Here is a 72,089-nt window from a genome sequence, read left to right on the forward strand (position 1 = left end):
TCATTGATGTTTTTCTGGATGTTTTCCAAGTCCATATTACACCCCATGATCTCCCCAATCAGGATCTGTGCACTTTCAGAATTGAAATGATCTGGATCCACAACATCACAGTCACCTAAAAAGAAAGAAACAAAAACACACCATGTATTATAAATCTGCTGGCATCCATCTCTTAACTGAGCCTGTGGTCGCAGACACTCACCTGTTGTGGTGACAATTTCCACCACGTCTCCTTCCTCCTCCTCCTCCTGTTGTGTTTGTGGGATTTTCCCTTCTTCCAGAGGTGGGGGGTCTGTGGTCTCCTCGGATGAGGGGTGTCCTCTGAGCCTTTTCTCCCCTATGTAAAAAAAAATAGGTATAGTTAGCACACAGATATTTGATGGCAGAACTAGGAATATGAAACATTGTTTTGAAGTGGGGTACAATTGTCTGTTTTGGCAGAGCTCCAAGATGAAGACATATTTTGTCCTTGGTCAAGCTTGAATACTTACCTGTTTTGTACAAGCTTCACAGATGGAGTCACCCCTATAGTATCCACTGGAGCACCTGTGTGGGACCCCCTAATAAAAAGGGTGTTCTGGTGTCCCACACTAGTGCTCCAGCCTCTAGATGTGTAAACAGCTGCTGAGTGTCCTCTCCTTACACAGAATCTAGTTTGCATTTAATTCCAGTTACAAACCCATATAGACAACCAAATAATTTTATGACAAGTAGGCCATAAAAAAACTATTCAAATGCATATGGCCTAAACAATGGTGTTTTCTAGGTCGAACGAACAATGTTTCATACAAACGAATAATGTGCCCATGAACACGAAAGTTGCCATTTTAAACTGTACAACATTAAAGAAAAGCACATGAAGCAGCACGAACGTAATAAACATAAAGAATAGGAACACAGGACAACTACTTACTTTTTTGCAGCACTCTCCTGATCCTTCTGTACTGCTCATGCTCCCTTAATTTGAGGTCCGACCACTGCTTCCTGAACTGATCCTTGGAGCGTCGTACCCCGAATTTCCACTTTGGCCATGATCTTGGCCTTTCAGACATTGGGGTTGGGGTAAGGTCCATACTTCCCGTCATAGTCGGCCCCCATTGATGTCGACCATCTCCAACATCTCCCCAAAGGACATATTTGATGCCTTAAATCGTCTCTTCTGGGATCGGGATGTTTCAGGCTCTGGGCTTTCCTCCTCCTCCTCCTCGTTGCTGTAATTAGCACGCACCTGCTGTGTCTCTGCCATGTGCTCTTCCCCCCAGTGTGCCGAACGAGAAGGGGCGGGGAATAGACTAGAAAGAACGTCAGGGGTGGGCGGAGTTTCACGCATGCGCAGTGTATATAAAGCGTAACACGCGTGCGTAGTACGTACGATCTGTGAGCGGAGGAAGGAGTATCGGAGGCGCCGATCGTGATAACGAAAGTAAGATCTAAACTTGGGCCTATACTGCTTCTAGATTGAGGCCTATTTTGTAACAAGATTAGGAGAGTTTCGCCTGACATTAGGGTTTGTCTTGTGTTGTGTCTTGCAGAGAAAATGGATGGCTTCAATGACCACAACTTCCTCCCCCTGTTTATAAACAAATACAGGGAGCTGCCCTGTCTGTGGCAGGTGAAACACCCACATTATAATCATAAATAAAAGAGGTAGACAGCGCTGGAGAAACTCCTGGAGTTGGTGAAGCCGGTGGTCCCCACAGCAACCATCCCTTATTTAAAAGCCCAAATTGGTGGCCTGAGGAGCAGACCAGACTGGAGTCAGGGTATCCCTCTCTACTCTTCCTTCCACTCTTCCTTCCACCCCAGCTGAGGCTTCCGATGTCCAACCTGGGACTTCCAGCCAGGAAGAAGTGGAGGAGCCCAGCTGGAGTCAGGTATAGCATTCTTCTACAGATTTCTGGGCAAGCAATAAATTATGTTTACTAGATGTTATTATTGATCACTAATTGCTGATTTAAGAAAGTGTTTTACATATCAATAGACAGTAGTGGGCAAAAATAATTGGAACAAGAATGAAAAATGCTGGCCTCAGAATGATAATCTGTTATTTGTTAACATTCAAATTGCAACAGTCATGAGGTGAAAATTGTGTGTGATTGATGAATAAAAAACTCAAACTATGTCCCTTTTTCATACACAGGAAGACCTCAGCCAGGAGGAGGAGGCTGTGGAATGTGGCACACAGGAGGAGGCTGCGGAATGTGGCAGCCAGGAGGAGGCAGGGGTTAGTGGCAGCCAGGAGGAGGCAGGGCTAAGTGGCAGCCAGGAGAAGCCTGGGCCAAGTAGGAGCCTGACAGAATCGCAGGTTCCTCCCCACCACCTTCCAAACAAAAGACCCAGGAAGGGGAGTCACGTGCAGGATTCAGCGCTCAGGCTCATTCAGGAGGCTTCTGCGTCCCTCAGAGCCACCCCCACTCCTGAAGAGGCCTTTGCCTGCATGGCTGCCACCAAACTGAAGGGCATGTAAGAGGGCCAACGCCTCATGTGTGAGGACCTTCTTTATAAAGTCTTAACTAAGGGGGTGAGGGGCGAAATCACACCCAATACCCACCTGAGTGAGTTGGACCATCCTCCTCCTCCTCCTCCTGCCACAACTACACCACCAGAGCCACAGTGTGGAAGGAAGCGTGGAAGGAAGACCAGAGAGTGATGGCCTGGGTTCAATCTGGTCGGGCAAAAGATGCAGTCTCTTGTATGACCACAGCCTGGGGACATAGATGTCATCTGCTGCTTTCTGGATCTCTGGGACTTCTGGACCAGACTGCACTCTCTTAGATAAGGACTCCTCAGGCCACCAATTTTGCTGTAAAATAATTGATTGGCTTCACCAATTTCAGCTGTTTCTCCAGCGTTGCCCCCCTCTTTGTTTGGTTATGAGCCCTTAATAAAGGTTTTTTTGTTTCAATTATACTTGCCTATGTGTGTTTTCCATCAAAAAGGACAGTTTGTTTGTGAGGAGGCAGGTACATTTCAAAAATACAATGTGAAATTAACAAGAGACACCAACACCAAGCAATCTCCTTGAGATTAAAGATTAAATAATACAAGATAATAATGGTGTTGTGGTAAATTGACACACAAAACACACAAAAATATTCAGGATATAAAATAAATAAAAATAAAAAATTAACAAGAAGATCAGCCTTGCAAAAAATACAAACCAAAAAAAAAAAAAAAAACACATCAGGCTTGAAAAAAATACAAACCCCCCAAAAAAATTATATAGATTTTTTTTGTCAGATGTGACAAATCAAAATATATTGAGGGAATCACGATAAATAATAAAGAAATAAGTTTGTGAGAAGTCTGTGTGAATATGAGCAGCAAAACTACTTCATTCTTCTAGCATTATAAAGAAGAACGCGCTGTATTAAACAATTTTAAACATTGCAGCCTGACGAAAGTGCTCTATCCATTCCAAACGGTAATTTTACCAGACCGAGCTGTTCCGTCTCGGAATTTCTTCTGAGCATGCGTGGCACTTTGTGCGTCGGAATTGTCCACACACAGTCGGAATTTACGCAATCGGATTTTGTTGTCGGAAATTTTATAGCCTGCTCTCAAACTTTGTGTGTCAGAAAATCCGATGAAAAAAGTCAGATGGAGCCCACACACACGGTCGGAATTTCCGCCAACACGCTCCGATCGCACATTTTCCGTCGTAAAATCCGACCATGTGTATGGGGCATTAGTGTACTGTGTCCTCTGCACAGTGTGCACCTAAAGCTACCTGAAGACAATTGCTGGTGTTCTCATACTAATAATACTACAGGCAGGCAGTTGATTCTGCTAGCTGCAGTATCAGTATATATATACATCCCAGCTTTGTGCAGCTACATCTCACTGCAGGCCATTAGTATGTCTGGAAGGCCCACAAGGAGAGGCAGACAGTCACAAGCCAATAAAAGAGGGCAAGCAGGCTCTGTGTCTAGAGGCAACAGTGCTGGTTGTGGAGACGGTGCATCCTCATCAGCACGTGGCCATGGGACACGCTTGTCCTTTTTTTCGGCAGCTGGCCGTGTTGAGTCGCAGCATGCAGAAGTCTTGGTAGAGTGGATGACCAAGCCGTCCTCATCCTCCTCATCCTCTCTCACCCAGGCTCAGGGTACTTTGTCTGGCAAAGCAGCTGCCAATGTGGCCTCTTCCCTTGGCTCAATAGCATCAGTCACTCCTTCCCTAGCCCCACCATGTCCTCCTGAGTAGTCCCCCGAACTCTTTGACCACAGTGTTGGGTACATGCTCCAGGAGGATGCCCAGCGTTTTGAAGGCTCCAATGATGGTACCCAGCTAGAAGAAGGCAGTAACATGAGCCCAGAGAGAGGGGTGCCCAAGAAGGACAGCAATCTGGCAGTCATGTTCCCCCAGATGCAGCATACTGCCAGCTTTGCTCCAGTGATGAGGAGGGAGGGGATGATGAGGTCACTGACTCCACATGGGTGCCTGATAAGAGAGATGAGGAGGAGGAGGCACATCTCCAATGATGCAGGATGCCCTCCAGGGGCCAGCTTAAGGGCAGCACACCGACTGCATCACACCGCATGTGCAGGGCACTGCTGTCTCTGCGCGTTATTCCAAAAGTTCTTTGGTGTGGGCCTTTTTTGAGACGAGTGCATCAGATCCCACTGCTGCTATTTTCAACATATGTCTCAAGCGTATCTTGCGTGGCCAAAACATCAGTTCGTTGGCAAGCGTACCTAAAAAAACCCACACCAAAGAACAAAGCAGACCTCTCCTTGCTCCTCATCAGCTGGGATCTCCAACCCCACTATAACTTCAGTCCTCTCTGAAACCTGCACTGAGAGGAATGAAGGTGTAGAATTAGGTGTGTCAAAGGCAAGTACTTGCGTGCAATCTGCTATCGTTACACCAACGTCAGATTGTACCAGGCAAATTTCCCTGCCCCAGCCAGCTGCTGCACCGCCGAAAGAAGTTTGCTCCCAGCCATCCACATGCCCAGAGGTTGAATGCTAGGTTGGCTAAATTGCTAGCACTTCAACTGCTGCCTTTTCAGTTGGTAGACTCTGCCCCCTTCCGTGAGTTTGTGGAATGTGCGGTTCCTCCGTGGCAGGTTCCCAAACGCCACTTTTTCTCATGGAAGGTGATTCCGGCTCTCTACTGGCATGTGGAAGGCAATGTCTTGGCCTCGCTGGACAGGGTGGTCAGCAGTAAGGTGCATATTACTGCTGACTCATGGTCCAGCAGGCATGGACAGGGACATTACCTATCTTTCACCGCCCACTGGGTGACTCTTCTGGCAGCTGGGAAGGATGCAGGACAAGGTGCAGTAGTGTTGGAGGTTGTTCCGCCACCACGCCTCCAAAATTCTACTTGTGGTGATTCTGCCACACGTCTCTCCTCCACCCCCTCCTCTTCTTCTTCCTCCATGGCCTCTTCCTGTGCTGATTTGTCCTCGGAAGCAGAGGTGCTCCGTAGGCGTTCAAGGGGCTACGCAAGCATGCAGGCAAAAAGATGCCATGCGGTGCTTGAGCTGGTGTGCTTGAGGGACAGGAGCCACACTGGGGCAGAGATTCCGTCAGCTCTGCAGGGGTAGGTTCAGAGGTGGTTGAGGCCACGCCAGCTTAAGCCAGGTATGGTGGTTTATGACAATGGCACAATGGCACCAACCTCCTCTCTGCCCTCCGACAGGGACAACTGACCCATTTGCCGTGTTTGGCTTACGTCCTTAACTTGGTGGTGCAGTGGTTCTTGGGCAGGTACCCGGGCTTACAGCATGTCCTGAGGCAGGCCAGGAAAGTCTGTGTGCATTTCCGCAGGTCATATAATGCAAGTGCTAGGCTGGCTGACCTCCAAAAGGAATTTAACCTGCCCAAGAACCGCCTAATCTGTAACATGCCCACCAGGTGGAACTCAACGTTGGCCATGCTGCAGCAGCTGCACATGCAGCAGAGGGCCATCAATGAGTACCCATGCGACTATGGCACCAGGACAGGGTCAGGAGACCTTGTTTTTTTTCCCCACACCAGTGGTCTATGATCAGGGATGCATGCACTGTCCTGTCACCATTTAAGGAGGCCACGAGGATGGTGAGCAGTGACAGTGCATGCATCAGTGACACTGTCCCTCTTGTCCACCTGTTGGAGCACACGCTGCGTAGAATAATGGACAGGGCACTTGAGGCAGAACAGAGAGGGAGGAAGAGGAGGACCTCCTTACCTCTCAAGGCCCCCTTTAAGGCCCCCTTTATCCAGACAGTGTTCCTGCATGCCCGCTGATCACACTGGAAGAGGAGAAGGAGGAGGAGGATTGTGTCAGCATGGAGGTGAAGCCTGGCACTCAGCATCAGCAGCAGTCTTCAAGGGATCATTTACAGTCCGAAGAAACCCATGGACTTGTACATGGCTGGGAGGAGGTGGCTGCGGATCATGTCGTCCTTAGTGACCCAGAGGACTCTGGACCAAATGCCTCAGCAAACCTACGCTGCATGGCCTCCCTGATCCTGCAAAGCCTGCAGAAGGATCCTTGTATTCGTGGTATCAAGGGGAGGGATGATTACTGGCTGGCAACCCTCCTTGATCCACGTTACAAGGGTTACAAGGACCTTATCTTGCCGTCACATTGGAAGCAGAGGATGAAACATCTTCGGGAGGCCTTGCAGAAAGGTTTGTGCAACGCGTTTCCAGAGCCTGGGAGGTTACAATTTCCTGGTCCTCCTGGACAACGTGTTGCTGAGGCTTCGGTCAGTCACAGAAGGAGCGGTGGAGAAGATGGCCGTCTGACCGATGCGTTCAGACAATTTTTTAGTCTGCAGCCCCAAGGTCTGATCGGTTTCAGCAACCATCGCCAGCGTCTTATTCACATGGTGCAGGATTACCTGGGGGCAAGATCAGACTTGGACACCTTTCCCACCAAAAATCCTCTGGGTTACTGGGTCTTGAGGATGGATCACTGGCCAGAGCTTGCACAGTATGCAATTGAGCTACTGGCCTGTCCTGCATCCAGCATTCTTTTTGAACGCACATTCAGTGCTGCTGAAGGCTTTGTAACCGGTCACCGAATCGGTCGATTGGCTGACCTTCATAAAAATGAATCAGTCTTGGATCACCAGCTACCAAGCACCTGATGCTGATGTAACCGATTGATTTTTTTAATGTGAGATCCCTTCAAGACTGCCTATGCTGATGCTGAGTGACTATCCTGTTATGCTGAGTCACAATCCTCTTCCTCCTCAATTTTCATGCTGATAGCTTGTAAGAACATTTTTGGTTCTAGGCACCGTCACCAGTGGCCAAGGCCCAATTTTTCTGCCCCTGTCTAACAGGCGCGTGTAATTACAATTTTTGATGCAATACTTTGCAGCAGGGCTCATTCCTGCACTCCAACTATAGCATCTGTGAGGGGTTGCAGTGTTGTGGCAATTTTTCTGCCAATGTTTAACAGGGGCATGTAATTACAATTTTTAATGCAATACTTTGCAGCAGGGCTTATTCCTGCGCTCCAACTAGAGTATCTGTGAGGGGTTGCAGTGTTGTGGCACCAGCACCAGTGCCCAAGGCACAATTTTTCTGCCCCTGTTTAACAGGGGCGTGTAATTACAATTTTTGATGCAATACTTTGCAGCAGGGCTCATTCCTGTGCTCCAGCTAGAGTATCTGTGAGGGGTTGCAGTGTTGTGGCACCAGCACCAGTGCCCAAGGCCCAATTTTTCTGCCCCTGTTTGACAGGGGCATGTAATTACAATTTTTGATGCAATACTTTGCAGCAGGGCTCATTCCTGTGCTCCAACTAGAGTATCTGTGAGGGGTTGCAGTGTTGTGGCACCAGCACCAGTGCCCAAGGCCCAATTTTTCAGCCCCTGTTTAACAGGGGCATATAATTACAATTTTTGATCGAATACTTTGCAGCAGGGCTCATTCCTGTGCTCCAGCTAGAGTATCTGTGAGGGGTTGCAGTGTTGTGGCAACAGCACCAGTGCCCAAGGCCCAATTTTTCTGCCCCTGTTTAACAGGGGCATGTAATTACAATTTTTAATGCAATACTTTGCAGCAGGGCTCATTCCTGCGCTCCAACTATAGCATCTATGAGGGGTTGCAGTGTTGTGGCAATTTTTCTGCCCATGTTTAACAGGGGCATGTAATTACTATTTTTGATGCAATACTTTGCAGCAGGGCTCATTCCTGCGCTCCAACTAGAGTATCTGTGAGGGGTTGCAGTGTTGTGGCACCAACACCAGTGCCCAAAGCCCAATTTTTCAGCCCCTGTTTAACAGGGGCGTATAATTACATTTTTTAATGCAATACTTTGCAGCAGGGCACATTCCTGCACTCCAACTATAGCATATGTGAGGGGTTGCAGTGTTGTGGAAATTTTTCTGCCCCTGTTTAACAGGAGCGTGTAATTACTATTTCTGATGCAATACTTTGCAGCAGGGCTCATTCCTGCACACCAACTAGAGTATCTGTATGGGGTTGCAGTGTTGTGCACCAGCACCAGTGCCCAAGGCCCAATTTTTCTGCCCCTGTTTAACAGGGGCGTGTAATTACAATTTTGATGCAATACTTTGCAGCAGGGCTCATTCCTGCGCTCCAACTAGAGTATCTGTGAGGGGTTGTAGTGTTGTGGCACCAGCACCAGTGCCCAAGGCCCAATTTTTCAGCCCCTGTTTAACAGGGGCGTATAATTATAATTTTTGATGCAATACTTTGCAGCAGGGCTCATTCCTGCGCTCCAACTATAGCATCTGTGAGGGGTTGCAGTGTTGTGGCACCAGTGCCTAAAGCCCAATTTTTCTGCCCCTGTTCAACAGGGACATGTAATTACAATTCTTGATCTAATATTTCACAGCAGGGCCCACCAAGAGTAACTGTGAGGGCTTACAGTGTTGTGGCAACACCAACACCTAAGGCCCCAATTTCTGCAGCGTATATAGGGCAGGCCCCTACTTTCAAACATCCAACTTACAAACAACTCCTACTTGCAAACGGAAGGAGACAACAGGAAGTGAGATTAAATCTACCCCTAGGAAGGAAAATTCTCTCCTGTAAGAGATAATATGGGAAAAACATGTCTCCTCTTCACTGATGCTTTATCACCAATCTTTGTTTCACTACAGATTCTACTTAACAACAAACCTACAGTCCCTGTCTTGTTTGCACCACCTGTATACTTCTGTTCGGAGTATATAGGGCCTGGGGGCCCCACGCCTTTCCTTTTTTTAATTTGAGTGAGGGGTTCCCCTTAATATTCATACAAGACCCAAAGGGCCTGGTAAAGGACTGGGGGGTGGGGGGTACCCATGCCATTTGTCTCACTGACTTTCATCCATATTGCCGGGACCAGACATTACATTAAAGCCGCAAGCAGTTTTAAATGACTTTTATTCCCGCCGACCGTACGCAGATATGCGTACTCGGCTTTCCGGGGTTATACCGGGATGATGCCCGCAGCTGCAGGCATCATCCCGGTACCGTTGTTTCCAGCAGGCGATCGGCTACCCGTGTATAACAACCGATGCGGCTAAAAGCTCAGTTGTTATACCGGAGGAGCGGGAGGGGACATCCCCCCCCTCCCGCTGCCTCCCGTCGCTGTTACCGGGCCTCCCGTGCGATCGGGAGGCCCGGTGTCCAATCGGGAATCATCGGCGGCTGGGGGCGGGCTGGAACGAAGCTGTGAGCGGCTTCGTTCCAGCCTCCTTGTTGTAAACACGGAAGCGACGTCATGACGTCACTTCCCGTTTACTCGGCTGCCAATGGCGCCGAATTTAAAAAAGTACACAGTATTCAGAATCGCCGTTTTCGGCGATCTGAATACTTTGAAGTGTAAAGGAGGGATGGGGGGTCTTTTAGACCCCCCATCCCTCCATAAAGAGTACCTGTCACCACCTATTACTGTCACAAGGGATGTTTACATTCCTTGTGACAGCAATAAAAGTAAAAAAAAATTTTTTTAAACACAATTTTAAAGTAAAAAAATAAATAAAATAAATAAATAAATAAATAAATTTTTTTAAAGTGCCCCTGTCCCCGCGAGCTCGCGCAGCGAAGAAAACGCATACGGAAGTCGCGCCCGCATAACGGTGTTCAAACCACACATGTGAGGTATCGCCGCGATCGTCCGAGCGAGAGCAATAATTCTAGCACTAGATCTCCTCTGTAGCTCAAACCTGGTAACCGTAAAAAAATTTTAAAGCATCGCCTATGGAAATTCATAGGTACCGTAGTTTGTCGCCATTCCACAAATGCGTGCAATTATAAAGGGTGGCATGTTTGGTATCTATTTACTCGGCGTAACATCATCTTTTTACATTATACAAAAAAATTGGGGTAACTTTACTGTTTGGATTTTTTAAAATTCATGAAAGTGTCCCTTTTCCAAAAATTTGCGTTTAAAACACCGCTGCACAAATACCGTGTGATAAAAAATATTGCAACAATCGCCATTTTATTCTCTAGATTCTCTGCTAAAAAAATATATATAATGTTTGGGAACTCTAAGTAATTTTCTAGCAAAAAATACGGATTTTAACTTGTAAACACCAAATTTCAAAAATAGGCTTAGTCATGAAAGGGTTAACCACCTCAATAAAGTGCACTTACACCCCCTTCCTGCCCAGACCAATTTTCAGCTTTCAGCGCTCTCACACTTTGAATGACAATTACTCAGTCGTGCAACACTGTACCCATATGAAATTTGCATCCTTTTTTCACACAAATAGAGCTTTCTTTTGGTGGTATTTAATCACTAGTGGGTTTTTTATTTTTTGTGCTATAAATAAAAAAGACCGTAAATTTTGTGAAAAAAATGCCTTTTTCTTTGTTTCTGTCATAAAATTTTGCAAATTAGTAATTTTTCTTCATAAATTTTGGTCAAAATTTATACTGCTACATATCTTTGGTAAAAATAACCCAAATTAGTGTAAATTGTTTGATCTTTGTGAAAGTTATAGAGTCTACAAACTATGGTGCCAATCACTGAAAATTGATCACATCTGATCACACAGATGTACTGATGGTCTATCTCATTTCTTGGTACACTAACAAGTCAGAAAAGTACAAATACCCCCTAAATGACCCCTTTTTAGAAAGTAGACATTCCAAGGTATTAAGTAAGTAGCATGGTGAATTTTTTTAAGTTGTAATTTTTTCCCACAATTCTTTGCAAAATGAAGATTTTTTTTTTTTTTTTTTACAAAATTGTCATATTAACAGGTTATTTCTCTCTCAGAGCATATGCATACAACAAATTACACCCCAAAATACATTCTGCTACTCTTCCTGAGTATGGCGATACCACATGTGTGAGACTTTTACAAAGCCTGGCCACATACAAAGGCCGAACATTGAAGTAGCATCTTCATGCGTTCTACGAGCCTAAATGACACATCTCATTTCTCAACCACCATTTACACTTTTGAAGGCCCTGGAGCACCAGGACAATGGAATTGCCCCCAAAATGACCCCATTTTGGAAAGCAAACACCCCAACATATAATCTATGAGGCATAATGAGTCTTTTGAACGGTTCATTTTTTTCCAGAAGTTTTCGGAAAATGTGGAAAAAAATGAAAACGCATTTTTTTTTACACAAATTTGTCCATTTATCAGATATTTCCAACACATAGCATGTACGTAGCAAAGATGACACCCCAAAATACATTCTGCTACTCCTCCTGAGTATGGCGATACCACATGTGTGAGGCTCCTACACAGCCTGGCCACATAAAAAAGGCCGAACATTGAAGTAGCATCTCCATGCGTTCTACGAGCATAAATGACACGTCTCAGTTCTCAACCACCTATTACACTTTTGAAGGCCCTGGAGCACCAGGACAATGGAATTGCCCCCAAAATGACCCCATTTTGGAAAGCAAACACCCCACCGTATAATCTATGAGGCATAATGAGTCTTTTGAACGGTTCATTTTTTTCCAGAAGTTTTTGGAAAATGTGGAAAAAAATGAAAACGCATTTTTTTTACACAAAGTTGTTCATTTATCAGATATTTCCAACACATAGCATGTACGTAGCAAAGATGACACCCACAAATACATTCTGCTACTCCTCCTGAGTATGGCGATACCACATGTGTGAGACTTTTAGCAGCCTGGCCACATACAAAGGCCCAACATTGAAGTAGCATCTCCATGCGTTCTACGAGCATAAATGACACATCTCAGTTCTCAACCACCTATTACACTTTTGAAGGCCCTGGAGCACCAGGACAATGGAATTGCCCCCAAAATGACCCCATTTTGGAAAGCAAACACCCCAACGTATAATCTATGAGGCATAATGAGTCTTTTGAACGGTTAATTTTTTTCCAGAAGTTTTTGGAAAATGTGGAAAAAAATGAAAACGCATTTTTTTTTACACAAAGTTGTCCATTTATCAGATATTTCCAACACATAGCATGTACGTAGCAAAGATGACACCCCAAAGTACATTCTGCTACTCCTCCTGAGTATAGCGATACCACATGTGTGAGACTTTTACACAGCGTGGCCACATACAAAGGCCCAACATTGAAGTAGCACCATCAGGCGATCTACGAGCATAAATTACACATCTCATTGCTCAACCACCTATTGCATTTTTGAAGGCCCTGGAGCACCAGGACAATGGAATTGCCTCCAAAATGACCCCATTTTGGAAAGCAAACACCCCAACGTATAATCTATGAGGCATAATGAGTCTTTTGAACGGTTCATTTTTTTCCAGAAGCTTTTGGAAAATGTGGAAAAAAATGAAAACGCATTTTTTTTTACACAAAGTTGTCTATTTATCAGATATTTCCAACACATAGCATGTACGTAGCAAAGATGACACCCCAAAATACATTCTGCTACTCCTCCTGAGTATGGCGATACCACATGTGTTAGACTTTAACACAGCCTGGCCACATACAGAGGCCCAACATCAAAGTAGCACCATCAGGCGTTCTAGGAGCATAAATGACATATATAATTTCCTGGCAACCTATCATTTTTGAAAACCCTTCATATTTCTAACACATAGCATGCACATACCAAGAATTACAATCCAAAATAAATTCTATTGCAGAAAGGGTAAAAAAAAAGCATTACCTGTGCTTTTAGTAGTATCCACAGAGGAGAGCACTGGTCCAGGCAGCAGGCAGGGAGGTGCTTAGCGACAGCAATATTAACTATCCAGGCAGCAGGCAGGAATATTGTCTATAGTTGGCACAGCACAGTCCATAGAAATTGTCCAGGCAGAGACAGCCAGCACAGCCATAATATTGGTCCTGGTACACTGTTAACTGCAGACACTCATTATTGTACCGCGACAGGCATGGGCATGGTGGCAGTAAGTCAGAAGCAGGCTGAGGGCCACAATCAGGTAAGACCTGTACACAGGGGCACAGGGGTAGAGGCTTCGACCCACCCAAATCTCTATGAAGCCTCCGGACTCCAGACCCTAATTCCGAAACCCGGAGAAAACAAAAATAATTGTTTTCTCCAACCGGAAAAACAATTCTGGAGCCCCTCACATATGTGAGACCCCTGTGTACTACAGTAGCAGGGCAACAGATCAGTCCAAGTGGTAGGCAAAAGCATAGTCCATAAAACAGGCCAGGGTCGGTTCACATGTAAGCAGTCCAAGCGGTAGGCAGTAGAGTAGTTGATAAAACAGGCCAGGGTCAGTTCACGTGGAGGCAGTCCAAACGGTAGGCAGAGGCATAGTCACAAAATAGGCCAGGGTCAGTTCACATGAAAGCAGTCCAAACGGTAGGCAGAGGCATAGTCAAAAAACAGGCCAGGGTCAGTTCACATGGAAGGCAGTGGCATGGTTATTTGGGAAAGAATGGAAAATGGTCAGCACAGATGATGAAAATGGGGAAATGGTTAAAAATATGGGCTAATATTTTATGGATGTGTGATAAATTTGGAAGCATTCACCAATGCAAAGGCCAGGTTGGGAGGGACACTGGGGACAATGATAGCTGGTATCTCTTCTAAATCCTCTTTTTTTTTTCCTCGACATTTTTTTTGCCGTCTTCGGCCTGCTTCAGATGGTGGAATGCTGAAGAGGAAGTGGCGCTCATGGAGTCGGCAAACAGCCTCAGAGCGAAGGTCTTCTTGGGGGGGTCTTTGGTGATAGATGAGGGACGTGATAACTTCTTCTATGAATTTTAGGAAGGGGGCGGGGCTTTCAATGGATTTGGTGTAGACTACGTAGGAATTGTAAATGGCCAAATGGATGAGATAAATTGCTACCTTCTTATACCAGAATCGGGACCTCCTTATTGACAAATAGGGCTGAATCATTTGATCGTTAAAATCTACCCCCCCCATGTAGAGATTATAATCTTGGACACATGTTGGCTTTTCAATGGGACCTTGTCTTCTTTGTACCACAATTGCAGTGTCTTCATGGATGGTGGACATCATGTGTACGTCCCTCTTATCCTTCCACCTCAAAGCCAGCACTTCGTTGCATCTCAGTGATGCTCTTTCCCCCCTTCGCAGCTTTTTGTTCACTAAAGATTGTGGGAAGCCCTTTCTATTTTTTCTGGAGGTTCCACAGGCCAGGGTTTTTGCGATGTATAAGTGTTTGAAAAGGGGTAGGCTGGTGTAAAAGTTGTCAACGTAAATGTGATTCCTTTGTTTAGAAGTGGGTATGCCAGGTCCCATACAATCTTTCCAGTTGTGCCCATGTAGGCCGGGCACTCAGGGGGCTGGAGCTGGGAATCTTTTCCTTCATATATGCGGAATGCATACAAATATCCCGTGGCTCTCTCACATAGCTTGTATAACTTTACTCCGTATCTGGCCCTTTTGCTAGGAATATACTGCTTTATTCCTAGCCGGCCTGAAAAGGGTACCAGGGACTCATCGACGCAAATTTTCTGATCGGGGACATAGAGTTCTGCAAATTGTTGAGAAAAGAAATTTATCAGTGGGCGAATCTTGTATAACTTGTCGTAATTTGGATGATTGTGGGGAGGGCACTGGGTGTTGTCGCTGAAGTGAAGAAAGCGCATTATCATCTTGTATCGGGACCTGGATATTAGGGCAGAATAAATGGGCATATTGTGGATGGGGTGGGTGGACCAATAGGCATGTCCTTCATTTTTTTTGTAATCCCCATGTTTAGGGTGAGGCCCATAAGCATTTTGAACTCCTCCAAATTCAGATCTCTCCACTCAAAAGGACGGGCATAGGATGATTGGGGGTTGTTGGCAATATATTGCTGGGCATACAAATTTGTCTGGTCCACAGTAAATTGCAGCATAGTGTCGGGCAAAAACATATGAAAGAAATCAATCTCTGAGAAATTTTGGGTGTTGGTCTGCACACCTGGCAGTGCTGTGAATGGGGGAATAATTGGCGATGCCGAGTTGGAAGGCAGCCATATTGGGTTGGCAAGACCATCTGGCATGTATGTAGAGGCCCTGGCTCTTGGGGGGTGTGACACTCCATAGTTGGATTAGAATTTCCTGTGCTGGTACTCAGGCGTGATGTGGCAGGACTGGTACTGGGTCTGGGCATTTGTTCCTGGGGGCTATCGCCGGCGGCAGCGCTGGTACTGGGCAATTGTTCCCGGGGCCTAACGCTGGTGGCAGCGCTGGTACTGGGCCTGGGAATTTGTCCCTGGGGCCTATTGGTGGTGGCAGCGCTGGTACTGGGCATTTGTTCCCGGGGCCTAACGCTGGCGGCAGCGCTGGTACTGGGCCTGGGAATTTGTTCCTGGGGCCTATTGGTGGTGGCAGCGCTGGTACTGGGCCTGGGAATATAATCCTGGTTTCCAGAGTGCCGTGCCCTTTTGGGAGGGACCCATTCTTCCTCCGAATCATTTGTCGATTCACTATTTGGTTCAAATGCCGAACTTGAATCAGAATCCAAATTGGAATCTGATGAGAACTCCCCGTTGCTCTCATCGGTCATGGAGAGGATCTGGAACGCCTCCTCACTGCTGAATACTCTTTTGGACATGACGCGGTGTGACAGGTGGCAGGTGACGGTCACTGATGGGTGATGACGGTGTGACAGGCGATGGTCACTGATGGGTGACAGGCCACGGACAGTTACTGGTGATGGGTGACGGTCACTAAAAGGTGACAGGTGATCGGTGATGGCTGACGGTCACTGATGGGTGACAGGTGATGGGTAACGGGTGATGGCTGGTGGTCACTGATGGGTGACGGGTGACGGGTGGCGGTCACTGATGGGTGACGGGTGGCGGTCACTGATGGGTGACGGGTGATGGCTGGCGGTCACTGATGGGTGACGGGTGATGGCTGACGGGTGACAGGTGCACCGCTGATGGTCACTGATTTGTGACGGGTGACAGGTGCACCGCTGATGGTCACTGATTTGTGACAGGTGACAGGAGCACCACTGGCGGTCACTGATGGGTGACGGGTGATGGCTGGCGGTCACTGATGGGTGACGGCTGGCGGTCACTGATGGGTGACGGGTGACGGCTGGCGGTCACTGATGGGTGACGGCTGGCGGTCACTGATGGGTGACGGGTGACGGCTGGTGGTCACAGATGGGTGACGGGTGATGGCTGGCGGTCACTGATGGGTGACGGGTGATGGCTGACGGGTGACAGGTGCACCGCTGATGGTCACTGATTTGTGACGGGTGACAGGTGCACCGCTGATGGTCACTGATTTGTGACGGGTGACAGGTGCACCGCTGACGGTCACTGATGGCAGTCCCTTATGTGACAGGTGCACTTTATTGGGTGACACTGGTGACTGTTGGGTGACAGATGACAATTGGGGGGGGATGGTACAGGTGTGGTGTTGGTGCAGACACTACAGAACACAGATCGGTAACTCACTACTTCTGGCTCTTCTCTCCTCACACTGGAAACGGTGTGTGAGGAGAGAAGAGCTGGTAACAGCTAGTTACCGCTCTGTGTTTACATTTATGATTGGCTGTGAATGGATCACAGCCAATCACGTGGGTAAACAGCCAGCCAATGGCTGTTTACCGGCGTCGGTGACGAGTAGTGTTCCTGGTGTTCCTCGCGATCGCGCGCATGCGACGTGCACAATGGGGTGGACCTATCTGTGATCGGCCGTGACTTCATCACGGCCGATCACGTGGTAAACAGCTATGTCCAATGGCTGTTCACCCCCCTCGGTGGCGAGCGGTGTCTCCGTGACACGCCGCCACCGAAGGAACAGGGATGCGCGCGCACGATCGCGCGCATTCCCTGTTTAAATGGGAGGACGTCATATGACGCCCTCCCGCAACGAGAGCAGCGCCGCCTGGCCGTCAATTGATGGCCGGCGGTCGGCAAGCGGTTAAAAATGTCATTTTGTGCAGGGACTTTTCTAAGCACGGGAAACACGTGCCACTTTACAGGCATACTATAGACACCCCCAGGTAGGATATTTAAAGGAATATTTCACTTTTTTTTCACTTTAAGCATCATTAAAATCACTGCTCCCGAAAAAACGTCAGTTTTTAAAACTTTTTTTGGCATTGATAGCATTGATACGTGTCCCCTGGTGCAGGACTCAGGTCCCCAAACCCTTTTTAGGACAATAACTTGCATATTAGCCTTTAAAATTAGCACTTTTGATTTCGAACGTTCAAGTCCCATAGACTTTAATGGGGTTCTAAGGTTCATGCAAACTTTTGGTCCATTCGCAGGTTCTGGTGCGAACCGAACTGGGGGGTGTTCGGCTCATCCCTAGTCTCCAGAGTGGTGGCTTGGGATTGCCACCTGCGGAAGAGAATGTCGGAAGACTCCCATTTGTTTTTATAGCTGATGAAGCATTTGGTCTGTGTGATCACATGATGAGGCCATTCCTCCAGAGGACCCTCACCCCAGAGAAAAGGATTTTTAATTACCAGCTGGCCAGAGCCAGAAGAGTCATAGAGAATACCTTCGGGATAATGGCCAGCCGGTTCCGCTTATTTCTAACAGCAATTAACATGGCGGAGTACAAACTTAACCACATTGTTTTATCCTGCTGCATACTACACAACTTTTTAAAGCGAAATGCACCTGGTTATGTTACCACAGTTGAGCCTGAGGCATAACTTCATGAGAATCCAATGAAAAATATGTGGAATATTTTACGGGTAGGGGGGTCATTGCTATGCCAGCTTATTTTTAAATATTTTCAAAATAATATGATAAAATCTTGATTTGGATTTACTGCTTGTGTTTCTTTTATCTGTCTCCTAGGTTCTCCTAGTGCACTTGTAGTGCCAAGTGGTTTTAACATTATTTAAATAACATCCATTATCACTGTAAACACCAACTTAAAGCGGGATTCCGGCCTTAAAAAAAAATTTAAAAGTCAGCAGCTACAAACACTGTAGCTGCTGACTTTAAATAAGTACTTACCTGTCCTGGGTGCCCGTGATGTCGGCCGCCCGAGGCCCACCCGTCCCTCAGCTCTCGGGTCCCGGCACTGCCATCCTAGGTAAGGGAAACAGGCAGTGGAGCCTTGCGGCTTCACTACCAGTTTCCTACTGCACACGCGCGAGCGGCGTGGCGCTCCGCTCTGTGAATGGCCCCGTGGTGTTCTGGGAACACACACAGTTCCCCAAAGACAACAGGGCCACTCACTGAAGAGAAGAACATGCCGCGGAATAGGAAGAGGCAGATTAGGAAGACTGCCTAGCAACAAGGGTTTAGGTAAGTTTAAAAAAAAAATTTTTTTCAAATGTTTTTTTTTTTCTTTTTTTTAAGATTTTTGGTAATTTTTTTTTTCAGGGTGGCCCTCCACTTTAATACAAAAAGTGTTATTGAGCATTGAAAGAAGAAGCCACACATTGTTGAGTAGAAAGCATTTTACTCCGTGCACATTTACATGTGCGTTCCAAAACATTTTGTGTTAAAAAAAAACAAATTTTTTTTTTTTTAAGTTTTACCTTGAAATTTTTGAAAAAGTACAGAAACAGGCATGTTTCCAAACATAACATACACAACACTGGAACTTACAAAGTTCATCATTGCAAAAATGAAGGCAATATCAGACATTATAGTGTGAAAAATGTCTTGATCTTGCCTTCATCAGATGGGGTGAAGTCACCCCTGTAAAAGCCAAATTTAGAAAATGCACATTGTAAGTCAAAATGGGGATTTCCTTTCTGATCCCATACCTAATGTCAACATGTGCTATCTCCCATCATGGGGGATCAATGGATGTGTTTTGGGGGCGCAACCACTTCATCTCACCTACTAGAGTTGGGAGGTAGGGGTTATACCCACAAAACGCATACATTGAAATCCCCTGATGGCAGATAGCACATGTTGACACATGGTTCAGACCTTAATTGGTGCGCCGGATAAATCCTTATTTGAGCGTGTGAACCAGCGCACACACAGCAGTACCTACACACGAGAATGTTTCCAGCAAAATTCTATCGCGCTGGTTCTCGGCGAGGTACATCTCGCGCTCGCTGCAATAGGAAAAACACATCTTCCTATTAAAGCAGCACGAGAAAAACCAGCATGGGTTCCCCCTTTAAGGGGAACCCCCTACGCCAAAAAAACGGCGTGGGGGTCCCCCCCCGAAATCCATACCAGACCCCGGGACTGTGATGTCATAAGGGGCGGGGTCACCCGTTGACATCACACGGTGACCACGCCCCATGCCTATATAAGTCGGCGCACACCTTGCAGATGGCATTACAACGGGAGAGAGCGCCATGTCAACATCGGAAGAAGAGAAGAGGGAACAAGACGACGGAAAAGACCGGGCCACCGCTAGCAAAAGAGCTGGAAGAAGATAGCGGGGAGTCCAGCAGAAGATACCGGAGAGCGGAAAAGAACCGGACAGCGACAGAAGAACCAGACAGCAGGAGAAGAGAGCGGCGAAGACTAGGCCACCGCTAGCAAAAGAGCGGCAAAAGAGCAGAAGATAGCGAAGGAGCCCGGCAGAAGAACCGGAGAGCGGGAGAAGAACCGGACACCGGAAGAAGAGGCCGGAGAGCGGGAGAAGAACTGGACACCGGGAGAAGAAGCCGGATAGCGCGGAGAAGAACCGGAGACCGAGAGAAGATCCGGAGAGCGCGGAGAAGAGGCCGGAGAGCGCAGAACAGACCCCTGAAGTCGGAAGAAGACCCCCGAAGCTGCCTAATAAATTACTTTAAAAACCTGTCTAGTGTGTTTTTTCTTGCCACTTTTTTCCCCCAGGTGAATGGGTAGGGGTACCATGTACCCCATACTCATTCACATAGGGTGGGGGGCCGGGATCTGGGGGCCCCCTTAATAAAGGGGGCTCCCGGATTCTGATAAGCCCCCCCGCAGAGCCCAACAACCAACAGCCAGTGTTGTCGGGAAGAGGCCCTTGTCCTCATCAACATGGGGATAAGATGCTTTGGGGTTGAGGGGGCCGTAGCGCGCCCCCCTTCCCCAAAGCACCTATCCCCCATGTTGAGGGCATGCGGTCTGGTACGGTTTAGGAGGTGGGGGCGCTCGCTCGTCCCCACCCCCTTTCCTGACCGGCCGGGCTGTGTGCTCGGATAAGGGTCTGGTATGGATTTTGGGGGGACCCCCACGCTGGTTTTTCGGCGTAGGGGGTTCCCCTTAAAATCCATACCAAACCAAGGGCCTGGTATGCTCTTGGAGGGGAACCACAGAGAAGAGTAACCTAGCGCCAGTGGTAGGTCACCCAGAGAATGTAACAAACATATAAAATAGATGTATAGCCTGTACCATCCATTCAAAAATTATTAATGCATATACAGGGATGAAACAGGAAACTAGAAACTACAATAAACATAATAGTAATATCCCGTGCTGCTAGACAAACTGTAATTGGTGAAAACAGATCATACCAGGAAGCAACATATAAAATGTCCAGCGCTCAGGCTATTGTTGGAAAACAAAATACAACAAGTATAAAAGGTATAAAAGTTTATGGTTTTTAATGAACCAATAATGAGCCAGTGGTTAGCAATAGTCCAAAGTAACAATATTTACTGCAAAAGAACCAGGTTCAGAGGCTCTGTTTAAAAACAAAAAAGCACACGATAAAAACTATTTTTTTCCATTAAGCCCCTCCCCTTTCCCCTCCCCTTAATCCCCACTCACCTATTTAAACCCTGCGAGTTGCCTATTTTCCTTGACTATGACAAAGCGCTCATGCGCGAAACGCGTCGTCAAGGCAACCTCTCTCCCCCCCCCTACATGGCAGAGGCCCCAGCTTGAGTTCTTCACTGCGATTTTTCATCCATTCACATTTTTTTTTTTTTTTTGTTTGTGAAGCCGCTTTTTTCACCAGCAAGCATTTCCTGCAAATCCACCATCTTCACTACCCCATCTTTTTTTTACCCATTGCAATATCCATTTTTTCATATGACTGTTGGCCATCTCCCCAGGCAGGTCAGGCTGATGTGAGCTCCATCAGCCTGCCGCCACCAATTCCCCCGTCAGAGGGCCTCTCAGTGTCAGTTCCGACCTCAGCGCAGTGTCACCAGGTCTCACTGATGAGACTTCACCTCTGTGGAGACACGTCCCAGCCTAGCAGCGGTTCCGTTTTACTTCTCAGATGCTACAGCGGCTCCCCTGTGCGGACGTCATCCTCCATCGACACACAGCTCCGGCCAGGCTGTTCTCCGCACGGCGGAGCTACACATCTCCACACGGCGGCCACTTCACTTCTATTTCAGCCCAGTGTTTCCTCATGGCGCCAAGGTCTTCACCATATGAGGCAGCTCTGAGCCCTCTTACCTGCCTGTGAGTACTTTGACATATCTCCACCACCTTGCCTCCATTCACCTGCTTTGAGCCCATATGTTTGCTTTCACACTTTACACAGCAGTCTCCGTATACTTTCATTAGATGGATCTCCGGTGGTAACCTCCTGCTGTTTGATGCCTCTGTCACCTTTTTGATGTCTATTTGATCACTTACAACATCACCAAGAGTCTGTAATTTTTGAATAGTTTTTATCGTGTGCTTTTTTGTTTTTAAACAGAGCCTCTGAACCTGGTTCTTTTGCAGTAAATATTGTTACTTTGGACTATTGCTAACCACTGGCTCATTATTGGTTCATTAAAAACCATAAACTTTTATACCTTTTATACTTGTTGTATTTTGTTTTCCAACAATAGCCTGAGCGCTGGACATTTTATATGTTGATTCTTGGAGGGGAACCCATGGTGGTTTTTTATTTAAAATTTGGCGTGGCGTTCTCCCTCAAGATTCATACCAAACAGTACCTGGTATTGGCGGTGATCCAAGTCAGATCCCCGTGCTTGTCGCTCATTGGGAAAGGAAAAAACATCCGCAGCTGACACAGTGCACTGCGATTACCTGTGGTTATGTGCGGATAGCTGCGCTAAATCGCTCCTGGACGCAGTCAATTCGTAGCTAAAAGCACAATTCTATCCATCCGTGTAAAAGGGGCCTAAGGCCCTTTACACATTGGGGCGCCGGACGCCAGAAAAATGCCCTAAAGAAGTGGCTCCATTCACTCCAGTGTGAAAGCCCGAGGGCTTTCACACTGGAGCGGTGCGCTAGCAGGACGATAAGGCCCCTTTCACACTGGGGCGGTAGGGGCATCTGCGGTAAAGCAGCGCTATTTTTAGCGCCGCTTTACCATCGTTTTAGCAGCGTTATTCGGCCACTAGTGGGGCGGTTTTAACCCCCGCTAGCGGCCAAAAAGGAGTTAAATCCACCCGCAAAATGCCCCTCGAGTGGCATTTTGCCGGCGGTATCACAGCGCTGCCCCATTGATTTCAATGGGGAGCAGCAGTGGAGGAGCGGTGAGTTCACCGCTCTTTCACCACTCCAAATAAGCTGCTGGCAGGACTTTTTGTGACGCCCTGCCAGCGCATCACTTCAGTGTGACAGCCCTCACTGGAGTGAATGGAGCCACTTTTTTAGGGCGTTTTTCAGGCGCTATTTTTAGCGCTGTAGCACCAGAAAAATGCCCCAGTGTGAAAGGGGCCTAAAAAAAGTCTGCTAGCAGCATCTTTGGAGCGGTGTATAAACCGCTCCTGCCCATTGAAATCAATGGGACAGCGTGGCTATACCACTGGCAAAACGCCGCTGTTGCGGCATTTTGTGGGCGGATTTAACCCCTTTTCGGTCACTAGCGGGGGTTAAACCCACTAGCGGCCGAATACCGCTGCTAAAATGAGGGTAAAGCGGCGCTAAAAATAGCGATGTTTTACCGCCGCCGCCCACACCTAGGCCCCCCTTTCACACGGACGGACCGTTCAGGACCTGAACGGACACTCCATGGACCTCTATGGAGGGTCGGATGTCAGTGGTGACGTGTCCGCTGATATTCGACCCACTCCAATCCGAAAAAGTGTAACGGAGGAAAAACCTATTTTTCCATCCGTCTGCGGATCGGATCGGGTGACGACGGACTCTACGGTCCGTCATCATCCGTTCCCCCATACAGGAGAGCAGCACTCTGACAGGTCTGTCCCTGCACAGTGTGCAGAGACAGACCTGTCATCTGCCTGCTCAGCGGGGATCGACGGAGCGATCCCCCTGAGCAAAGCGGGCTCCGTACATGGACACGTCTGTGTGAAAGAGCCCTAAGGCTAATGCCATTTGTACAAAAATCCACGGGAAAGTTTGTACAAAGTCCCATTGTGTGTATGAGGCTTAAACACCAGAAATGTAAGTTTTCATATTTTTAAAGGTCACCATACACTGGGCAATCAGTTAGATCTTCCATAAATTAGATTCAGTGCAAGAGCCTGTTTGATTTTCTACAATTAGAAGTAATTCTTACAGTGCATCTTCTTATTACCACTTTAGCCTAATGCTCTCTTTCCACTATTTCAACCCCAAAGTTGCATGATTTACAATGTGCTTTTTTCGGCTTGTTTTCCACTATTGCGACTTGTCATGCCACTTGGGACTGAAAAGTTGCATCACAAGTTCTACCCCATGATTTACAATGAGTACCGTTCATATGTGTGCGACTTCAAGTCGCAGCAACTTCAAAGTAGTCCCTGCACTACTTTGGTCCCACTTTGATGCGACTTGAGGTCCATAGACCTCAAAAATACACAGGCATTGCTTCAAGTTTCAGCAAAAAGTTGCGGGAAACTCGTGGCAAAAAACACGCGACTTTGGGCTTGCAATAGTGGAAACCGAGCCTTAATGCCGTGTCATGCGACTAGTTCAAAACATCTGAGAAAAAGTCGCACTGAAGTTGGAACCAAGTAGTGCAAGAACTTTTTTTGGAGTTGCACCAATTAGAATAGGGGAACATTGAAATACACGTGTTTTGACATGTCCTGCGACTTCACATGTGTCAAGTTGCACAACAACTCGCAGTAGTGGAAAGAGAGCCTAAGGCCACTTGGGACTAAAAAGTTGCATCACAAGTTGTACCCCATGATTTACAATGAGTACCGTTCATATGTGTGCGACTTGCTTACGCCCATGCGGTATACACAGCGGGCACACATCTCTATTACAGAAATCCATATTTTGCATGGAAATTAACCACTTGCTTACTGGGCACTTAAACCCCCCTGCTGTCCAGACCAATTTTCAGTGCTGATGCACTTTGAATGACAATTGCGCGGTCATACTTAGCCAAATGTTTTTTTTTTTTATCTACCCACAAATAGAGCATTCTTTTGGTGGTATTTGATCACCTCTGTGTTTTTTTTCCTTTGTTCAAAAAAAAGAAAAGACAGATTTTTATAAATAATTTTGTATATTTTTGGATATTTTGATATTAAATTTTGCAAACGGTAATTTTTCTCCTTCATTGATGTATGCTGATGAGGCGGCACTGATGGGCACTGATTGGTTACACTGATAGGCAGCACTGCCTGGGACCACTGGTGGGCATTGATAGGTGGCACTGGCAGGTGGTACTGGTGGGCACAGATGAGGCAGAATTGCCTCTTCGGGACCAATGTCCCTTGCACCTAAGCCAGTGATCAGCTTTTATTTGTATCCTCATGCTGTCAGCGTGAGGAGAAAAAATAAACAATTACCAAGCTTTAGTTTACATCATGTGATCAGCTGTCATTGGCTGACAGCTAATTGCATGGTAAGGGGCTGGGATCGGCCGCTTACTCGGATCTGTGATCACCCGAGTCTCAGTGACTCAGTGCGCGCTGCGCGCCCTGCAGGGAGCACACAGGGAGCCCGTCCTATGACAGCCTCCCAGAAATTCAGGTCCACGCTGTGGCCGTCGTTTGGTTATAGCACAGACACCAAGTGGTTAATAGAAAACCAGATGCAGATTTCTAGCCCTGGCCAAAAATAATATTTAGAGTCAAAGGCAACTGATGACTTTCTATTAAAGGTCTAAATGGGCCATTAACATGCTTCACAATTGAACTTAGGAATGTGTCTTTGCAAAGTTCAACTAAGTAAAATCCTTTCTTATTTTTGCTTGGAGATAGACTGCAGAGGGATTAGAAGTTTTGTCAGATGTCTACACGTCTGATAGGGTGAAGACAACTCCCAAAGTTTGCCAATTTCTCATTCAAAATTATTCACTTCCTGTCACATAGCCAAACAGGAAGTGAGGGTAAAACCCCACCAATGTATGTCCTTGGGGACACACAGGTCAATCTAAATAGTTTCCCCATTCGGAAAATTGCACCCTAGCATTTTGCCATGTACATCCCAAATTATTATTGGGGTTTATTTACTAAAAGGTAAATCCACTTTGCACTACAAGTGCACTTAGAAGTGCAGTTGCTGGAGATCCGAGGGGGACATGCAAGGAAAAGAAAAAAAACTGCATCTTTGCCTCTACATGATTGGATGATAAAATCAACAGTGCTTCCCCCTCTGATTTGCATCAACTACACTTGTATTGCAGAAAGGATTTGCCATTAATAAACCCCAAAATACCTAATAATTTGGGATGTACACAACAAAGTGCTAGAGTGCAATTTGCATAATGGGGACACTAGTTAGATTGACCTGTGTGTCCCCAAGGAAAAATATTGTTAGGGTTGTACTCTCACTTCCTGTTTGGCTATGTGACAGGAAGCGAAGCCGATTTTAAGAAAAGGGACACAAAGCCCAACCTAAAAAAATAAAAAAAAATCTTGATTTCCCTCAAATGTCCACAATTAAAATAGGATTGTCTTGAGATTAATTTTAGTTCAGTGCTCTAAATCAGTGCTTCTCAACCCTGTCCTCAAGTACCCCCCAACAGACCATGTTTGCAGGTTTTCCTTCATCTTGCACAGGTGCTTTAAATCAAAGTCAATGGCTTTGTATTTTGGACAGCTATTTTAGATAAGATAAATTTCCTAAACATGTCCTGTCGGGGGGGTACTTGAGGACTGAGGCTGAAAAGCACTGCTCAAAAAGAAAATTGAATACTTACCACTCTAAAATGTTACTTTCCTGGTCACTATCCATGGCAGCATACGCACAATCCATGCATGTGCTACCATGAAGGCACCAGGAAAGTTAAAAACTTAAAACTAAAAATAAATAAAAAAGGGATTTGTCTAATGCTGCGTACACACAACCGGATTTTACGGCATACTTGGTTCGGCGGACCGGAGTCCATTGGACAATTCGATCGTGTGTGCGCTCCAGCGGACTTTTTTTCCCCAAAAGTTCAACGGACCTAGAAATGAAACATGTTTCAAATCTTTTCTTTCGGTCGAAAAGTCCACTCGTCTGTATGCAAGTCTGACGGACAAAAACCGACGCTAGGGCAGCTATTGGCTATGAACTTCCTTGTTTTAGTCCGGTCGTACGTCATCACGTATGAATCATCACGTCGGACTTTGGTTGATCGTGTGTAGGCAAGTCCGTTCATTTGGAAAGTCCGTCGTAAAGTCCGCAGGCCAAAGTCTGCCGTAAAGTCCGCTCGTGTGTACACAGCATAAGACATGCCAATCAGCCTGGTTAAGGTGCAGCTGGGAAAATCGGTTGCATGAAAAGAACACACATAAAACATAAACAATTTTAAACAATTTTATTGGTCCAAAAAAAACAGGACTTGGAAAAGAAGCAAGGAAAGCAAAATACACATATGTATGTTAATTTGAGACACTAACAGAATATGTTTGAGGTTTGACCCTTTTGCAGTGTAAATTAACAGGAGTTAAAAGGAGTGCACCCACAAATGGACATCTATTAAGGATTAAGACAACATTAGGTACAACATCTTGAGGAAGAATGTTAAAAATAATGCAGCACAGACAGGTAAATCAAAGTGAACAAACAACAAACATTGCCAACATAAAAAAGATTTCCTGGACCTCCCCATGTCAGCCTACTATGGGTCGGCTCCGTCCCATCTGACCCCTCCAGGACCACCTTTTTTCTAGCCCATAAAGGGCGGCTGTCAGACCAGCCCAGTGTTCTTTTTTTGTCCTCGCTCCGGATGCCTTTTTGAAAAAAAAAAATTTGTTTTTAAATTATAAAGTGAGTGAAGAATGGGTCAAGTGAAATCCTGGTTGGGTTAAGCCTCTCCCGATACAGAAGACTCCCCCAGATGGGCTGTAAAGCTCCCAAGGTGGTGGGTTCCTGTGGTGCAGGGACATTTACTAAAACAGTTTAAATAACTGTGCTATCGCTGGCAGACAGAAACAGGCAGGTGTGGGGCTGTGTGCAGCTGTTTACCTGGCTTTACCTGGTGGCTAGCGGTCTCCTGGGCTCTGTAGATCGCCCCTCGTGTGTCTGAGCGGCGCTAAGCGGGGCGGGTGACGTCACGACCGCTCTCCTGCTCGTCCAGTTGCCTAGCAACAGCCGGGACGCTCCTCTCTAACACATGCCGCTGCCAGCCTTAAGGGGCGGTGTTTTCCAGGCTCTGGCTTCCCTGCATTCCTCCCAGCGCTCCAGCTCATCAGGCTACTCTGCACTAAGGTAGGCTGTTTTCTCTAGTAATGCTGCAGATTTGCTGTGTTGTTACCGCTGTACACTCTGCATTGATCCACACACTTCCCTTTCCAGGTCTATCTGCCTGTTTTCTGCCTATTTGCACTGAAGAACCCATTGAAAGGTTTTTACCCATGCTTTTCTTTTTTTTATATATTTATTATATATATATATATATATATATATATATATATATATATATATATATATATATATATAATTTTTTTTTTTTTTTCCCTCGTATGTGTTTTTTTATGCATATGTAGTCAGATTTTATTTTATAATTTTTTTGAAAATTTAAAAAAAAAAGAAAATTTTATTTTTTTTATTTTTTTCTTTTTAAAAGAGAGCACCTCTTCTGTCTTTACAGAGAGAAAGGCCCAGTGCAAGCTAAATGGCCACAAAGAGGCTCCAAGGCTGCTGCACTGCCTCAGAAAAGTAATGCCCCATACACACGGTCGGATTTTCCGATGGAAAATGTCCGATCGGAGCGTGTTGTCGGAAATTCCGACCGTGTGTGGGCTCCATCGGACATTTTCTAGTTTGAGAGCAGGAGATGAAATTTTCCGACAACAAAATCCAATCGCGTCAATTCCGACCGTGTGTGGCCTGTTCCGACGCACAAAGTGCCACGCATGCTCAGAAGAAATTTCGACACGGAAAAGCTCGGTCTGGTAAAATTAGCGTTCGCAATGGATACAGCACTTTCATCATGGTGCAATGTTAAAAATGGTTTAATACAGCGCACTCTCTTCTTCTTTATAATGTGGCAAGAATTAAGTAGTTTTGCTGCTCATATTCACACACACTTCTCACAAACTTATTTTTTTGTTTTTTTCTTGGGATTCCCCTAATATATTGTTATTTGTCACATCTGACAGAATGTTTTTTTTTTTGTTTTTTGTTTTTTGGCTTTAAAGCCATTTTTGGTTTAGATTTTATGTTTGTATTTTTTCCAAGGCTGATCTTTGTTTAATGTTATTTTTATTTTTACTCCAGACTATTTTTGTGTGTGTTTTGTGTGTCAAGTTACCACAACACCATTGATATCTTTTATTATTTAATCTCAAGGAGATTGTTTGTTGTTGGTGTCCCTTGTTAATTTCACATTGTATTTTTGATATGTACCTGAATCCTCACAAACAAACTGTCCTTTTTCAAGTAAAACACACATAGGCAAGTATAATTCAAAACAAAAATCCTTTATTAAGGGCTCAGAACCAAACAAAGAGGGAGGCAACGCTGGATAAACAGGAGAAATTAGCGAAGCCTGGGACCCCCAGGGCAGACGTCAATTCTTGAACATCAAAATTGGTGGCCTGAGGAGTCCATATGTAAGGGAGGGCAGACTGGTCCAGAAGTCCCAGAGATCCAGAAAGCAGCAGATGACATCTGTGTCCCCAGGCTGTGGTACCACAAGAAGCTTCATTCCGGGCTGTGGCTGTGCTGTTGGAGATGTGGCAGGAGGAGGAGTAGGACCTGGAGGAAGAGGAGGACTGGGAGGACCTGGAGGAGAAGGAGGAGGAGGACCTGCAGGAGGAGGAGGAGGACCATCTGTGAGTTCGCAAAGGTGTGTCTGAGATGTAATTTGGCCCCTCATACCTTTATTAAGAGCCTCCAATATGAGCGACTCACACATAAGTTGTTGTCCCTCCTCCATCCTCTGCATTTTTGAGGCAATGATGGCAGCAATGTCCTCCTCCACGGTGTGTGGTGCTCCCAGGGCCTCTGTAGCCCTCCAAAAGAGGCCTATGGCAGCCTCCTCTAGGGCACTCCTCCTCCTGCCACTTTCTCTTTCCAGGGGGAGTGGAGGGACTGGCATAACAGGCAGCCTGCTCGGCCCGGCCACCTCCTGACTTCCCTGTGTATGAAAAAGGGACATGGTTTTAGTTTTTGCATCATCAATCACAATCATAAATTAGTACTCCAAACTAACATCTAGTTAACATCATTGATTGGACAACCTGAACTATTTAGAGGAATGCTATACCTGGCTCAAGCTGGGCTCCTCCACATGTTGTTGCCTGGAAGGCCCAGGTTGGGCGTCAGAAGCCTCAGCCGGGGGGAAGGAAGCATGGAAGGAAGACTGGAGAGTGATGACCTGGGTTCAGTCTGGCCTGCCAGAAAATGCAGCCTGTCATAGTACCACATCCTGGGGACATTGATGTCATCTGCTGCTCCGGATCTCTGCGAATCCTGGACTTTCTGGCACTCCCTTACATAAGTGCTCCTCAGGCCACCAATTAAGATCTTCAAAAATGTGATGTCTGCCGTGGGGATCACCTGCTTCACAATTTTCAACAATTTATCCAGTGCTGCCTTCCTCTTTGGTTCTTGTAATGTGGGTTGTTGATCTCCCACAGACATGGCAGCTCCCTTAACATATCAATGAATAGTGACATGAAGTCATTATCTTTTAATAAGATATCCATGTTCACTGCAAGACACAACACAAAGCCTAATGTCAGACAAAACTCTCCTAATCTTGTTACAATATAGGCCTCAATCTAGAAGCAGTATAGGCACAAGTTTGGCTCTTACCTTCGTTCTTACGATCGGTGCGTCCAATGCTCCTTCGTCCGCTCACAGATCGTACGTACTACGCATGCGTGTTACGCTTTATACACACTGCGCATGCCTCTAACTCCGCCCGCCCCGACGTTCTTTCTAGTCTATTCCCCGCCCCTTTTCATTCGGCACAGTGGGTGAAGAGCACATGGCGGAGTCAGAGCAGGTGCGTGCTAATTATAGCAACGAGGAGGAGGAGGAGGAAAGCCCGGATCCGGACACGAAGGAGACGATTTAAGGCCACAAATATGTCCTTTGGGGAGATCTTGGAGATGGTGGACATCCTGAAGAAGGCCGACTATGATGGAAAGTATGGGCCTTACCCCAACCCCAATATCAGAAAGGCCAAGATCATGGCGAAAGTGGTCAAAAGTCTGCACCGGAATTTTGGGATACGACGATCCAAGGATCATCTCAGGAAGCGGTGGTCGGACCTCAAATTAAGGCAGCACGAGCAGTACAGAAGGATCAGGAGAGTGCTGCAAAAAAGTAAGTAGTTGTCCTGTGTTGCTATTCTTTATGTGTATTACATTCGTGCTGCTCCATGTGCTTTTCTTAACTGTTGTCCAGTTTAAAATGGCAACTTTCATGTTCATGGGCACATTATTCATTCGTATGAAACATTGTTCGTTCGGCCTAGAAAACACCATTGTTTTGGCCATATGCATTTGAATCAGGAATTTCGGGGTACGATGATCGAAAGATTAGCTCAGGAAGCGGTGGTCAGACCTCAAATTAAGAGAGCTCGAGCAGTACTGAAAGATTCGGAGAGTGCTGCAAAAAAGTAAGTAGTTGTGCTGTGTTCCTATTCTTTTTGTCTTTATTGCGTTCGTGCTGCTCTATATGCTTTTCTTAATTGTACAGTTTAAAATGTCAATTTTAATGTTCATGGGCCCATTATTCGTTCGTATCAAACATTTTTTTTTCGCCCTCTAAAACACCATTGTTTAGGCCATATGCATTTTCCAACATTTTTTAGGGCCTACTTGGATGCAAAATATTTGGTTGTGTAGATGGGTTTGTTACTAGAATGAAATGCCAACTAGATTGTGTGTAAGGAGAGGACACTGAGCAGCTGTTTTCACTTTTGGACACTGGAGCACTAGTGTGGGACACAAGAACACCATTTTTATTAGGGGGGGCACACAGGTGCTCCAGTGTATACTATAGGGGGGTCTCCATCTGTGAATAGCTTGTACTAAACAGGTAAAGTATTGCAGGTTGACAAAGGACAATAAAAAAGCGTCATCTTGGAACTCTGCTAAAATTGACAATTGTACCCCACTTCTAAGCAATGTTTCCTATTTATAGTTCTGCCATCAAATCACTGTGTGCTAATTATACCATTTTTGTTTTACATAGGGGAGAAAAGACTCGGGGGACACCCCTCATCCGAGGAGACCAGAGACCCCCACCTGTGGAAGAAGGTGAAATACCCCCAACCGAAGTGGAGCAGGTGGAGGAAGAAGATGTGGTTGAAATTGGCACCACAACAGGTGAGTGTCTGCGACCACAGACTCAGGTAAGAGATGGATGCTGGCAGATTTTTGATACCTGTTTTTGTTTAGTTTCTCTCTTTTTAGGTGATCGTGATGTTAGGGATCGAGATCCTTTCACATTAGAAAGTGCCCAGATCCTGATCGGGGAGATCATGGGGTGTAATTCAGAATTGGAAAACATCAAGACAAAAATCAATGATGTGATTCAAAAAAATAATAACATCATTGATGTTTTGGGGCGAATTTAATACCCCACAAAATCACTTTTGTTTTTGTGTGGTACAATGTTTAAAATATTTTTGCAATGTTCCGAAAAGCCAAATTTGGAGGATGCACAGAGTGTGCCAACATGTGCTATCTGCCATCACGGGAGATCAATGGACGCGTTTTGGGGGTGCAACCCCTTATTACTCAATAATAAAGTAGCGGTGAGGAAGGGCTTGCTCCCCCAAAACACGTCCCTTGATCCCCCATGATGGCTGCTAGCACATGTTGACATTCGTAAATTGATGTGCATCTTCCAAATTTGGCTTTTCAAGGGGTGATTTGACCCCATCTGAACGCAATATCAAACACAGTTCCTAAATACTCATGTCTGATATTGCCTTCAAGTTTTACCATATGTGAACTTTGTAAGTTCAAGTTTTTTGTCTTTCTTGTTGGTTTTACACAGGCCTGTTTTATCGTAAATGGACATTTCTATTTTTGATAATGCCACCCCAAAATTTTTATACAACAAACATGTTGGTTTGTTTTAAAAACCGTTTCTAAATGCACATGTGATTGTGCAGGTATTAAAAAGTTTGTTAATCAAGAATGTGTGAATTATTGTCTCAACGCTACAACACTTTTGTGGTGATGTAATTGCTGTTTTCGGATAAAATGGTGGTTATTTCCTAAGGGCAAATCCTCTTTGCACTACAAGAGCATTTTCATTGCAGTTTCAAGAGCACTTGTAGTATAAAAAGTGTATACGCCTTTAGTAAATAACACCCAACAGTGCTTTGTATAAGGTTACACAATCATGCCATTTTCAGGACTCCCCACATTGCTGTCAGGCTCAGCTAAAACAAACACAAGCAGTAAATGTCCACAAAGAATTTCTTTTTTTTTGCTTTTATATTTGAAAAAGGCTTCACAAATTTGCAGGCATATTGATGGCCCCCCTACCCGCAAAGAACTCCAGGTATCGTAACCGGACATCACGGGCACTCAGGGAGGGCAAGCCAGGACGGCCGCTTTCAAGCGCTGTCAGTGTTGTTTCAGGGATCACTCCGGCTTCAGGCCCAACTGAGCCAGCATAGTTGGCCGAATGTTTCCGTAAAAAGTTATGGAGAATACAGCACGCCATGATTATATGATTAAGTTTATACTCCGCCATATGGATAGGTGTCAGAAATAGGCGGAACCGGCTGGCCAGGATTCCAAATGTGTTCTTCCCCACTCTTCGGCTCTGGCCAGCCGGTAATTAAAAACCCTCTGTTCCGGGGTGAGGGTCCTCATCGGGAATGGCCGCATAAGATGGTCCCCCAGCGCAAAAGCTTCATCAGCAACGAACACGAATGGGAGTCCTTCCACATTGTCCTCTGGAGCTGGCAAGTCCAAGCTGCCATTCTGGAGACGCCTGTAGAACTCCGTCTGGGCGATGACTCCACCATCGGACATCCGGCCATTCTTCCCCACGTCCACATACAAGAAGTCGTAATTAGCTGACACCACCGCCAACATCACAATACTATTGAACCCCTTATAGTTGAAATAGTACGACCCTGAGTTGGGTGGTGGGATGATGTGGACGTGTTTTCCATCAATTGCCCCTCCGCAGTTAGGAAAGTCCCACCGCTGGGCAAAGTGGAAGGCCACAGTCTGCCATTCCTGTGGCGTGGAAGGAAACTGTTGAGGAAAAAAAATAAATATTAATATTTTTGCTCAGAAACATGGCAAGCAGATTAGGCACAAACATTTTGGGGCAACCTCCAGATAGCATTTATTAAGGGGAATTTAACAACACCAAAGTAAAAGGTACACCTATCATATTCCCCCTCCCCCCCATCTCATGGGCCATTTCTAACATTATGGGGGGTGGGGAAATCTTGGACAGGTAACCCTCTCCACTTCATTGAGAGATGAATGCCTAAGTACAGGGTATTACTTGGAACAGCCCCTCCTTAGTTACACTATTGGCAGCCCACTGGACAGGTAAGAAGTGTCATAATACAAAGATATAAATACACACTGTACACATTTGAGCATATTTGGACATTCTGCTATTACCTATCAAGATAATAATAGGATCTAAAAAGTTTAAACACTACCATTGGAAAGTATACAGGCAGGCCCTTGCACTACATGCTTTGGGGAATTCATCCATAAATCTGACCACAAAAGAGATGGGTGTAGTGTGTATGGGTTTGGCAAAGTCAGCAGATGATTGAGGATAGATAGAGAATTGGGATCAGCTGACTTAGCAGTTGGGGGGAGGGAGGGTTACTAAAAATGATTTGGGGACACCACAAAAAAAAGCCTCTGGCACTCTGCCTGAATTTAAAGCACAAATTACATTTCAAAACATTTAGGGGGTTTGGGGTAAAGCACTACTATGGAGCTGATCAAATACATTGTTAAGTGACTACATGATGTGAATATAGGGCCCGTAGAGCATGCTGGGGAGGTAAGTGAAGGCAAATATGTATGAAGGACCTAAAAAATTAATTACATAAAAATCCAGCATGCATGAGGACAGAGGGGACATTCACAGCATATTACAATCATGGTAATTAGGGAATGAGGAAAGAAATACAATATATTATCAAACATTAAATACAATAAAATGTGATATTAAAGGATAAAAATCTTACCTTCATATACTCCTTCTGCAGGACCTGGATGATGGCAGAACAGGTCTCTGGGATGATGATACCCAGAGCCTGGGGGAGATGCCTGTAAAAAGGTAGAGAAAGCGAAAACCTTCTCTTCTCACAGACACGTGTTATGTCAACAGTGTCTTAGGCGTTTTGTTCAAAAGTTCAGTAGCCAGGCTGTCTTAAAACAAAGTGTGAGTTTATTTGGTCACACTTGGCAACAACTTGAAAATATATACAAAGTTAAATTCTTCTTACAGCTTGATGTAGTAAAACAAAAGATAATAGGAACAAAAACTTGTATCAAGAAAGTTCAAGAGATGTTTCAGCTCTGTCTGTGCTTCTCTATGTCAGAGCGATGTCTGCTCTAGCAGCTGTTTGTGAGGTAGGCTGTATATAGGCCTAATGTAAACAAAATGTCTTCTGTAGTGTAAGGATGCGTGTGTCCTTCCTTGTGTGTGTGTAAAAGTAGTGAAGTCCTTCTGTGTGTGAGTGAAGGACATGTGTTGTGTTGTGTGATGAAGTGAAGTGTGGTGAAGTGCCCCTAGCCTAGTGTCACACTGGTTTTTATACAATTCCAAATCTACTAGTCAGCAAACTACAGCCATAACCATATATAGCTAGAACTAAATATGAAATGATCATATTCGTGATTATTCTAAATATTCTCTTTGCCAACAGCTGACACGTCTCTTAAGCTTCTTTGATTGTCAGTAACACACAACAGATTCTTATAAAAAACTCAAGGTGAATGACCTTTCCAAATGGCCGAATTCTTGTAATGGATATACTTTAAGCTACAGAAATGCAATTCTGTACCAAACCTTACAATTGCATATTAAACTATAATTGGATATATATAAATATATATTACTTCACAGAAACTCAATCTAGCTAACTAATTAAATAACTATATCAAATAACTAACTAAATTACAGATAATATATGTTTTTACCTTTAAAAAGATCTTTACAATAAAGTCTATGACAGATACTCTGAGTATATTCTTATCTGTGAAACCACTGACCTACTGACCTTTAGTCATTAACTCTGTACATGGAGAACAACTGGTACAAAAATGACATGCACACAACCTAGCTATTTCAAGATTCGTCTTAATCTGAGCTGAGTGAGCTTTTTCAATGTCAAAGCATAAAAGGGAACTCAGACTGCATACTTACAGATCTTGATTATAAAGCCAAATTAATATAATTATTCTACAATTCCCCCTGAATATAATTTATTATATTAACTAAATCACGCACACTCCATTTATGGCGCCCTTTCATACACATTTTGAATCAGTTGCTCCAGATGTACCACAGCCAATCACAGGATCAGATAAGCCAGAAGTAATTTTCCGACTGAAAATACCTGTCATAATTTTTTCACCTTTTTTCATTTCTTCCTTAATCAATGTATAAGATCGTTTCATTCTAACCATAATACAGATTTGAAATAAAATACATAATATCATGATAATAAATATAATAATTATAGGATGCAATAATATATTTCCGGCAGCAGTTGTCACTGAGGTATTTCCCCAAACTGATACAGTTTTTTTTAAATTTGACCACCATGAATTAGCTGACATTTCAGACCATTCATGTTCTATCACTTTCAGATTACCCTGTTCATGCTTAAATATTATCTCTGCTTTTTGAAGTTCTTCAGATAAAGCAATTAATAAACCCTTATCCTTTTGTATGATGTCTGCCCATTCCTTCCATGGGAATTCATCTACTTGAGATATATTATATTGTATAGGAAGAACACCCACATTTCGCATAAGCATGTTGGTTAAATTTACTCTAACTCCATTAATACTGATTCCTGTAAGGTCTCCTTCTATACAATACAAACCTCGACTCAGGATTTCTGTTTGTGTGCAGGATAGGAAAAAAACTTTAACTGTTTCAGTGCTAGTCATAACTTGAAAGCAAACCTTCCTTTTTCCTACTGAACTTACTAAGTCAAAGGAAGTTTTTACTTTTTCAATTCTTGCCGTACATAATGAATGATTATGGAAACAAGAATGAAAAATTCCTTTATCCTGCTTAGGCAAACAGAGTATTTTTGATTGAAAATGTAAACAGGAAGATAGATCAAGTTGTTCTGGTTCTGAATAATTACTATCCAAAGCAAAATCTGCAAACTGCAATTGATAATATAACAATTGAGTATCACTTATTGTTAATCCTAAGACTGTAATTGGAACCAATATTTGTTCTCTTCCTGCTATAGGAATCATTGAGGTACTAAACCATTCCTGCTGATTACATCCTACCCATTTATTTACCCATTTATTTCTTATTTTTACCATTTATTTTTATTTTTACCAATTCTTTTGAAACAAAAAATTATAATTCCAAAGTACCTTAAAAATAACAAAATAATCTTTCCAATTGGCATCCCAATTGATATCTCTGTTGCATCCCTGGTACCTTCAGATCTATAATTCTTAACCATAACTTTAGCTACTGGAATAAATTACTAAACATACTCATAAGAAGTAGAAATCTCATTCAAGACATCATTTCTATTTAAATTTAGCAAAGGCCTAGCCATAATTTGTGAACAAACTTCTGAAATACCTGTACCTGTTTGCAATGTTTGCAACTACACTTCTTTCTATACAACAGATTATATAAAAATAACGGAGTATGCTAATCTCAAAAGATATCCTGTCATTAACTCAAAAAGTTAACAAACCCTATGTTTAGAAAATAATAAAGTTTTTAAACTAAAACTGTAGCAGATAAATAAGTCACCCAATCTTTACCTTATTCTTGAATCATCTTACCCTATTTAGACTTTATAATACTATTCATATGTTCTACAATACCTGAGTACTTAAGATGATAAGAAACAAAAACTTTACTAAATACCTAAAATTGCATACATGTCCTATAAAATTTTAAATCATAATCTGATTCCATGGTTTGAAATCCAACCCCAGTGGAATATGACAAAAGTTCACAACAACTTAGCTTTTGTTAAAAATATTATTTTTTCTAGAATTATCTCAATTAATTTATCAAAAAGAAACATTAACTAAAAAAAACAACATCCTAATATCCTCCTTTAGCAGGTGGAAAAAACTAATATAATCAATCTATATAGATTTGCCAAATTCCTCAATACTTTGTAGTATCAGGTTACTCTTTCCTTTTGGATTGTTCTATAAACAAATAAAACAATATTCAGAAGTTTGATGACAAAGTGTTCTAAAATGAGTAGTTCAGAATTTCTTTCATTAGCTTAAACAAAAAATCAGTCAGTCAGTCAGTCCGTCAGGTACCTGGATATGCAAAAAGAAATATTTTCATTTAAAAATAACTATATCCATTATTGTTGGAATCAATTATTTTTTACCATAAATTTTATCTCCATAATCAATCTGTACTGACTCTAACTAAGACAAAATGTCAGTCCCCCTCTTTATCCTGTGACTAATATTAAATCTTGTAAAAGAATAATCTTACCAGATTTTTGTATTTTTTCCTTTACACTGACAATTTAGGTTGGGCTTTCCCAAATATTCTATTTCTGAAAGAAATTTGATCATGTTGAAATTTCTTTTCAGAACCAAAAACATTCCTCTCATACAGTATGATTGAATGAACCACACATGCCTGTCACTCTGACTGCTAAACACATGGCAGTCTTAAGTTCAGCTTTCAATGCGTCCACTAAAAGTTGAATAAGTGACTTTTTCCTTAATTTATACAACTGTGGTTCTATCCCTCACACTGCATCTATTTTTAGTCTTTTTAGTCACCACCATATTTATATACCACTACAACTGATCTCTTTAACATCCAGTTGCCACTAGACAAAGCTGTGTGCATTGACACCTCCTGTTTTCCTTGTAATAACACCCTTAGTGTAACATAAGATGTTTTCAAAACAAATGGTGCAAAACCCACAATGTCTCAGATCTGTAGCATTGGACAATGCACTCCTAACACATTTTTTTATAAATACCAATGAAATTGTCTCATCACCCACATACACTTGAATGTAAAATGGCTGAGAGAGATCTCTATATTAATCAAAAATACTAAATTAATAAGGGCTTTCTTTAGATCTTCAAATTATTGTATATTAGTTCTCTCTTGTAATTAAACATATTTGCCCTACAGTAAGCCTATATAATTCATTAAAATTCACTCAGACAGATACTTTGTCTGCAAAAATCTCAATGAACTCTCGAGAAAAGTTATTAAGGCCCAAAAAATCTTATTTTTTAAAAACAATTACTTTAGTAAGTAATAATACCTTTTAAAAATACATTTTTCTCATCAATGAATCCTCTTCCAGATATTTGGAAGACTTAACACAAAAATGTGTTGTGCTTTGATCCACAAAAGTGAAACATGTCATGGCATGACGACTAGTCTGTGTAACTTGATCTGCATTTCTCTGTTGGTAATACACTCCTCGCATGTCACAAACTTTCCAGAGAATGATCTGTTAATGTCTGTCTTAGCTAACATGCTTTGTATACAATACACTGTACAATTATGTAACAATCTAGTTTATCGTTTTTTAAAATGTTTAACCTTTTTACCACTTTTTAAACATATTTTGTTTGTACATCTGCCAAAAATCATGTACACTACGTTATATGACTTTCCTGATTATAGTAATGACAAAAAAATTGTTTAGAGGACAATCTCGTGAAACTCACAGATTGGGTCCTGCCCAAAAACTGCGATTGGCCATATCCCCGAGAAAACTCCTCCATCAATCAAAGTCCTTACTTTTACCATAAATACTCATTTACAAAGACTTTTAACAATTGTTATTTTTTCAATTTTTTTAGATTGAACAAAACTTTCATATTTTAATATTTTCTCTGGGTAGTCTTAAATAAATTAGAACAATCTACTACTTTTAATTTAATAACCAAATCTAAGTTTGGAATTTTTGTAAAAATTGTTCAATCCTTAACTTATTATTTCCTACAACCAAATCTGTAGGATTTTTGTAAAACACTAAACACCATGTTGTTTTCCATAATCTCAATTTCATACAGTTCTTTCCACAATCTTAATCAATACTTTTTTCTCTGAAAACTTTTTTCTGCCCCGTATATATGTGTTTTAAAATGACCACGTGTAATAACACACATTTTCTGTTGTTCGGGGCCTAAATATTCATAAACATTTACATGCAGCATTAAACTTAGTTTCCTTATTAAATAACTTCTTTACACTCTGGCATTAATTAATTACTACTGCATGTATTCCTCTATTCCATATATATGGAATGTATCAATTTCCCGATGGTACAGGAAAATACTTCTGAGCCTTGAGATGTTAACCATCCCATGTTACCCTTTTATATAAACAAACACACTCACCCCCTGTTTAGTATGATAGTCCTGTGTGCACTTAAAAAAAAACAAGAGATGAATAATGTCCTTTAACTTTGTTGTTCGTTGCCTTTTCTTTAGTTTGTTGCGTTTTCTTTCGTTTGTTGCGTTTTCTTTCGTTTGTTGCTTTTTGCCTTGTTCCTTGTACTATGTGTTATAGTGTGCTGTAGTGTGCTTGCCTGTTAATTTTTCTTTGCCTTTTGTTCTTGGACTTTCCATCTTCAAACATCAAAATCCGACTTTCATCTTAGCTCACCCAAAGAGTACTTCTGCCAGTTGTACACAATGGTAGCTTTATCAAATAACGTGAAGTCTCAGTTCCTGATTCAACATTTTTTTTCTTCTTGGGCAACTACCCAATATTTTCTTATGTGAGACTTTCTCACCTTCTTAGGAACTAACCTTGGCAGAAAGAGCTTGTTGTTCCTCCATATTTGATTATCAGATGCCATATCTTATTTAGAAGAATTTCTCGTCTTTAGCTGGCTCAGTTCCTTGGACCTTTCATCCTCGTCTGATGGAACACAAACGCCTCTTTCTAGGTTCTTTGATCGTTTTTTCCCGAGACTTGATCAATCATGAAAATGTGTTAGTCTCCCCCCCTTTGTCAAGGAGCAGGGAAAAAAAAACTGGCTGGCTGTCGCCAATGTAAAATGTAGAGAAAGTGAAAAAACCTTCTCTTCTCACAGACACGTGTTATGTCAACAGTGTCTTAGGCATTTTGTTCAAAAGTTCAGTAGCCAGGCTGTCTTAAAACAAAGTGTGAGTTTATTTGGTCACACTTGGCAACAACTTGAAAATATATACAAAGTTAAATTCTTCTTACAGCTTGATGTAGTAAAACAAAAGATAATAGGAACAAAAACTTGTATCAAGAAAGTTCAAGAGATTGGATGGTGGGTGGTGTGTCCTACCAGATACGGCACCTCATCCCGAGTCGAAGATCTCAAAAAATGCGGGAAAAGGGGATGATGGGATTATTGCTGTGCCACCAAAATTCAAAATTACTAGAATTATATTTTATATAAAATCATTTATTTTATTGATATCAAAAACATCTAAAATGTTTACATGAAAGAGTACAAAAAATATACAAAGCAGAAACAAAAACAGAAATACAGTTCAGATAAATGACCGTCACCAAAGATGTTGAGGGGTGATCATAGTCTTATGTTCCCAACTAGTTTCGCCAAAACATTGGCTTCATCAGGGGAATGTAAAGATGTACTGCAGAGAGTAAAACCACTATAATAAAGAAAAAATGCATTATTGGATCAACATAATCTTGTAATGCTGGAGGCAAGCCAATCGCATCGCATAGTGGTCAAATTGCCGCCCCCCCATATCCCACGGTCTTCCCACCCCCCACACACCTAAAACATACCATGCAGGCTCCAAAATGCAAGGGGGACACCACCAAGACACTGAGAATGGAAGTTGCACTCAGCCCAGTATTTGGCTACAGGGGAGATAAAGGACACCTAAAAAGAGAAGTATAGCATATGAGTATTGAAAATTCTTTTAATTTTATTTAACAAAAGGGACCTAAGCCTCAATTACATACCCTAATTATATGCAAAACCAAGGCACTCAATGTTGCACAAGGGAGATTCACAGCGCAGTCAGTTCATGTAAAAAATTGCACGAATGCGATCAAAAGGACTGTAAAATAGATTCAAGAGAGGAGAAAAAAAGAGGTATGGGAAAAATTATATTGATACACATAAATATCTCAGTGAATTTCAGATTTGAAGGACATAGTGAAATATGTTGGATATAGTGAGTAGGGCTTACCGAAAACGCATTAAGTTAGAAAAAATGCATCCTATGAATAAGGTTCCGCCAGTATATTGGCTAAACGTTGGAACCTCCACAATTAGTCTTTCTGGTAACACCGGTTATTGTAGATGGTCTGAAAGTCAATGCATATAACAAAGGGACTGTTAGCAAGAGAGTTCAGCCAGTATAGCCATAGGTGGCAATATAATGACAGATGCTTGCTGTTGATGAAAAAAAGTTTGTTGGATCTATTACCTTTTACATATGTAGCCAGCTCCCCAGGATGGTCCCACAGCAAGGAGATAAAAAACACACTGAGAGCAAGGCTGCCTTTTAAAACCCCCACCTGATCAGCATGATATAAATCAGCTGATCAGGAGCGGACGACAGGCGGGCGGGGCACATATGCAGTAGCCAGTATCATTTGCCTACATATCCCATAAGTCCAAGCATCGGTCCGGTCACATGGCAGCTACTGCCTGCGACATGATCGACAGATGGAAAAGTGCAACGGAAGGCTCCAGAGGAAGAAGGGGGAGAACCCCACATCATCCAAGGGAGACAGAGGGGAGAGGAGGCATGAACAGGCGTTGGAACACCGCAATGGTCCCGGCCGAAGGGGCGGGCTGACAAGAAAGCCAGCCCTTGGGCGTCCATGCAGCCAAAGGCTGTAGTGAAACAAGTTCCCAGATGAATGGGGGGTAAAAACACCCAGTGCATTGGGCCCATCATGGCACGCCCCAGGAGGGGGGGAGGGCGGAAGGAACAAGGGGAAGTCTGATAATTCAGACAGATCGGGGACATAGGTGGAGTGGTCCTGGCGGTGGACAGATGGTATCACCGCATTGGCCGCCATGCGATTAATGGAGGAAAATGCCTACAACAACACAAGTGTAAATTAGATGACAAAATTGCATTAATAAAATCGATATGGTAATCCAAATTTAAACAATGCATTTAGTTTTAACATATCTCTACATGAACTTAGGTCATCATATTATCATTAATTGTTTTTTTATATTATATTTTATTATTTTGTGTTTTTTATAGACATCAAACTAATCCAGATATTTTAATTATGTATTCAATAAAAACAGGTAATAGGAATTATCGTACATACAGTATGCAACTACATATAGTGACTACTGTATTAATTATTTCAACATACAGATATAAAGTTAACCAGCAGTGGGTGCAGGACGGGGGCAGGGAGTAAGGACAGATGGAACATCGAACCAGCAGGGCCCGATGGGCATAAGATCGACCAGCCAGTGAGGAGACAGTCAAAGAATAAACTAGCTAAATATTAAGAATATTTGTATATATACACATAAATGTTATTCTAAAGAAAAGATTTGAAGCTAATATACTCATTGAGGCCAGAATATTTGACCGCATTCAATAAATATATCCATCTGGTCTCCATCTGAAGCAAGGAGTTGTCAATATTACCTCCCCTGGCATGAGAAGGGATATGCCCAAGGGCCGCAAACTTGACAACATGAGGGTCAAAGTTATGCTCTGTGGCCACATGCCTATTCAGGGCTGTGGTGGTTAAGTGTTTATATAGAGGTGCAATGTGATCCTTAATACGTTTAAGGAATGGACGCTTAGTCTTCCCTACATAAAAACAGCCACACTGGCAAAGAGCCAGATACACAACACCAATTGTTTTACACGTAACTCTATGTTTCAAACGGTGTATCCTACCATTTGGAAGGGGAATATTCTTAGAGTTAAAGATAAATGGACAGAAATCGCATGTGCCGCATGAAAAGTGCCGGCATTTGAATGATCAAGGGGGCCTCGTATCTCATGATGACTGTGAACAAGCATGTCTCTCATAGATGGGGCCCGTCTGTAAGTGATTTCTGGGTATGACTTGAGAAATTTTTTAATGGTATTATCAGCCATCAGAAGTGGCCAATATTTTTGAAAGATCCCTCTCATTTGGCCATGCTGTTTTGAGAATTGGGTAATAATCCTAACAGAGTTATTGATTTTTGAGGATTTAGTAGAATGAATGAGATCATGTCTATTCCGTTTAATGACTCTGTTGAAGGACCTCCTCAGCAAGGAGCAACTGTATCCACGCCGACGAAGCCTCTCATACAGGTCATTAGCTGCCAGATGAAAATCTGAATCCAAGGTACAATTCCTCCTAAGTCTAAGGAATTGACTATAGGGTATGCTGTCTAATAAAGGCTGGGGATGTGCACTAGCTGCATGTAGGATCGTATTGCCCTATGAGGGCTTACGATATAATAATGAATGTAAAGTTCCGTCACCATCTAAATGTATTTGTAAATCCAAAAAATGTATCTTAGTTTGGCTGCATTCCATTGTAAAATTCAGGTTAAAGGTGTTCACAGCCAGCAAATCCATCAGCCGTGAAAGATCCTCTCGACTACCTGACCATAAAATGAAAACATCATCTATTTACCTGTACCAGGCTATAATTTGAGAAAGCAAGTCTGACAAGGATTCTTGAGAAAACAAATCCCTCTCCCACCCCCCCAGGTACAGGTTGGCATATGAAGGGGCGCATTTGGTCCCCATAGCCACACCCTGCACCTGGAGGAAGTGGGAGGAACCAAACATGAAAACATTTCTAGTCAAGATAAACTCAAGTAACCGAAGGACAAACTGGCTGTAACCATCAAAAGATGGTCCTTGCTCCAGGAGATGGGTACGGATCACGTCCATACCTTTAACATGTGGAATTGAGTTGTATAAACATTCAACGTCTAAGGCAACTAGCCACGTATTAGGAGGGACCTGCATTCCATCAATATGGCGTAACATGTCTATGGTATCCTGCACATAAGAGAATAAAGCTGTCACATGGGGTATTAGGTATTTATCCACCAAAACACTGGCATTCTCTGTTAAACTTTGACATCCCGAAACAATCGGTCGTCCAGGGGGTTTCTTCACTGATTTATGCACTTTGGGTAGTGAATAAAAAGTAGGAATTTTGGGATCCTTCACATTTAAGTAGTTCCATGTACTAGAGCCTGATTGGTATGCTTCGAAGATCAAGCTATAGTATTCGCTATTAAAGTTGGTTATTAGTGTTTTGGAAATAGGGCGGTACCAACGTGCGTTGTCAAGGATCTCCCGACACATAGCTTCATATGCGGGGACATCCAAAACCGCAGGTTTAATAATTAAGCCAGAATGACTCTGTAATTCTCAAAGGGCTTTTCGAAGTTTCCAAGGTAGATTATGTGTGTGGACTTGTTGCAAGTCCAGATTTTTAATTTCTTGAGTGATTTGTTGGACAAAAGCCCAAATATTGGGATTTGTTTGTAATGAAGGAAAATTACGTGATTTGGGTTTAAAAGATGTTGGTGGTGGGAAGGAGACACCAGAGACGACCATGCCACCAGAGGCCATCGGTGTCACGTCCTCTGTGGTGTGTCCCTCATCCCATAGACATTCAAGATCCTCCAAAGCTCGAAGTTCCGCCTCAGAGGGTTCCCCTGAAGTGGATGTGCTAGACTCCAAAGATGGTGTTTTATCATAAATTACCTTAAATAGCAAACGCCGAGCAAATAGGTGTATGTCTTTTATAAGTTGAAAACGATCCAGATCCGAGGAAGGGCAGAAGGTAAGCCCTAATTTTAGAACTTGAACTTGGTCAGCTGTAAAATCAACAGAAGATAAATTCACAACATCCAATTCAAACAAATTCGTGTTTAAGGAAGTGGGGGCTGGTTGGTTGTGTCTGGTGTCTTTCCTAAAAAAATGGGTGCCAATTTGGGGTCTATAGAATGAGTACTGGTGGGAAAAAGTGTAGAAATGGTGGGCTCGCTAGAGCGACGACCACTAGTTGTGGAGGCCAAATTGCTCTGAGTAGGGGTGTTTATACCTAGTGAAGAGTGTACAAGGGTGTCAGATGAAGTAAGTGTAGATGTAGACTTGCCCAAAGAAGGAAATGGGGTAGATGATAGTGTTTTAGAAGAATGTGTACGGCCCACTGGGGGTTGAGATTTAAGTGAGGAACCCGGTATACGGAGAGGGGGAACCATAGTAGTGCGGTCCCCCTTTCTCTTTTTGGGTAATCTTTCTTGAGAAAGTTTGTGATAAGTAGTGGAGGAACTAGTGGAAAAGATGACAGAGTTAACATTAGGCACCACAACATCTGTTTTGGAGGGTTCGGCAGTATAAGGTTTAGAAAAAGGTTTGTTAAAGGTCGTGTGGTTCCATTTATAGGCGAAACCATTATCATGAGCCGTTTTATCCCGAAGAAATTTACCTTCCTTAGTGTTTATGATCTCTAATGTGTATTCTTCCAAATGTGATCGTAAATCTTTATCACGTTTAATAAAACGAGGGGAAGAAATAACAAGATGGTGTTCATCATACCAATTATTGATTTGTGCATCTAGTTGACCAAGTTCAAGTTCATATTGTTTGCATAGTAGTGAAATCATTTCAAAGGAGCAAGATTGGAGGTTTTGCTCCCACGATTGTTTAAGAGAGTCAGTGATCTTCCTAAGATTGGGGAAGATCTGGATTCTCAAACCCCAGGGTACTATACCATTTAGGGAGTACTTTTCAAAGTAGGCTTTATGCCAATATGTGCGTACCTTTTTTTCGAGAAGACGTTGCAATCTCATAAATGCATGATCGAGTTCATCATCAGAAACGTTGGCCTCTGTTTTGGATGACCGGATCTTTGTCATCAGGTCCGTGAAGGCCTCACCACAAAAATCCGCCATCCTGCCCCACTGCTGGTTAGGGAATAGTAAAAAATACAAAATTGCATACACTTTGGGTAAGTCTACATCTACACTTACTTCATCTGACACCCTTGTACACTCTTCACTAGGTATAAACACCCCTACTCAGAGCAATTTGGCCTCCACAACTAGTGGTCGTCGCTCTAGCGAGCCCACCATTTCTACACTTTTTCCCACCAGTACTCATTCTATAGACCCCAAATTGGCACCCATTTTTTTAGGAAAGACACCAGACACAACCAACCAGCCCCCACTTCCTTAAACACGAATTTGTTTGAATTGGATGTTGTGAATTTATCTTCTGTTGATTTTACAGCTGACCAAGTTCAAGTTCTAAAATTAGGGCTTACCTTCTGCCCTTCCTCGGATCTGGATCGTTTTCAACTTATAAAAGACATACACCTATTTGCTCGGCGTTTGCTATTTAAGGTAATTTATGATAAAACACCATCTTTGGAGTCTAGCACATCCACTTCAGGGGAACCCTCTGAGGCGGAACTTCGAGCTTTGGAGGATCTTGAATGTCTATGGGATGAGGGACACACCACAGAGGACGTGACACCGATGGCCTCTGGTGGCATGGTCGTCTCTGGTGTCTCCTTCCCACCACCAACATCTTTTAAACCCAAATCACGTAATTTTCCTTCATTACAAACAAATCCCAATATTTGGGCTTTTGTCCAACAAATCACTCAAGAAATTAAAAATCTGGACTTGCAACAAGTCCACACACATAATCTACCTTGGAAACTTCGAAAAGCCCTTTGAGAATTACAGAGTCATTCTGGCTTAATTATTAAACCTGCGGATAAGGGCGGCAACGTTGTGGTCATGGATGTCCCCGCATATGAAGCTATGTGTCGGGAGATCCTTGACAACGCACGTTGGTACCGCCCTATTTCCAAAACACTAATAACCAACTTTAATAGCGAATACTATAGCTTGATCTTCGAAGCATACCAATCAGGCTCTAGTACATGGAACTACTTAAATGTGAAGGATCCCAAAATTCCTACTTTTTATTCACTACCCAAAGTGCATAAATCAGTGAAGAAACCCCCTGGACGACCGATTGTTTCGGGATGTCAAAGTTTAACAGAGAATGCCAGTGTTTTGGTGGATAAATACCTAATACCCCATGTGACAGCTTTATTCTCTTATGTGCAGGATACCATAGACATGTTACGCCATATTGATGGAATGCAGGTCCCTCCTAATACGTGGCTAGTTGCCTTAGACGTTGAATGTTTATACAACTCAATTCCACATGTTAAAGGTATGGACGTGATCCGTACCCATCTCCTGGAGCAAGGACCATCTTTTGATGGTTACAGCCAGTTTGTCCTTCGGTTACTTGAGTTTATCTTGACTAGAAATGTTTTCATGCTTGGTTCCTCCCACTTCCTCCAGGTGCAGGGTGTGGCTATGGGGACCAAATGCGCCCCTTCATATGCCAACCTGTACCTGGGGGGGTGGGAGAGGGATTTGTTTTCTCAAGAATCCTTGTCAGACTTGCTTTCTCAAATTATAGCCTGGTACAGGTAAATAGATGATGTTTTCATTTTATGGTCAGGTAGTCGAGAGGATCTTTCACGGCTGATGGATTTGCTGGCTGTGAACACCTTTAACCTGAATTTTACAATGGAATGCAGCCAAACTAAGATACATTTTTTGGATTTACAAATACATTTAGATGGTGACGGAACTTTACATTCATCATTATATCGTAAGCCCTCATAGGGCAATACGATCCTACATGCAGCTAGTGCACATCCCCAGCCTTTATTAGACAGCATACCCTATAGTCAATTCCTTAGACTTAGGAGGAATTGTACCTTGGATTCAGATTTTCATCTGGCAGCTAATGACCTGTATGAGAGGCTTCGTCGGCGTGGATACAGTTGCTCCTTGCTGAGGCGGTCCTTCAACAGAGTCATTAAACGGAATAGACATGATCTCATTCATTCTACTAAATCCTCAAAAATCAATAACTCTGTTAGGATTATTACCCAATTCTCAAAACAGCATGGCCAAATGAGAGGGATCTTTCAAAAATATTGGCCACTTCTGATGGCTGATAATACCATTAAAAAATTTCTCAAGTCATACCGAGAAATCACTTACAGACGGGCCCCATCTATGAGAGACATGCTTGTTCACATTCATTATGAGATACGAGGCCCCCTTGATCATTCAAATGCCGGCACTTTTTCATGCGGCACATGCGATTTCTGTCCATTTATCTTTAACTCTAAGAATATTCCCCTTCCAAATGGTAGGATACACCGTTTGAAACATAGAGTTACGTGTAAAACAATTGGTGTTGTGTATCTGGCTCTTTGCCAGTGTGGCTGTTTTTATGTAGGGAAGACTAAGCGTCCATTCCTTAAACGTATTAAGGATCACATTGCACCTCTATATAAACACTTAACCACCACAGCCCTGAATAGGCATGTGGCCACAGAGCATAACTTTGACCCTCATGTTGTCAAGTTTGCGGCCCTTGGGCATATCCCTTCTCATGCCAGGGGAGGTAATATTGACAACTCCTTGCTTCAGATGGAGACCAGATGGATATATTTATTGAATGCGGTCAAATATCCTGGCCTCAATGAGTATATTAGCTTCAAATCTTTTCTTTAGAATAACATTTATGTGTATATATACAAATATTCTTAATATTTAGCTAGTTTATTCTTTGACTGTCTCCTCACTGGCTGGTCGATCTTATGCCCATCGGGCCCTGCTGGTTCGGTGTTCCATCTGTCCTTACTCCCTGCCCCCGTCCTGCACCCACTGCTGGTTAACTTTATATCTGTATGTTGAAATAATTAATACAGTAGTCACTATATGTAGTTGCATACTGTATGTACGATAATTCCTATTACCTGTTTTTATTGAATACATAATTAAAATATCTGGATTAGTTTGATGTCTATAAAAAACACAAAATAATAAAATATAATATAAAAAAACAATTAATGATAATATGATGACCTAAGTTCATGTAGAGATATGTTAAAACTAAATGCATTGTTTAAATTTGGATTACCATATCGATTCTATTAATGCAATTTTGTCATCTAATTTACACTTGTGTTGTTGTAGGCATTTTCCTCCGTTAATCGCATGGCGGCCAATGCGGTGATACCATCTGTCCACCGCCAGGACCACTCCACCTATGTCCCCGATCTGTCTGAATTATCAGACTTCCCCTTGTTCCTTCCGCCCTCCCCCCCTCCTGGGGCGTGCCATGATGGGCCCAATGCACTGGGTGTTTTTACCCCCCATTCATCTGGGAACTTGTTTCACTACAGCCTTTGGCTGCATGGACGCCCAAGGGCTGGCTTTCTTGTCAGCCCGCCCCTTCGGCCGGGACCATTGCGGTGTTCCAACGCCTGTTCATGCCTCCTCTCCCCTCTGTCTCCCTTGGATGATGTGGGGTTCTCCCCCTTCTTCCTCTGGAGCCTTCCGTTGCACTTTTCCATCTGTCGATCATGTCGCAGGCAGTAGCTGCCATGTGACCGGACCGACGCTTGGACTTATGGGATATGTAGGCAAAAGATACTGGCTACTGCATATGTGCCCCGCCCCGCCTGTCGTCCGCTCCTGATCAGCTGATTTATATCATGCTGATCAGGTGGGGGTTTTAAAAGGCAGCCTTGCTCTCAGTGTGTTTTTTATCTCCTTGCTGTGGGACCATCCTGGGGAGCTGGCTACTTATGTAAAAGGTAATAGATCCAACAAACTCTTTTTCATCAATAGCAAGCATCTGTCATTATATTGCCACATATGGCTATACTGGCTGAACTCTCTTGCTAACAGTCCCTTTGTTATATGCATTGACTTTCAGACCATCTACAATAACCGGTGTTACCAGAAAGACTCATTGTGGAGGTTCCAACGTTTAGCCAAGATACTGGCGGAACCTTATTCATAGGATGCATTTTTTCTAACTTAATGCGTTTTCGGTAAGCCCTACTCACTATATCCAACATATTCCACTATGTCCTTCAAATCTGAAATTCACTGAGATATTTATGTGTATCAATATCATTTTTCCCATACCTCTTTTTTTCTCCTCTCTTGAATCTATTTTACAGTCCTTTTGATCGCATTCGTGCAATTTTTTACATGAACTGACTGCGCTGTGAATCTCCCTTGTGCAACATTGAGTGCCTTGGTTTTGCATATAATTAGGGTATGTAATTGAGGCTTAGGTCCCTTTTGTTAAATAAAATTAAAAGAATTTTCAATACTTATATGCTATACTTCTCTTTTTAGGCACCCTTTAATTCCCCTGTAGCCAAATACTGGGATGAGTGCAACTTCCATTCTCAGTGTCTTGGTGGTGTCCCCCTTGCGTTTTGGAGCCTGCATGGTATGTTTTAGGTGTGTGGGGGATGGGAAGACCGTGGGATATGGGGGGGCGGCAATTTGACCACTATGCGATGCGATTGGCTTGCCTCCAGCATTACAAGATTATGTTGATCCAATAATGCATTTTTTCTTTATTATAGTGGTTTTACTCTCTGCAGTACATCTTTACATTCCCCTGATGAAGCCAATGTTTTGGCGAAACTAGTTGGGAACATAAGACTATGATCACCCCTCAACATCTTTGGTGACGGTCATTTATCTGAACTGTATTTCTGTTTTTGTTTCTGCTTTGTATATTTTTTGTACTCTTTCATGTAAACATTTTAGATGTTTTTGATATCAATAAAATAAATGATTTTATATAAAATATCATTCTAGTAATTTTGAATTTTGGTGGCACCACAATAATCCCATCATCCCCTTTTCCCCCATTTTTTGGAAAGTTCAAGAGATGTTTCAGCTCCATCTGTGCTTCTCTATGTCAGAGAGATGTCTGCTCTAGCAGCTGTTTGTGAGGTAGGCTGTATATAGGCCTAATGTAAACAAAATGTCTTCTGTAGTGTAAGGATGCGTGTGTCCTTCCTTGTGTGTGTGTAAAAGTAGTGAAGTCCTTCTGTGTGTGAGTGAAGGACATGTGTTGTGTTGTGTGATGAAGTGAAGTGTGGTGAAGTGCCCCTAGCCTAGTGTCACACTGGTTTTTATACGATTCCAAATCTACTAGTCAGCAAACTACAGCCATAACCATATATAGCTAGAACTAAATATGAAATGATCATATTCGTGATTATTCTAAATATTCTCTTTGCCAACAGCTGACACGTCTCTTAAGCTTCTTTGATTGTCAGTAACACACAACAGATTCTTATAAAAACTCAAGGTGAATGACCTTTCCAAATGGCCGAATTCTTGTAATGGATATACTTTAAGCTACAGAAATGCAATTCTGTACCAAACCTTACAAATGCATATTAAACTGTAATTGGATATATGTAAATATATATTACTTCACAGAAACTCAATCTAGCTAACTAATTAAATAACTATATCAAATAACTAACTAAATTACAGATAATATATGTTTTTACCTTTAAAAAGATCTTTACAATAAAGTCTATGACAGGTACTCTGAGTATATTCTTATCTGTGAAATCACTGACCTACTGACCTTTAGTCATTAACTCTGTACATGGAGAACAACTGGTACAAAAATGACATGCACACAACCTAGCTATTTCAAGATTCGTCTTATGCTGAGCTGAGTGAGCTTTTTCAATGTCAAAGCATAAAAGGAAACTCAGACTGGATACTTACAGATCTTGATTATAAAGCCAAATTAATAGAATTATTCTACAATGCCTGTCGAGAACTTGAGGTCCTGCAGGCTTCTCCCCGTCACCAAGTACCGCAGGGTAGCGACGAGCCTCTGCTCCGGAGTGATGGCTTGCCTCATGCAGGTATCCTGCCTGCTGATATAGGGGGTCAGCGAAGCCAACAGACGGTGAAAAAAGGGGGTCCGTCATCCTGAGAAAGTTCCTGAAATCATCAGGATTATTCTCACGGATCTCAAGGAGCAAAGGCATATGAGAGAACTGGTCACGCTGAAGCAACCAATTCTTGGTCCATGAACTCCTCCCCACCCTGTTCATGGACTGGACTTGTGTCAAGGTCAGGACCCCAACACCAAGCCCCCGCACAGCACGAACTCTACGAGGAGTACGCATACGCAACATGGCTAGAAAACGGTCGGCTGCTCAGAACGAAGTAACAGAACGCACTGAAGAACAGCAAGGCCTGTGAAGAGCGACCTGAAAAACAGTAACGAACGAACAAGAACACAATGACTAATTAAAGTTATGCGGAACTTGCTTGCACGCACTGAAGAGCAGATACAAACCCACAAGCACAAACTGAATGGCAGAAAACGATCTGAAAACCACGAGTCTGAAAAAGCGTGAATCGTCTCTCACCAAACTTTTACTAACACAAGATTAGCAAAAGAAGCCCAAAGGGTGCCGCGCTTGGTTCTGAACTGGCCTTTTCTAGTCTCGTCGTACGTGGTTGACGTCACCGCGTTCTTGGCGATCAGAAATTACGACAACTTTGTGCGACCGTGTGTACACAAAACAAGTTTGAGCCAACATCCGTCGGAAAAAATCCTAGGATTTTGTTGTCGGAATGTCCGATCAATGTCCGACCGTGTGAATGGGGCATAAGAAGAAATCAAGACATGCCAAATCACAGAGTTGCATGCAAAGCACTCGACCAGCATCCTCTACAGCAGAATCGGATTTTTCGGGCAGGCGGAGAATCCGACTCTGATTCCTCAGAGGCCAAAGTAACCCCTGAATCACGCACCTTCAATTTTGCATTAGTCCCTATATTGGTGGAAGCAGTGAAAGACGCATTGCAATGGCAGGAGGAAACTCCTCCGCCAAAAAAACAACGGAAATACTACCCAGAACTGAAGAAGTCCCTGCCTTCCTTTCCCCTCATTTTTGAGATCCAGGAAATATTGGAGGATGAATGGGCTAGGCCGGAAAAGAAGTTTAGCATCAATAACAGATTGTCAAAATTGTATCCATTCAGCCAGAAGGATGTTGTGGAACACTACCCCTAGGGTGGATGCCTCACTGCAGTGTTTGGCCCCTCATATCACTCTTCCATTAGAAGATTCGGTCTCTTTCAGAGATCCCATGGATCGTAGAGTGGACACAGATTTAAAATGATTATATTCAGTGGCGGGGGCAGCGTGCAGGCCGGCATTGGCCCTTACCTCTGTGGCTGCAGCCCTCAAAAGTTGGGTTTCGGAGTTGGATGGTGGTTCCTCAGAAGAGCTTGGAGCTGGCGGTCCCTCACCCCTGCAATTCATTAAAACAGCTGTCGAATTCCTGGCAGAAGCAGTTGTTGACCAGGTCAGAATGATGGCGAAGATCATGGCCCACTCCGTGACAGCTAGAAGAGCATTATGGTTAAGGCACTGGTTGGCAGACAATTCTTCAAAACAGAGCCTATGTTCAGTACCGTTTGATGGTAAACTACTTTTTGGTAAACCTTTGGAGTCAGCGATCCAACGCGTATCCGGGGGCAAATCAGGCCTAATACCACAAGAAAAGAGAAGACAGCGGCAGCCTTTTCGCCCATTAAGGAGGTCCAGGGAAGCTTTCAAGGAAGCAAGTTCCTACAGACCTGGCAGGCCATTCTCCAGACAATGGAGACCAGCTGGTTCATCCTTTCCTAAGGCCTCCAAGTCCAAACCCGGCCAAGCTACGAAGGCCTCTGACAAGACCTTTTGAAGGTTTCTCTGCCCAAGACCCTCATGTGGGAGCGAGACTCACTCAGTTCGAGAGGGCTTGGGCGGACGAAATTCAGGACGCATGGGTTTTGGCCATAATTCAAGATGGCTATCATCTCGAATTTGGCTCAAGACCGCCACAGTCCCTGTTTATGGAAACCTGACTCCCGCCTTCCTCGGAGAAGAGGCTCTGTTTGCAAAATTATATAGATGGATTGCTGACAGCGAAAGCCATCATCCTGGTGCCAATGCGAGAACAGGGTCTAGGAATCTATTGTCCGTTGTTCCTAGTATCGAATAGCTTCGGGAGGTTTCAGACCCATACTAGATCTGAAGGCTTTAAATTCTTACATGAGGGTGCCGCCTTTCAAAATGGAGTCGTTGGAGACAATAATATCTGTGGTGAAGGAAGGAGACTGAATGGCCTCCATCGACCTGGCGGATGCCTATTTACATGTTCCCATCCATCCTGCTCATCATTGTTTCCTCAGGTTTGCAGTGGAAGACTCTCACTACCAGTTTCGGTGCCTCCCGTTTAGCCTTTGTACGACACCCAGAACCTTTTCGAAGGTGCTGTCAGCCGTCATCGCAACCCTCAGAATCAGAGACGTTCAAATTTTTCACTATTTGGACGATCTGCTACTGCTAGCCTCTACAGAACATCTTCTCCTTCAGCATGTGGCCCTCACCTGTGAAACACTGGCTCGGTTAGGCTGGCTAGTCAACTACCAGAAGAGCCAAATGCAGCCAACCCAGGTGTTAGAATACCTGGGGTGAAATTCGACACAATTTGGGGTCAAGTCTTTCTCCCTCGGAGGAAAATCCGGGACATTCAGATCCAAACCAGGAAAGTAATGGCCAGTTCATTCCTTGCAGCGAGAGAATGCATTCGCTATCTCGTAGTGTTATCAGCCACAATCCCGGTAGTTCCATGGGCCAGGTGGAGAAGGACTTTTCAGTGCAATTTCCTTCTCCAATGGTATCGGCACTCTCTGATGCAGAGGATATACATTCCAAGGTCGATAAGTCAATCCCTCCTTTGGTGGACAGTCTCACGCAACTTGCACCGGCGTATAGTTCTTCGGCCTCCGGATCCGGTAGTGCTGACTATCGATGCCAGTCTCCTGGGTTGGGGAGCTCACTGCCTGGGCCAGCAGGCTCAGGGTCGGTGGCCCCCACACATCCCTCAAACATCAAATTTCCTGGAATTAGGCGCGCTCTTCTAGCCTTCTGACCACTCTTGGAAGATCAAGCGGTAAAAATATTGTCGGACAACAAGACCACTGTCGTGTACGTGTCCCACCAGGGGGGCACCAGAAGCCGGGTCCTTCTTCAAGTCGCATGCCAGTAGTTCCAGTGGGCAGAGAAGAATCTCATTTCCCTTACAGCAGCCTGTCTCCCGGGGCCTGAGAATACCTTGGCAGACCAGTTGAGTCGGAACTTTGTGGATCCCGGTGAGTGGGCCTTGAATCCAAAATTTCTGCAAAACATCTTCAGACGTTGGGTGTTGCCTGTAATAGATCTCATGCCATCGGTAGAGAATGCCCAGCTTCCTTGCTTCTTCTCTCGAACATACCAGCCACAAGCTTACAGCCAAGATGCTCTGTCCAAACGGTGGGACTTCCCCCTGGTGTATGTGTTCCCTCCGCTTCCTTTAATCCTCAAGACCCTGTTGAAGATTTACAGGGAGAGGGGCACAGCCATAGCAGTCCTACCATTTTGGCCCAGGAGGCCATGGTTCCCGCTAGTGTGGAGAATGAAGTTGTGTCAACCAATCCCGCTGCCACCTTGTCGTGATCTCCTGTTCCAAAACGGAATATGTCACCCGAACCCCAGGAGGTTGAGGTTAATGGCATGGAAATTGAGAGGAGATCTTTCAAGGATTTAGGCCTCTCAGAGCAAGTGGTGAACACCTTGCTACAGTCTCGTAAAAAGTCAGCAAACTCAACCTATCACCGGGTATGGAAGGCTTTCCGACGCATCGCGGCAGAGGGTGGCAGTCCGAATCTCCTTCAGTCTCAAACATCTTGGAATTTCTCCAGCAGGGTCTGGACAATGGCCTGGCTTATAATTCTCTGAAGGTCCAGATTTCTGCCCTTTCGGCAATGACGAATTCCAGGTGGGCATTAGATCCTGTGATCCGTTTCCTGAAGGCAGCCATTAAAATCAAGCCTCCCCATAAGTCCTACTTTCTTAAATGAGACCTGACTCTGGTCTTAAAAGCTTTGTTGGCTCCTCCTTTTGACCCGACATCATCCTGTTCTTTATTTCATCTAACACTAAGGACGGTGTTCTTGACGGCCATAGCCTCCGCTAGGAGGGTTTCTGAATTGTGCGCCTTTTCATCCAGAGAGCCTTTTTGTGTGATTTTTCCTGACAAGATTGTTCTTAGACCAGTTCCTAGCTTTGTACCAAAGGTCTCTACTGCTTTTCACATGAGTTGGGAGACTGAGTTTCGCAAGCAATATCAACTGTTCATCTTCCCTTTGGGACCTAAGGGCATGGCGGCTCCACCTAGGGTTGTCTCATCCTGGATGTGAAGACCATCCAGATCACTTACGAGTCTCTGGGCCTTTCCTCTCCTGCAGAGATCAGGGCGCACTCAACCAGAGGCATGGCAGCATTATGGGCAGCCTATGCGAAGGTGTCACCCGAGGTAGTATGCAGAGCAGCAAATTGGAGTGCACCCAACACGTTTATCCAGCATTATAGGCTAAATGTAGCCCTCTCTCCTGCAGAAACGTTTGGGTCTTCTGTTATTTCTGCGGCTGTTGGCCATTAAATTTGTTTAAGCAGCAGTATTATCTCTGACTTGTTTGGTTCTTTCCCTCCCTTATCGAAGGTTGCTTGGTACATCCCATAGTAGGCTGATATGGGGAGGTCCAGGAATAAGGAAAATTGTTGCCCATACTTACTGTAATTTTCATTTCCTGGATCCTCCCCATGTCAGCCGGGGATTCCTGCCCTATCTTCCGTCGCGAGGATGGGTATTTTGAACACTGGGCTGGTCCGACAGCCGCCCTTTATGGGCTAGAAAAAAGGTGGTCCTGGAGGGGTCAGAGGGGGCTGAGCTGACCCATAGTAGGCTGACATGGGGAGGATCCAGGAAAGGAAAATTAAGGTAAGTATGGGCAACAATTTTCCTTATTCATGGAAAAAAAGCCACCACCCAAAAAAATACAACAAACCAAAGTAACAAATAAATTGCATAAAAACATATCTGTTTTGCAACAACATAACAAACAAAATACAAAGAGAAAATACATGTATTAGAAACTTGATAAGGACACCCAAATGTACTCTCTTGCTGCCTCCCCCACACACACAATCTTGGCTCTTTTCAGGGCAAAGTAAAGAATGCTATCTGCAAGCTTTATATAACATAGGTTTGTGTGCTAATGAGGCAATTGCAAACACATAGAAAATACCAAATGGTGAACGTTGCGCTCGAAAAAGGAAAATAAATTATTATTATTAATAGAGAGAAAAAGTTAATTATATCCAAAAGAAGCAGCCAGCATCAAAAACGTTCTAATACAAACTCCAAAATATGAAAGGCATATAGGTGGATGCGGCGCTAAAGGTACTGTGACAAAAAAAAACACAAAATGTAAATTTGTGTCTAATATTCAGAAGTGGTGAAAAATTGAATATGTGAAAAAAGAAAACTAAAGCAGAGTCCTCTATGTGGATATGTGATATTACATGAATAGGTGGTCTAAGATAAACAATTCGTAATTAATGGATAACAAATTATTTAAATAAATAACAAATGCTGAAACAAAATAATTATAAATCCACAATCGTGATCAAAATAAGTAAAATAAGTGTCCATAGATCATCACATGAAGCGGTGATTGCACCCCACCCAGAGAGTGATGTAAATATATGTTTAAGGCTTCTTTAAAGTCCCATTATATCAAGGCATCCATACAGGTGTCAATTGTGGCTAAGAGGTTGCAAGGAAGATCCCAATCTCCAAGAAGTAGTATTCACCCAATGTGAGTATGTAATCTCCTTACCAGATATAATGACCACAACGGCGGTCACACCAAGCATAGGGATTTAGGTCTCCCAAAACCCAACAGTGGATATCTCCAGCCTCTGGATCTTTAATGCTCAGAAACACAAGCAAGAAATGCGCCCATAGTGCAGTATGTAAAAGATTTATTTAATAAGCTAGATAAAATTGCACTTAGGACATAATGCTGAATAACGTGCGGTGTGTCAATATAAAGTGTAGCAGCGTCTCCTCGGGCTTCCTCTGCCTGCTGCTCACTATAAACCATCGATCTCCGTGTAGGAAAAACGTGATGACGTCAGAAACACAGGCCCGCCCTACGCATTTCGTCACAACAGGATGTCTTCGGGGGATTGGCTGCTGTGAACTGCTCATCACGTATTTTGTTTAAATACTAGCGCGGTGACATTTTAACTAAGGGCCGCCACATGTAGAACGATGGAACGTATAGGTCAGCGCCATATTGACTAGTGGTGAACTGGCCATAAACTGAGCAAACCGAGGAAGCGGAAGTTATTGTGGCCATCTAGTGGTAAGTTAAAATGTTGCACTTAAATTGCAAAAAAAAAATAAAAACAACCATGGCCATCTAGTGTTGAAATAAGATATTATTAAGCTAATGTTGGCAGAAAAAATCGTAGCAAGAAGCAGGAGTTGGAAGCTGAGGAAGATGTAAGGTGACATATAATTAATCAACTGTAAATGCACATCTACAATATATACCTATTGTGGTTTAACAGTCAAAGATGGCACACAAGTTAGTTATCCATAACCAATAAAAGTAAAATAAAATAAATAAAATAGATAAATAAATGATTATTTAAAAAGGACAGGAATAAAATAAATTACGCATTATTAATGAAACAATTAATGTCCCATTCGACATTTAAGCCGTGGGGCACATAACTCTCTATATTAAAAATCCATTTCGTCTCGAGCCTGGAAATTGATCTAACTTTATTGACACCTCTCCAATCAGGTTTGATTTTGTCAACAGCCAGAAAAACTGTTCTCTTGAGTTTTTTATCATGATGTTTAGCATAATGTCTGGATAAATTGTGTTTGGTGAAACCATGTTTGATATTACCCACATGTTCATCCAGGAGGACATGTAATGCTCTTTTGGTACGTCCGATATATTGTTTGGAGCAAGGACATTGAATGAGATACACTACACATTCATGTAATGAAAGATTCTATATCAGGGATATGCAATTAGCGGACCTCCAGCTGTTGCAAAACTACAAGTCCCATCATGCCTCTGCCTCTGGGTGTCATGCTTGTGGTTGTTAGAATTTTGCTAGGCCTCATGGGACTTGTAGTTCTGCAACAGCTGGAGGTCCGCTAATTGCATATCCCTGTTCTATATCATAGGATATATTCGTTTGAGTGGATTAGAAATTTTCACATTTTCGGCCTCTGAAAGAGTTGATTTGGCAGATATTACACCTCCTACAAGGAAAGAACCCTGTCATAGTTTGAAAGAAAGATATTGTTTTTGGAGGGTCAATGACATTAGGAGCAATGTTATGCCGCAAAGAGGGAGCACCTCTATAAATGACCACTGGTCGGTCAGGAATAACCGAACCTAGAATATTGTCATTCTTTAAGATATTCCAATATTTGTTAAAAAAAATTTTAACTGAAAAATGTTGATTAGAATATCTCGTGATCATAGAAAAATTTAATTTACTATCCAGCAAAGGATTGACTCTCTCTGGACCGTTTAGCATATTATTTCTATCCATTTCACCCACAGTTTTAATCGTCTCATCAATGGCTTTCTCCACGTAACCCTTATCCAAAAATCTCGTTTTTAAAACCAAAGCTTGCTGGGAGTAGTCTGAAAGGGAAGTGCAGTTCCGCCTAATTCTTTGAAATTGGCCCTTGGGGACCGCATTTAGCCAAGTTGGATGATGGCAACTTGATAAGGGTATGAAGGCATTGCGGTCTGTATCTTTAAAGTGAGTGGTAGTTGTTAAAATGCCATCTTTCACAGAAATATTGAGATCAAGAAAATGGATCTGTGTTTCACTCATTTCATATTGTAAAGAAATACCTCTATCGTTGGAGTTGAGTCCATCAGCATGGGTTGGAAGCAGTGAAATTCTATCTAGATCAGGATCACACTCTAACAACAATGCAGAAAGACTTCATTATCACCCTTTTGGTGTTTGCTACAAGCCACAACTATTTTTGGTTTGGAGGAAAGTTTTTCCTACAAACCTGTGGTGTTGCCATGGGCGCCAAGTTCGCTCCGAGCTTGGCGAATCTATTCATGGCCTATTGGGAAAGGGAGGTCATTGATGCTAACCCCCCGAGTGAATTACGTTTTTGGAGAAGGTACATCGATGATGTACTTCTCCTTTGGGAGGGTGATCGACTTTCACTTGAGGCCTTTTTTGTTGGACTCAACTCCAACGATAGAGGTATTTCTTTACAATGTGAAATGAGTGAAACACAGATCCATTTTCTTGATCTCAATATTTCTGTGAAAGATGGCATTTTAACAACTACCACTCACTTTAAAGATACAGACCGCAATGCCTTCATACCCTTATCAAGTTGCCATCATCCAACTTGGCTAAATGTGGTCCCCAAGGGCCAATTTCAAAGAATTAGGTGGAACTGCACTTCCCTTTCAGACTACTTCCAGCAAGCTTTGGTTTTAAAAATGAGATTTTTGGATAAGGGTTACATGGAGAAAGCCATTGATGAGACGATTAAAACTGTCGGTGAAATGGATAGAAATAATATGTTAAATGGTCCAGAGAGAGTCAGTCCTTTGCTGGATAGTAAATTTAATTTTTCTATGATCTCGAGATATTCTAATCAACATTTTTCAGTAAAAAAAATTTTTAACAAATATTGGAATATCTTAAAGAATGACAATACTCTAGGTTCGGTTATTCCTGACCGACCAGTGGTCATTTATAGAGGTGCTCATTCTTTGCGGCATAACATTGCTCCTAATGTCATTGACCCTCCAAAAACAATATCTTTCCTTCAAACTATGGCAGGGTTCTTTCCTTGTAGGAGGTATATTATCTGCCCAATCAATTCTTTCAGAGGCTGAAAATGTGAATATTTCCAGTCCACTCAAATGAATAGATCCTATGATATAGAATATATTGGTTATGGATAACTAACTTGTGTGCCATCTTAGACTGTTAAACCACATTAGGTATATATTGTAGATGTGCATTTACAGTTGATTAATTATATGTCACCTTACATCTTCCTCGGCTTCCAACTCCTGCTTCTTGCTATGATTTTTTCTGCCAACATTAGCTTAATAATATCTTATTTCAACACTAGATGGCCATAGTTGTTTTTAAATTTTTTTGCAATTTAAGTGCAACATTTTAACTTACCACTAGATGGCCACAATAACTTCCGCTTCCTCGGTTTGCTCAGGTTATGGCCAGTTCGCCACTAGTCAATATGGCGCTGACCTATATGTTCCATCGTTCTACATGTGGCGGCCCTTAGTTAAAATGGTGCCACGCTAGTATTTAAACAATGTACATGATGAGCAGTTCACAGCAGCCAATCCCCCGAAGACGTCCTGTTGTGATGAAACGCGTAGGGCGGGCCTGTGTTTCTGATGTCATCACGTTTTTCCTACACGGAGATCGATGGTTTAGTGAGCAGCAGGCAGAGGAAGCCCGAGGAGACGCCGCTACGCTTTATATTGACACACCGCACATTATTCAGCATTATGCCGTAAGTGCAATTTTATCTAGCTTATTAAATAAATCTTTTACATACTGCACTATGGGTGCATTTCTTGCTTGTGTTTCTGAGCATTAACCACTTCAATACCACGCATTTATGCACCTTCCCGCCCAGACCAATTTTCAGCTTTCAGCGCTCTCACATTTTGAATGACAATTACTCAGTCATGCTACACTGTATCCAAACAAAATGTTTATAATTTTCTTCTCACAAATAGAGCTTTCTTTTGGTGGTATTTAATCACCACTGGGTTTTTTCATTTTTTGCGATATAAGCGAAAAAAAGCGAAAATTTTGAAAAAAAGTACTTTTTTTTAGTTTCTATTGTAAAATTTTGCAAACAAGTCATTTTTCTTCATAAATTTGTGCCAACATTTATACTGCTACATATCTTTGGTAAAAATAACCCAAATTAATGTATATTATTTGGTCTTTGTGAAAGTTATAGAGTCTACAAACTATGGTGCCAATCACTGAAAATTGATCACACCTGATGTACTATCTCACCTGAAGGCCTATCTCATTTCTTGAGACACTAACAAGCCAGGAAAGTACAAATACCCCCCAAATGACCTCTTTTTGGAAAGTAGACAGTCCAATGTATTTACTAAGAGGCATGGTGAGTTTTTTAAAGCTGTAATTTTTTCCCACAATTAATTAATTAAGATTTTTTTTTTTTTTTTTTTTTACACAAACATATTAACAGGTTATTTCTCTCACACAGCATTTGCATAATTGCAACTACACCCCAAAATACATTCTGCTACTCCTCCTGAGTATAGCGATACCACATGTGTGAGACTTTTACACAGCCTGGCCACATACAAAGGGCCAACACTGAAGTAGCACTTTCAGGCGTTCTACAAGCATAAATTGCACATATCCTTTCTCAACCACCTATTACACTTTTGAAGGCGCTGGAGCACCAGGACAATTGAATTGTCCACAAAATGACCCCATTTTGGAAAGCACACACCCCAACGTATAATCTATGAGGCATAATGAGTCTTTTGAACGGTTCATTTTTTTCCAGAAGTTTTTGGAAAATGTGGAAAAAAATGAAAATTCCCTTTTTTTTTTACACAAAGTTGTCCATTTATAAGATATTTCTAACACATAGCATGTACATAGCAAAAATGACATCCCAAAATGCATTACTCTACTCCTCCTGTGTATGGCGATACCACATGTGTGAGACTTTTACACAGCCTAGCCACATACAAAGGCCCAACATTGAAGTAGCACTTTCATGCGTTTTACAAGCATAAATTGCACATATCCTTTCTCAACCACCTATTACACTTTTGAAGGCGCTGGAGCACCAGGACAATTGAATTGTCCACAAAATGACCCCATTTTGGAAAGCACACACCCCAACGTATAATCTGTGAGGCATAATGAGTCTTTTGAAGGGTTCATTTTTTTCCAGACGGTTTTGAAAAAAGTGGAAAAAAAATGAAAATGCATTTTTTTTTATACAAAGTTGTCCATTTATAACATATTTCTAACACATAGCATGTACGTAGCAAAAATGACAACCCAAAATGCATTCCTTTACTCCTCCTGAGTATGGCGATACCACATGTGTGAGGCTTTTACACAGCCTGGCCACATACAAAGGCCCAACATTGAAGTAGCGCTTTCATGCATTTTACAAGCATAAATTGCACATATCCTTTCTCAACCACCTATTACAGTTTTGAAGGCCCTGGAGCACCAGAACAATGGAATTATCCACAAAATGAACCCATTCTGGAAAGCACACACCCCAACGTATAATCTGTGAGGCATAATGAGTCTTTTGGACGGTTCATTTTTTTCCAGACGGTTTTGAAAAAAGTGGAAAAAAAATGAAAATGCATTTTTTTTATACAAAGTTGTCCATTTATAAGATATTTCTAACACATAGCATGTACGTAGAAAAAATGACAACCCAAAATGCATTCCTCTACTCCTCCTGAGTATGGCAATACCACATGTGTGAGGCTTTTACACAGCCTGGCCACATACAAAGACCCAACATTGAAGTAGCACTTTCATGCGTTTTACAAGCATAAATTGCACATATCCTTTCTCAACCACCTATTACAATTTGAAGGCCCTGGAGCACCAGGACAATGGAATTATTCACAAAATGACCCCATTTTGGAAAGCACACACCCCAACGTATAATCTATGAGGCATAATGAGTCTTTTGAACGGTTCATTTTTTTCCAGAAGGTTTTGGAAAATGTGGAAAAAAAATAAAAATGCATTTTTTTTACACAAAGTTGTCCATTTATAAGATATTTTTAACACATAGCATGTACATACCTAAAATGACACCCCAAAATGCATTCCAATACTCCTCCTAATTATGGCGATACCACATGTGTGAGACTTTTACACTGCCTGGCCACATACAAAGGCCCAACATTGAAGTAGCACTTTCAGGCATTCTACAAGCATAAATTGCACATCTCATTTCTCAACCACCTATTACATTTTTGAAGGCCCTGGAGCACCAGGACAATGGAATTGTCCACAAAATGACCCCATTTTGGAAAGAAAACACCCCAACATATAATCTATGAGGCATAATGAGTCTTTTGAATGGTTCATTTTTTTCCAGAAGTTTTTGGAAAATGTGGAAAAAAATGAAAATGCATTTTTTTTACACAAAGTTGTCCCTTTATGAGATATTTATAACGCATAGCATGTACGTAGCAAAAATGACAACCCAAAATGCATTCCTCTACTCCTCCTGAGTATGGCGATACCACATGTGTGAGGCTTTTACACAGCCTGGCCACATATAAAGACCCAACATTGAAGTAGCACTTTCATGCGTTTTACAAGCATAAATTGCACATATCCTTTCTCAACCACCTATTACAATTTCAAGGCCCTGGAGCACCAGGACAATGGAATTATTCACAAAATGACCCCATTTTGGAAAGCACACACCCCAACGTATAATCTATCAGGCATAATGAGTCTTTTGAACGGTTCATTTTTTTCCAGCAGGTTTTGGAAAATGTGGAAAAAAAATAAAAATGCATTTTGTTTACACAAAGTTGTCCATTTATAAGATATTTTTAACACATAGCATGTACATACCTAAAATGACACCCCAAAATGCATTCCAATACTCCTCCTAATTATGGCGATACCACATGTGTGAGACTTTTACACTGCCTGGCCACATACAAAGGCCCAGCATTGAAGTAGCACTTTCAGGCGTTCTACAAGCATAAATTGCACATCTCATTTCTCAACCACCTATTACATTTTTGAAGGCCCTGGAGCACCAGGACAATGGAATTGTCCACAAAATGACCCCATTTTGGAAAGAAAACACCCCAACATATAATCTATGAGGCATAATGAGTCTTTTGAATGGTTCATTTTTTTCCAGAAGTTTTTGGAAAATGTGGAAAAAAATGAAAATGCATTTTTTTTTTACACAAAGTTGTCCCTTTATGAGATATTTATAACGCATAGCATGTACATAGCAAAAATGAAACCCCAAAATACATTCTGCTACTCTTCCTGAGTATGGCGATACCACATGTTTGAGACTTTTACACAGCCTGGCCACATACAGAGGCCCAAAATCCAAGTAGCACCTCCAGGCATTCTAGCAGCATTAATTACACATATCATTTTCTGACTACCGATCACATTTTTGAAGGCCCTTCATATTTCTAACACATAGAAGGTACATACCAAATAACAAAAGATTACCTGTGGTTTTAGAAGTGCAGTGGTCCACAGAGGAGAGCATCGGTCCAGGCAGCAGGCAGGAATGAGGTCAGCGACAGCAAAAGCAATCATCCAGGCAGCAGGCAGGAATACTGTCCATAGTTCGTACAGGCAGAGATACTGTCAGCACAGCCAGAGCACAGCCAAAGCACAGCCAAAGCACAGCCAAAGCACAGGTCCAGGTAGCAGGCAGAGGTGTCCCGGCAGAAATACTGTCCAAAGTCAGTAGAGGCAGCAGGCAGATATATGGTCAACACAGCCAAAGTATTGGTCCAAACAGCAGGAAGAAACATGGTCCATAATGTCATGGGTCTTTACAGGCAGCAATATGGTCAGCACAGCCAAAGTATTGGTCCAGGCAGCAGGAAGGAGCATCAAGCTTAGGGCCAGGGGGACAGGGGTAGAGGCTTCTCCCACCCAAATCGCTTTGAAGCCTCCGGGCAACCAGACCCTGTTCTGGGAGCACAGAACGAAAAACTGGTTTTCTCTACTCAGAAAGCTATTCTGAAGCCCCTCACATATGTGAGACCCCTGTGTACTAAAGTAGATGACCAAAAGATCAGTCCCAGTGGCAGGCAAAAACATGGTCGATTCACAGGCCAAGGTCGGTACACGTGGAAGTCAGAAACGTTGTTTAAATTGGCAGGCAGAGGCATCGTCGGTAAACAGGCTGAGGTTGGTGCACGTGGAAGTCAGAAACGTGGTTTAAATCGGCAAGCAAAGACATAGTCGGTAAACAGGCCAGGGTCAGTTAATTAACATGGTAGCAGGCAAATGGGGAAATGGCAGTCTTGTAATAATACAGGGAACTAATATTGGATGGATGTATGATAATTTTTGAAGCAATCTCCGATGCACAGGCCAGGTTGGGAGGGACATTAGGGACAATAATAGCTGGAATCTCTTCTTACTCCTCCTCTGCTGCATACACGGCATTTCAATTGGCGTCTTCTTCCAGATTCTGTGGGGGGAATGCTATAGGGAAAGTGTTGCTCGTGAAGTCGACTCACATTATCCGAGCGAATGCTTCCTGGGGCGGGACCTTGTTGGTAAATGAGGGCAGTGACGATATATTCAATATACTTGAGGTAGGTGACTTGTTGGTTTTGAATTGCTTTTTGGTAGCAGACAAACAAATTAAAAAGGGCCATGTGAAACAGGTGAAAGGCAACTTTCTTGTACCAGTAACGGGACTTTCTGTTTGATAAATAGGCCTGTAGCATCTGATCGTTTAAATCCACCCCCCATATACATTTTGTAGTCATGGACACATTCGGGCTTTACAATGGGGCCACGTCTTCTTTGGCTCTCCACCACAGTGCCATTGTGGATGGTAGAGTGGATGGTAGAGAGGATGTGGACATCTTTCTTGTCCCTCCACTTCATGGCCAACACCTCCTCGTTCCTCATGAATGCCGATTCTCCCTTTTGTAATTTTTTTGCCAACAGATTTTGTGGGAATCCCTTACGGTTTTTTTTTTTTAAGATACCACGGGCCGGGGATTTTTTACTATAAAGGTGACGAAAAAGGGGCAGGCTGGTATAATAGTTGTCGACATATAAATGGTATCCTTTGTCGAATAGGGGGTATGCCAGCTCCCAGACAATTTTCCCACTGGTTCCAATATATGTGGGGCAATCATGGGGCTGGAGCTGGGAGTCTTTGCCTTCGTAGATCCGGAATGTGAAGACATATCCAGTGGCTCGATCGCATAATTTATTTAACTTCAGCCCATACCTGGCTCTCTTGCTTGGTATATACTGCTTGAAGTGCAATCGGCCAGTGAAATGTATGAGTGACTCGTCCACACAAATTTTTTGGTCTGGGATGAAAACTTCTCTAAATCGCTGGGAAAAGGTATTGATTAGGGGGTGTATCTTGTACAATTTGTCATGGTTGGGATGATCTCTGGGAGGGCACTGTGAATTGTCATTGAAGTGGAGAAAACGCATAATCATGTCGTATATTGTCCTGGACATGACAGCGGAATATATGGGCATGTGTTGGATGGGGTGGGTGGACCAATATGCATGGACTTCGTTCTTTTTTGTAAGCCCCATATTGAATGTTAGGCCCAAAAACAATTTAAATTCATCCAGTGTGACACATCGCCACTGGAACATGCGGGCGTAGGAAGAATTGGGGTTGGCAGCAATAAATTGGGATGCATACAAATTAGTTTGATCCACCATATTCTGCAGAAAATCTTGTGGGAAAAATAAAGAAAAATAATCGAATTCAGAAAAATTTGTAGTGTCGGGCTGCACACCTGGCTGTGCGGTGAAAGGGGGGATGATAGCGGATCCTGAGTTGGCAGGCAACCATAAGGGGTTTGCCAGGGCATCGGGAAGGTAGGACTGGGGCTGGGTTCTTCGGGTTGGGCGGGTAATTCCAGTGCTTGTACTGGGCTCCTCTTCCTGGGGTCTGGCGTTGCTGGTGGTGGGCAGATCTCCTGATCTTGGTCCTGATCTTGATCCTGATCTCATTCTTTTGGGAGGGACGGTTTCCTCCGCGGACTCAGACTCTGATCCACTATCCTCCACTGGCTCGTATTCCGAACCAGATGATGTGAGCTCTCCGCTGCTCTCATCATCCGACATGGCAAGAATCTCATATGCATCCTCAGGTGTGTAAACCCTTTGGGACATTATGGCAATGCTTATTGGCGGGCTTGTGTAATGGTACTGCTGGTGGTAGTGGTACCGATTGAGGTATTAGTGGCGGGCCTGTGTGGTGGTACAGATGGCGGTATGGGTGGTGGTGGTACCAATGGTGGTACGGGTGGTGGTGGCGGTACGGGTGGTGGTGGTACCGATGGCGGTACAGGCGGTGATTGCGGTACCGGTGGCGGTATGGGTGGTGGTGGTACCGATGGCGGTACAGGTGCTTGACCAATGGCGGTACGGGTGGTGGTGGCGGTACAGGTGGTGATGGCGGTACAGGTGGCGGTATGGGTGGTGGTGGTACTGATGGCGGCACTAGTGGTGATACTGGTAGCGGCCTGTGTTGCAGTATAGATGGTGGGCCTGATGGAGGTACTAGTGGCGTTACTGGTGGTGGTACCGATGGCGGTACTGGTAGCCTGTGTGGCGGTACCGATGGCGCTACTGGTAGTCTGTGTGGCGGTACCGATGGCGGTGGGCCTGTGACAGATGGGCTGATTGACAGATTGGCTGATTGACAGATGGGCTGATTGGCTGGGCTGTGTGACAGGTCCGCTTTATTGGGAGGGGCCGTGTTGTGCACAGTACAATACAATAAAATGTCAGACAGACACTGATTTCACTCACTGATCCCTGCTCTCTCTTCTCACGATCGGTGTGTGAGGAGAGAGCAGGGATCAGATAGTAACAGCTACTCATTGTTTACATTTGTGACCGGCTGTGATTGGACACAGTTGGTCACATGGTAAACAGTCAATTTCATTGGCTGTTTACCCTGATCGGGGAAGCGCTGTGTCCAAGGGACACTCGCCTTCCTCGATCCCTGCTCTGGATGCTCCGTGCGCGCCGCCGAGTTTGTTGTGACAAGTGATCGGCTGTGACTTTGACACAGCCGATCACGGGGTAAACAGCCAATTAAATTGGCTGTTTACCTAGATCGGGGAAGCGCTGTGTCCGAGGGACACAAGCCACCCCCGATCGCCGCGCTGCGCGCCCCCACGGGCGTGCGCAGGCATGTTATCCTGCTGGATGTCATATGACGCCCAGTCAGGATAACGCAACCACTTCCCGGACGTCAATATGCTATTGACCGGGCAGGAAGTGGTTAAAGATCCAGAGGCTGGAGATATCCACTGTTGGGTTTTGGGAGACCTAAATTCCTATGCTTGGTGATGTCTGGTAAGGAGATTACATACCCACATTGGGTGAATACTACTTCTTGGAGATTGGGATCTTCCTTGCAACCTCTTAGCCACAATTGACACCTGTATGGATGCCTTGATATAATGGGACTTTAAAGAAGCCTTAAACATATATTTACATCACTCTCTGGGTGGGGTGCAATCACCGCTTCATGTGATGTTCTATGGACACTTATTTTATTTACTTTGATCACGATTGTGGATTCTGCTTTAGTTTTATTTTTTACATATTCAAATTTTCACCACTTCTGAATATTAGACACAAATTTAAATTTGTGTTTTGTTTTTTTTTGTCACAGCACCTTTAGCGCCGTATCCACCTATATGCCTTTCAATTGCAAACACACGCACAGTCCATGAAACACACAAAAAGTTCACCCAATGTAGAGAGAATTTCAAAGTGGGTACACCTGTTAAGGATGTCCTTAAATTACTAACCCAAAAAACTCTATCTGAGCATGCCAAGAAACATCCAAGTGCTGTCCACACACAAAAAGCACCAAGTCCCTGAGCATGCCCAGAACAACCCAAATGCAGCTAGCACAAAATAAGCCACCTCCCTGTCCAAAATTAAGCACATCATCCAGCATGCACCAAAATTACAGATGGGACAAAACACCTCCCAGTCCAGGGGGGGCAACTAAAGAGCCTAACATGTGCAAAAGTTATACAACAAATACCATTGCAGTCTAAGGGAACTGACTTGGTAATTTTACTAGTCCCCACTTGGCTGGCTTATCTTCTAGTTGTTGGCCTTAAAATGGGTATTGGGGCCCAGGTCCCACCCTAAGGGACATATATCAATGTCACCAATTGGACAACCCCAAAAACGAAACAAGGAGAAATGCCTTTAAATATGCCAAATTTCTTAAGGGCCAGTTCACACCAATGCAGTCCAGTGCATATTTGATGCATCAAAAATGCATGGAAAGTCAGATATATGGTTTTCAATGGCATAGATCACACCAGTGCTTGCAGTTCCAGTGCATTCCAGTTCCAGAAAAAAATGTCGAACATGCTGCATTTTTTCTGCACTGGACTGTACTGGAAAGCTGTAAAACACAGCAAAAATGCACTGGAACGCACCGGAACGCACCTAAATGCACTGCAACACACTTGCCCTTATTTAAGGTTAAGAAAAAAGAGAGAGGAAAAAAACACTGGACTGCATCAAAAACACACCAAAAACGCAGTGGAGCGCATCAAAAATGTGCATGCAGAAAAGCACCTGGAACCTGTCTGGACTGCGTTTCTATGGTTTGCACTGGCCCTAGGGTATTCTAGGTGCTTTTTTGCATGCACATTTTTGATGCGTTCCAGTGCGTTTTGGTGCGTTTTTGATGCAGTCCATTGCTTCCCCCCCTCTTTTCCTTAAATAAGGACCAGTTTCCAGTGCATTTTTGATGCATTTTACAGCGTTCCAGGACAGTCCAGTGCATAAAAAATGCAGCATGTTCTACTTTTTTTGGGAACTGGAAACGCACTGGAACTGCGAGCACTGGTGTGAACTATGCCATTGAAAACCATATAACCTACTTTCCATGCGTTTTTGATGCAGAAAAAAAGCGCACTGGACTGCATGTGGTGTGAACTGGCCCTTAAGGAATAAAAGTTATTTAAAACTACTCGCGGCTATAATGAAATGTCGGTCCGGCAATACACATAAGGGTTCATTGATAAAAACAGCATTAAGAAAAAAAACAAAATTAAGAAAAAAAAATGCGTGGGGTTTCCCCGAAATTCCATACCAGGCCCTTCAGGTCTGGTATGTATATTAAGGGGAACACCATGGCAAAATTTTTTTTAAAAATGGCGTGGGGTCCCCCTCAAAGTCCATACCAGGCCCTTCAGGTCTGGTATGGATATTAAGGGAAACCCCACACCAAAAAAAAAAAATGGTGTGGGGATCCCCCTCAAAATCCTACCAGGCCCTTCAGGTCTGATATGGATTTTAAGGGGAATCCCGCGTCAAAATTTTTAAAAAACTGGCGTGAGGGTCCCCCTAAAAATCCATACCAGACCCTTATCCAAGCACGCAACCTGGCAGGCTGCAGGAAAAGAGGGGGGGACGAGAGAGCGGCCCCCCTCCTGAACTATACCTGGCCACATGCCCTCAACATTGGGAGGGTGCTTTGGGGTCCCCCCCAAAGCACCTTGTCCCCATATTGATGAGGACAAGGGCCTCATCCCCACAACCCTTGCCCGGTGGTTGTGGGGGTCTGCGGGGGGGGCTTTTCAGAATCTGGAAGCCCCCTTTAACAAGGGGACCCCCAGATCCCGGCCCCCCCCGTGTGAAATGGTAAGGGGGTACAAAAGTATCCCTACCATTTCACAAAAAAAGTGTCAAAAATGTTAAAAATTACAAGAGAACATTTTTGACAATTCCTTTATTTAAAGCCTTCTTCTTTCCATCTTCTTCGGGTCTTCTTCCTTCTTCCTTCTGTGTCTTCCTCCATCTTCTTCTTCCTCTGGTTC

The sequence above is a fragment of the Aquarana catesbeiana genome, linkage group LG12, assembly GCF_042186555.1.
Source record: "Aquarana catesbeiana isolate 2022-GZ linkage group LG12, ASM4218655v1, whole genome shotgun sequence".
NCBI lineage: Eukaryota > Metazoa > Chordata > Amphibia > Anura > Ranidae > Aquarana > Aquarana catesbeiana.